Genomic DNA, 72,089 nt, shown 5'->3' with positions numbered 1-72,089 from the left:
TCGTACAACAGCGAAAATCCTGGGCTGACGGCACTCCCTATTCACCAGGACTGAGGGGCTCTAAGGAAGAAACACCTGCCTGAAGAAATCTCCTAGGTGCGTCCGGGAAATTTTTCAAAACACGGCAAAAGATCACGAGGCCGATTTCCGAAGCTCGTTTTACTCACACTGCTATTAAAAATATCTCATGCGAAGCTTTCAACTTTGTGAAATGTTATCGCAATGTAAATCAAAACTACAATGAGGTATGAGCTCATACTGGTCAGAATGGACTCTGTCAAAAACTCTTAGAAAAAATAAAGGCTGGAGAGGCTGTGGAGAAAAGGGAGCCCTCCTACGCTGATGCTGGGAATGTAAGTTGTTAACAGCCACGATAGAGGACAGGGTGGAGGTCCCTTAAACAAGGGGAAAGTTAAAGCATTTACATCTCTGGCTAACCAATTCCACACAAACTCCAAATCGAATAAAGAGTTACCTGGAGGGACAATTACTCTAAACCTCTAGAGGAAAATATAGGCAGCGCACACTTTACATAAACCACAGCAAGATTTTTTTTTGGGGGGGGGATCTACACTCAGAATATTTCAAAATAAAACTAAACTTTAAAAAGGCATCTCATTAACCTGAAAAGCTTTTGCAGAGTAAGGGCAACCCTGAAGGAAAGAAAAAGACAGCCCTCAGAATGGGAAAATAAACATTTGCAACTGAAGTTAGAAACAAGGAATTCATCTCCAAAGACACAGAGTGCTCACACAGTTAAAGTGAAAATCGGTCAGTTGTGTCCGACTCTCTGTACAGCCCATGGAATTCTCCAGGCCGGAATACTGAAGTGAGACGCCTTTCCCTTCTCCAGGGGATCTTCCCAACGCAGGGATGGAACCCAGGTCTCCTGCATTGCAGGTGGATTCTTTACCAGCTGAGCCACCAGGGAAGCCCCCACAGCTCATGATCAAAAAAGCAATCAGCCCAGGAGAAAGACTGGCAAAAATCTAAATGGACATTTCTTCAAAGAAGGCACCCAGATGTCCATAAAGCATATGAAAACATGCTCAGGACCACTCTTACAGAAATGCCAGTCAAACTGCAACCAGGTATCACTGATGCCCCTCAGAACAGCCATCCTCCAAAAGATCTCCAAGGATGAAATGCTGCAGAGGGCAAGGAAAACAGGGACTCCTCCTACCCTGTGGGCGGGGATGGAAACGGGGGTGGGGGGGGGGGAAGGGGAGGATGCAGCCACAAAAGAAAGCAGTATGGAGGTTCCTTAGAACACTAAACACAGACTTACTGCATGGTCTGGCAAGCCCACTACTGGTCTTAGATCAGTAGAAAATCAAAACTGAAAATGATAGTAGCACCTCTATTTTCAGGGCAGCACTACTGACAATATCCAAGACAGAGCATAAACCAAAGTGTCCCTCAACAGAGAAATAACGAGGAAATTGTCCATCAAAACGCTGCAGTCCACTCAGCCATCGAAACGAATGCAAGAAAAAGTCATTTTCAGAAGCATGGATGGACCGAGAGATTTATCACACTGAGTGAAGCCAGTCAGAGAGGGAACGCAAAGGATGACGTACAGGGAGAATCGACAGATTCCTCAAGTGAACCAATTCATAAACTGAGACAGACTCACAGACATAGAAACACGAGTTTACGATTTTTTTTTTTAAGGTTGGGGAAGGGGAACAATAAGAGATTGGGGCTTACAGAGACACAGTACTTATTGTCAGAGAAGCAACTGAAATGGACCTACTGGATAGCACAGGGAAGTCTACTGAACACACTCAAAGAACCTATTTGGGAAAAGACCCCGAAAAAGAGGAGAATAGATGTACCTCTATGTATAACTGAATCAAGTTCCTGTCAACCTAAAACAAACACAACGGAAATTAACTCCACTTCAATAGAAAATAAAAGTTAACCATAATAAATACATAATTGTGCAGCATAAGGAAATGCTGCCGCCTTGTGGCCACTTTTGGAACAGCAACGGAAAATCATGTGCGGATGGCAGTTCATATTCATCAGGACTGAGGGGCTCTAAGGAAGTAACACCTGCCTGAAGAAATGTCCTAGGTGCGTCGGGGGAAAAGAGTCAGTTCAGCTCAGTCTCTCAGTCGTGTCCGACTCTGCGACCTCATGAATCGCAACACCCCAGGCCTCCCTGTCCAACACCAATTCCCGGAGTTCACTCAGACTCACCCCCATCGAGTCAGTGATGCCATCAAGCCATCTCATCCTCTGTCGTCCCCTTCTCCTCCTGCCCCCAATCCCTCCCAGCATCAGAGTCTTTTCCAATGAGTCAACTCTTTGCATGAGGTGGCCAAAGGACTGGAGTTTCAGCTTTAGCATCATTCCTTCCAAGAAATCCCAGGGCTGATCTTCTTCAGAATGGACTGGTTGGATCTCCTTGCAGTCCAAGGGACTCTCAAGAGTCTTCTCCAACACCAGAGTTCAAAAGCATCAATTCTTTGGCACTCAGCCTTCTTCACAGTCCAACTCTTACATCCAAACCAGGGCAAAAGATCACGAGGCTGATCTCCAAAGCTCAGATTTACTCACAGTGTTCTTAAACATGTCACATGAAAAGCTTTCAACTTTGTGAAATGTTATAGAAATGTACACCAAAACTGAAAATCAAAAATGTAAAAGGAGAAAAGGAAAGATATACCTATTTGAATGCAGAGTTCCAAAGAATAGCAAGGAGAGATAAGAAAGCCTTCCTCAGTGATCAGTGCAAAGAAATAGAGGAAAACAATAGAATGGGAAAGACTAGAAATCGCTTCAGGAAAATTAGAGATACCAGGAGAATCTTTCATGCATAAATGGGCAAAATAAAAGACAGAACTGGTAAGGACCTAACAAAAGCAGAAGATATTAAGAAGAGGTGGCAAGAAAACACAGAACTATTAAAAAAAAAATCCTAATGACCAAGATAACCACGATGGTGTGATCACTCACCTAGAGCCAGACATCCTGGAATGCGAAGTCAAGTGGGCCTTAGGAATCATCTGTATGAACAAACTAGTAGAGGTGATGGAATTCCAGCTGAGCTATTTCAAATCCTAAAAGATAATGCTGTTAAAGTCCTGTACTCTATATGCAGGGAAATTTGGAAAACTCAGCAGTGGCCACAGGACTGGAAAAGGTCAGTTTTCATTCCAATCTGAAAGAAAGGCAATGCCAAAGGATGCTCAGCCTACTGCACAATTGCACTCATCTCACACATCAGTAAAGTAATGCTCAAAATTCTCCAAGTGAGGCTTTAACAGTATATGAACTGAGAACTTCCAGATGTTCAAGTTGGATTTAGAAAAGGCAGAGGAACCAGAGATCAAAAGGAGGGGAAACCTAAAGGAAAAACAAAATAACCCTCAGGATAAAAAAAAAAATGTTACAACCAAGGTGAAAATAAGGAATTCTTCCCCCAAACATGCAAACAACCCATGTTGTTCAGTTAAAAAAGTGGAGGAGGGTAATGATCTAAATGGATATTTCTCCCCAGAAGACATCCAGGTGGCTATAAAGCACATGAAAAGATGCTCACATTGCTAATTATTAAAAAAATTAAAAGCAAAACTACAAGAACATATCACTTCACCCAGGTCAGAGTGGCCTATGTCCTGAGGTTTACTAACAAAATGGCAGAGAGGACGTGGATACACAGGAAGTCTCCTACACTGATGTTGGCAATGAAAGCTGTTAACAGTCAGGATGGACAGGGAGGAGCTTCCTTAAACAAGGGGAAAGGGAAAGAATTTACATCTCTCGCTAACTGCTTACAGAAGAAAAAATCCAAATAGCTTGAAGAGTTAAATGGATGGAAGATTACTCTAATCCTCTTGAGGAAAATATAGGCAAACACACTTTGACATGAATCACAACATGTTCTTTTTGAATCTATGCTTAGAATAATTAAAACTAAAACTAAACTTTAAAAAGGCACCTCATCACCTAAAAAGCTTTTGCACTGCAAGGGCAACCTAAAGGAAAGAAAAGACAACCCTCAGAATGGGAAAATAAATGTTTGCAACAGATGTTTAAAACAATGAATTCATCTCCCAATATGCAAACTGCTCAGGCAGCTCATGATAAAGCTGCAAAAAACAAAAACAAAAACAAAAAACCCCTATCAATCCAATAGAGAAACCACAAAGATCTGAATGGATATGTCTCCAAGGAAGGCATCCAGATGGCCATAAAACACATGAAAAGATGTTCAGGATCACTTTTAGAGAAATCTAATCAAAACTGCAATGAGGTATCACCTCACACCTCGCAGAATATCCATCCTCCAAAAGGTCTACAAAGGAATCCTCTGCAACCTACAAAGGTTAATTGCTGCTGAGGGTGAGGGTCACAGATTATCCTCCTATACCTGGGCAGGGGTATAATTGAGTGGGTGCAGCCACAAGGGAAAGAGTATGGAAATCCCTTAAAACACTAAATATAGACATACCACATGATCTGGCCAGCCCACTCCTTGCCTTAGACCCAGAGAAAATCATGATTTAAAATGATAGTTGCACCTCAATTTTCAGGGCAGTGCTATTGACAATATCTAAGACAGAGCATCAACCAAAGTTCCATCTAAAGAGAAATGAAGAGTCACATGTCCATCTAAAAACTGGCATGCACTCAGCCATCCAAAAGAATGTATGAATGAATGAATGACATTTTCAGGAGCATGGGTGGACTGAGAATTTATCATACTCAGTGAAGTCAGAGATGAAAGAAGTATCACTTAGAGAGGGAATCTATAAATTTATACAGATTAACTAACTATAAACAGAAACAGACTCACAGACTTAGAAACCCTACTTATGACTTTTTTTTTTTTTAAAGTAGTGACAGGGAGACATTGAGAGGTTACAATTAACAAAAACACACTATTTATTACCATATAGATAATGCCAGTGGACATACCAAATAGCACAGGGAAATTGACTGGATACGCAGAATAGATATACATCTGTGTATAACTGAATCATGTTCTCGTAAACCTAAAACAAACACATCAGAAATCAACTCTACTCCGATAGAAATTAAAAATTAACCAAAACAGAAAAGAGAAAGAGCGATACCAAGGGAACATTTCATGCAAAGATGGGCACAATAAAGCACAGAAACAGTATGGACCTAACAAAAGCAGAAGATAATAAGGAGAGGTGGCAAAAAATACACAGACGAGCTATACTGAGTTTCCCCTGTGGCTCAGCTCGTAAAGAATCTGCCTGCAATGCAGGAGACCTAGGTTCAAACCCTGGGTTGGGAAGATCCCCTGGAGAAGGGAAAGGCTACCCACTCCAGTATTCTGGCCTCGAGAATTCAACAGACTGTATAGTCCATGGGGTCACAAAGAGATGGACACGACTATTAAGGAGAGGTGGTGAAAATACACAGATGAACTATACTAAAAAGACGTTATCACACCAGATAATCTGATGGTGTGACCACTCACCTAGAGCCAGAAATCCTGGTGTGAGAAGTCAAGTGGGTCTTAGGAAGTATCACTATAAACAGAGCTAGTAGAGAGTATGGAATTCCAGCTGAGCTATTTTAAATTACAAAGGATGATGCTGTTAAAGTGCTTCATTCAATATGCCAACAAATTTGGAAAACTCAGTAGTGGCTACAGGTTGGAAAAGGTCAGTTTTCATTCCAGTCCCAAAGATCAATGCCAAAGAATATTCAAACTTCTGCACAATTGCACTCATTTTACATGCCAGCAAAGTAATGCTCAATATCCTTCAAGCTAGGCTTCAACAGTATGTGAATTGAGAACATCCAGATGTACAAGCTGGATTTAGAAAAGGCAGATGAACGAGAGATCAAATTGCCAACATCCGCTGGATCACAGAAAAAGTAAGAGAATTCCAGAAAACATCTACTTCTGCTTCATTGACTATGTTAAACGCTTTGTGTGGATCACAAAAAACTGTGGGAAATTCTTCAAGAGATGGGAATACCAGACCATCTGACCTGCCTCCTGAAAAATCTGTATTCAGGTCAGGAGGCAACAGTTAGAACTGGACATGGAACAATGAACTGGTTCCAAAGTGGGAAAGGAGTACATCAAGGCTGTATACTGTCACCTGCTTATTTAACTTATATGCAAATAACATCATACAAAATGCCAGATTGGATGAAGCTCAACCTGGAATCAAGATTGCCAGGAGAAATATCAATAATCTCAGATATGCAGATGACACCACCCTTATGGCAGAAAGCAAAGAGGAACTGAACAGCTTCTTGATGAAAGTGAAAGAGGAGATTAAAAAAGCTGGCTTAATACTCAAAATTCAAAAAACTAAGATCATGGCATCCAGTCCTGCCGGGAACCAGTGTGAGGAATCCCACCCGTGACAAGGTCATGCAGCAGAGGCCTGAGTGGCAAGGCGAGTCAGGTCTCAGGTTTTCCCCCTGGTATTTCCTGAGCATGTGCCCCCCAAATAAGAATCTGCCTGCGTTATTGTATTGTGCTTTTCCACTCTTCTGACACAGTCTGGAAAAAGTTAACTCAGGGCTTTAGTCTTCTGCATTTGAAAGGGTGTTTCAATCCAAAACCCCTCTGCTGGCTTTCTAGCCTGCCTGCAGGACTCGTACAGCTGTGCATGTGATTGTTTGCGGCCTCCCAACCGCGGGAGGCACAGGAAGCTTAAAACATCCTAGGAATGTAGGGACTTCTGAGAAGTCAAAATCATTAGAATAGGACTGATTAAAGGTTTCGTTTGTTGAGCCAATACTTGCTGCCAAATTGTCATATCTTTTAATTGAGGATATAGTTGGTATACAGAAAAAACAGGTAGTAGACCTGGCATTAGCCACATTAGATCTTTGACTTAAGTACTTTCTTTGTTATAACCCACTGCACCTTTGTTCTACAGGAATGTAACTTTATTCAGTACTTTGAGGGTGATGCATTTATCCAGGAAGAGAGCCATGAAAATGTTTACAGGCCTCTTGGCCAGAAGATAATGTAACCACCTGAGACCTTTTGTATACAGGAAGGTATGCAAAAAGAAAGCCTGCGCTCAATGAGGGCCAGGACTGCTGCCCCTGCATAACTCTGCATATTCCATTATTTCTTTATGTACAACTTGGGGTATATAAGCTGATTTTGAAAATAAAGTCTTTGGAGTCTTGCACTGATGCTGGGCTCCCCCATGCGGTTTTCTCCCCCTTTTCGGCTGAATTCCCATCTGGAGTGGGGAGGCTCACCACGTCTACTTACTTGCCCTGGCTTCTAAGATCCACGCGAAAGAGAGCCTAAGGCGGGGCACCCTTCGATATTCAAGTGGGCGCCAGTGGCCTAATGTAGATGGTGCAAACCTCTTGTGTTGAGGTTTTATTGGTTTTCCCTGTAAACCAAGTTATTCAGCCTCTTTTTCTCCACCTAATTTTCCTACTATACTATTTCTTCCTAATCTAATCTTATATCTCTAAATAAATAAGTTTTTCCTCGCCAATGCCGTCCCTGCTTCGAATTCCCTGGATCCACCAGGGCTGGACCCCAGCACAGTCCCATCTCTTCATGGCAAATAAAAGGGGAAACAATGGTAACAGTGAGAAACTTTATTTCCTTGGACTCCAAAACCAATTCAGAGGGTGACTGCAGCCATGAAATTAAAAGATGCTTGCTCCTTGGAAGAAAAGCAATGACAAACCTAGACAGCATGTTAAAAAGCAGAGACATTACTTTGCAACAAAGGTCCATCTAGTCAAAGCTATGGTTGTTCCAGTAGTTATGTATGGATGTAAGAGTTGGACCATAAAGAAGGCTGAGTGCCAAAGAATTGATGCGTTTGAACTGTGGTGCTGGAGAAGACTCTTGAGAGTCCCTTGGACAGCAAGGAGATCAAACCAGTCCACCCTAAAGGAAATCAGTCCTGAATATTCCCTGGGAGGACTAATGCTGAAGCTGAAACTCCAATAATTTGGCCACTTGATGTGAAGAGCCGACTCACTGGAAAAGACCCTGATGCTGGGAAAGACTGAGGAAAGGAGGAAAAGGGGGCGACAGAGGATGACATGCTTTGTTGGCATCATCAACTCAATGGACACGAGTTTGAGCAAGCTCTGGGAGTTGGTGAGGGACAGGGAAGCCTGACATGCTGCAGTCCATGGGGTCACAAAGAGTCGGACATGACTGAGCGACTGAACAACATTGTGGTTTCATGAGAGAGGAAGGTATTGTGGAATGTGAAAAGAGTTCAGGACGTGACTTCCAAAAAACGTTATAGAAAGCACATTTACTGTAGTAGGCAACAGTTAAAACCCAGATCCTGAGATCTCCATCAGAATAACAGTCAAAAATAAGGGTGGACCTCTGTCTTTATGATGGAGAATTTCCCTGGTGGCTCAGAGGTTAAAGCGTCTGCCTCCAATGCGGGAGACCGGGGTTCGATCCCTGGGTCGGGAAGATCCCCTGGAGAAGGAAATGGCAATCCACTCCAGTATTCTTGCCTGGAGAATCCCATGGACGGAGAAGCCTAGTAGGTTACAGTCCATGGGGTCACAAAGAGTCGGACACGACTGAGCGACTTCACCTTCACCTCTGTCTTTATGAGGAAGGCGGAAGGATTTTATACCGGTAAACTTAAGAGAGTGACCTCTAGTCTAGAGCGAAGGAGGCAGAGAGCTCAAGAAAGAGGAAGGTTAGAATCATGTGAATCATCAGGAAGCTTTCTGTCTATTCTCACCAACTCCCATTTATTCCTCAAAAGCAGACATCAAAAACTCTATTGTAGGACAGAGAAGATTCCAGGAGACATTCTACAAGTGAAGGAACCAAAATCCCGAGGGTAGATAAGGGATTCTGGAAGGCAGCTGTTCTCACCCGAGAAGGCCAGGTTCCCATAGCTCTCTAACATCACTTCCCTGTACAATTTCCGCTGACCGAGGTCCAGGCACTCCTACTCCTCTTGAAAGGTTGTTACTGAACCATAGAAGATGCCGGGATTCTTGGCCTCTGAAGGAGAAGAATTCGATTTGTGGCCACAGACGAGGCTTCATCACTCAGAGCTTTTGTGTAATAGAGTTTTATTAAAGTATAAAAGAGATAGAGAAAGCTTCTGACATAGACATCAGAAGGGGGCAGAAAGAGTGCCCACTCACTAGTGTTAGCAAGGGAGTTATATACCTTTTAATTAGTTATCCCAATAAAACAAAAGAATGTCTGAAGATTGTAAAGATCTTACTAGACCCACTCCCATAATTTACATATTAAGATAACTGGATTAGCCAGATTTTCAGGAAGGACAAACTGTCCTCAAGCAGGATACATTGTTGTTGTATAATCCCTAGTACAGAGTTTAAACTGAGTTGTGTAATTGACTAAGACTAAGGAATGTAGACAAAAAGTTTGTCCTTTCCTACTCCTTGAGAATTCCAGACCCCTCTCTCCTTGGGGACCTCCAGACTTCTTATCAACCTGCCTAGGAGTTGACTCTCACTCTTGAGTGAAGTCTATGGCCACATCCCAGAATGTCAGCCATTCCTGAAATAGAAAGGACATATGCCACCTGACTGTGGGAAGACTTCCTAATGTGACCCAAGTTGAAAACAGCAAGTACAGAGAACTAGTTTTTCAATGAGAAGAGTGTCTGATGGTATACAATAATATACTTTTTTACATAGTAATATGCTCTAGCGCATTTCTAACCTGAAGAAAACAGGATGACATATGATCCACAAAGCCACTTGGGCTTCCCTGATGGCTCAGATGGTAAAGCATCTGTCTGTAATGTGGGTGACCTGGATTCAATCCCTAGGTTGGGAAGGTCCCCTGGAGAAGGGAATGGCAACCCACTCCAGTATTCTTGCCTGGGGAATCTTATGGAGAGAGGAACCTGGCAGGCTATAGTCCATGGGGTCACAAAGAGTGGGACGTGACTGAGTGACTAGGATTCATTCATTCATCTGGGAGAAAAATTATTAAATGTGATCAACAGAGGCATGTTTAGTTTTGAGGGCTTTCCTTGTGTTCCACAGGATAAATATCAGTCAAAGCAGGAATATGTTTAAAAAGCACATTGTGATTCAAGAGTTCTAGGGCGGGACCACAGTTTTTCATCTTGAACAAGCTTCAGTTCAGTTCAGTCGCTCAGTCGTGTCCGACTCTTCGGGACCCCATGAATCGCAGCACACCAGGCCTCCCTGTCCATCACCAACTCCCAGAGTTCACTCAGACTCACGTCCATCGAGTCCGTGATGCCATCCAGCCATCTCATCCTCTGTCGTCCCCTTCTCCCCCTGCCCCCAATCCCTCCCAGGATCAGTCTTTTCCAATGAGTCAGCTCTTCGCATGAGGTGGACGAAGTACTGGAGTTTCAGCTTTACCATCATTCCTTCCAGAGAAATCCCAGGGTTGATCTCCTTCAGAATGAACTGGTGGATCTCCTTGCAGTTCAAGGGACTCTCAAGAGTCTTCTCCAACACCACAGTTCAAAAGCATCAATCCTTTGGCACTCAGACTTCTTCAAGTCCAACTCTCACATTCCATACATGACTATTGGAAAAACCATAGACTTGACTAGACGGACCTTCGTTGCCAAAGTAATGTCTCTGCTTTTGAATATGCTATCTAGATTGGTCTTAACTTTTCTTCCAAGGAGTAGGCGTCTTTTAATTTCATGACGGCAATCACCATCTGCAGTGATTTTGGAGCCCCCAAAAGTAAAGTCTGACACTGCTTCCACTGTTTCCCCATCTATTTCCCATGGAATGATGAGACCAGATGCCATGATCTTCGTTTTCTGAATGTTGAGCTTTAAGCCGACTTTTTCACTCTCCTCTTTTACTTTCATCAAGAGGCTTTTTAGTTCCTATTCACTTTCTTCCATAGGGGTGGTGTCATCTGAATATCTGAGGTGATTGATATTTCTCCCGGCAATCTTGATTCCAGCTTGTGATTCTTCCAGTCCAGCATTTCTCATGATGGTGACAATATACAGCCTTGACATACTCCTTTTACTATTTGGAACCAGTCTGTTGCTCCATGTCCAGTTCTAACTGTTGCTTCCTGGTCTGCATACAGACTTCTCAAGAGGCAGGTTAGGTGGTCTGGTATTCCCATCCCTTTCAGAATTTTCCACAGTTGATTGTGATCCACACAGTCAAAGGCTTTGGCATAGTCAATCAAGCAGAAATAGATGTTTTTCTGGAACTCTCTTGCTTTTTCTATGATCCAGCGGATGTTGGCAATTTGATCTCTGGTTCGTCTTTTCTAAAACCAGCTTGAACGTCAGGAAGTTCACATTTCACGTATTTCTGAAGCCTGGCTTGGAGAATTTTGAGCATTACTTTACTAGCATGTGAGATGAGTGCAATTGTGCGGTAGTTTGAGCATTCTTTGGCATTGGAATGAAAACTGACCTTTTCCAGTCCTGTGGCCACTGCTGAGTTTTCCAAATTTGCTGGCATATTGAGTGCAGCACTTTCACAGCATCATCTTTCAGGATTTGAAATAGCTCCACTGGAATTCCATCACCTCCACTATCTTTGTTCGTAGTGATGCTTTCTAAGGCTCACTTGACTTCACATACCAAGATGTCTGGCTCTAGATGAGTGGTCACACCATCGTGATTATCCGGGTTGTGAAGATCTTTTTTTTACAGTTCTTCTGTGAATTCTTGCCACTTCTTCTTAATATCTTCTGCTTCTGTTAGGTCCAGACCATTTCTGTCCTTTATCAAGCCCATCTTTGCATGAAATGTTCCCTTGGTATCTCTCATTTTCCTGAAGAGATCTCTAGTCTTTCCCATTCTGTTGTTTTCCTCTATTTCTTTGCCTTGATCCCTGAGGAAGGGTTTCTAACTCTTGTTGCTATTCTTTGGAATTCTGCATTCAGATGCTTATATCTTTCGTTTTCTCCTTTGCTTTTTGCTGCTCTTCTTTTCACAACTATTTGTAAGGCTTCCCCAGACAACGATTTTGTTTTTTTTTTTGCGTTTCTTTTCCATGGGGATGGTCTCGATCCCTGTCTCCTGTACAATGTCACGAACCTCATTCCAGCAGAGAATGAAAGGTTTGCAGGTTCCCTCGATTCAAGCATTTTAGGCGAAAAGCAGACACAGCCACAGACCCAGGACAGAACTGTCATTTGCTCCTCTTCTTCCTCCTGCTCTGTCTTCTCTGAGGATGTTATACAGCAAACACATCTCTGTATATTGAAAAACTACCTTCAAAGGCATCTGCACAGCTCTTTAACCTGCAACTACTTCACCTACAGACAGAAGTACCTTGAAAAGCTGAAAAAACCCACCTCTCCTGTCAGGTCTCAGGAGTGATTCAGGAACAATTACTTCCTACCTGGTGATCAGCCTTTGAACTTATTTCTTGATTGTTCTCTCCTCAGAGAGAGCTCCTAACCCTCTGCCCACATAGATGTGAGCTGACTGATTTCCCCAGTCCAAGTCCAGCTAGACCAACCCTGCTGCCTCTCCTCAGACTGAAGCCAGGCCTCAGCTCTCACAGATGGGCCAGGTGTCACCTCCTTAACCCACGCCTCCCATTAGAATCCCCTGGAGCACTTCCTACACACCACACTGATGCTCCCACAGGACCAAGAGAGAACTCTGTGGGGAGGTTATCGCTTAACACTGGTCAGGTTATCTTGATAGGAAACCAGGTTGAAACCACTTACAAGGTTCTTTCTGAACCATTTCAGTGAATATGAACCCCTCGAGGTCAGGTCCCCACTCTAAAGTTATAAATCTGCAGGTCTGAAGAAGGGCCATGAAATGAGTCTTCAGCAAGTTCCCTGTTTATTTTGATGCTTCTCCTCCAAGACCCACACTCAGGAGCCCTGAGCTTCAGCCCTCACACTCAGCACACCTGAGACCTCTCAGGAGAGGAGGTTCTAGGGCAGGAATTTCTTAGGTCAAGGTTAGGACCAAGCAGAGAAAGCTCCAGTATTTGGGGTTCAGGCCTTTATAAGAGACCTTGGGTGAAGTGCTGTGGGCTCCCCAAGCTGAGTGTGGATTGGCCCATTCAAAGCAAGAGGAACAGGAATCTGGTGAGCTCTGAGGGTGTCACTGAAGGGGGGCCTGTGCAGTAGACCCCGGGGTTCAGCAAGACTGCTGGTCTCAAGCTGGGTGGTCATCTAGTGCAGGTGTTCCCAAGACTGGCTGGTGTGAGTTCAAGGACCTGCAGGCTGCCTGCTCCCCAGACAGACGCTGAGGCAGCAACAGCATGGAGCAGTTCAGGTAAACTTTCAACAATATTCTGTATGATCCTTCTTAGAACCATCACAATGTCCCAGCAGTTCCAGAGAGGGGGAAATAGTACAATGGAGAAATGATGGGAAATATCCAATTAGTTGAGGCTTAAAGGCAGTATGGAAACTAATTGTTACAGATATCATCCCTCTGTGCTAACAAAGAGTTTATTGTTAGGTATTTTCCCTTCAACCATAAATCGGTAGGTTGACAATTCATTACACACCAACTTCATCACAAGAAACCACCCAGTTTTATTAACATGTCATATCACACAGTCAGAATAAAACCTTTTCCAACCCACTGTGTACCTGAGTAAAATACAGATTACAAGCATAAACAATGATATTCATTTCTCTGATACAATGATCTGAGAACTGTGATTCCTATGGTTACAAAATGGAGGTTGTTTATGAAACAAGACATACACTAATTACATGACTTTTCTGTGACCGATTTCCATACATTTCTAGGGGATCAGAGATGTCTTTATTTGAAACATGTTAAGTAATATTCATGACTTCTGTTGATATTATAAAGATACATCCAGATTTCAGTGAAATGTCACTGTATTTTACTTAAAAAGCAAGTGACAGAACTATTGAAAATGTACATCTTACTTTTATATGTGGAATTACTCCCTGAACACTTACCTCATGGTGACCTATAGGGATGTTGGACATGAATGACTAACACCTCCATTTAGATGTACATGCTACATTACCGAGTCCTTAATCTTCTAATGGAGAATAAATAAAAATGACTTCTCCCTAGGATTGAAGGCCTTGTCTCATCTTTGAGATGGCAAACATCAAAAACATAACCTTGCATACACACCAGAAATGAAGCATAGCAGCATGCAGTAATGTGAAAGTTGAATCACATTTATTTTACTTTTCAAATAATCACAAATCATGTCAATATAAACAAAGATATATTGCTAATAATTGTACATTTCTAAATACCAACCTTCATTTTGTGATCCATACTAACATATCAACTTTCTATCTGTTTTAACTATGGATTACTATCTACAATACTTCTCCTGAAGAGGAACTTCAAAAAAGCAGGATTGATGAAATGCTTTCTATTGTCCGGGCTTCCCTGATAGCTCAATTGGTAAAGAATCTGCCTCCCACTCCAGTATTCCAGCCTGGAGAACTCCATGCACACAGTCCATGGGGTTGCAAAGAGTTGGATACGACTGAGTGACTTTCAGTTTTTCTAGTGTGCAATTTCTGGTATTTATTTAATTTTTATTAAATACTTTTCTACATTTTCTTTATGTCATTCCTTATCTTTCTAAAATAAATGGTTTTGTATTTTCTGAAGTGTACGTTTAGGACAAACCTCTTCCATCACTTATTAGTAGGGTTTCTCTCCAGTACGTGCTCTCGTATAATAAGGTGAGAGCTCTATTAAAGCCTTTGCCACATTCCTTACATTTGTAAGGTTTTTCCTCCAGTATGAATTCTCTGATGTTGAGTAAGATGTGAGTGCTTGATGAAGGCTTTTCCGCATTCTTTACATTTGTAAGGTTTCTCTCCAGTAGGAATTCGCTGGTGTTGAAGAAGACTTGAGTGGTGACTGAAGGCTTTTCTGCATTCTTTAGATTTATAAGGCTTCTCTCCCGTACGGATTACTTGATGTTTAAAAAGACATAAGTGCTGTCTAAATGCCTTGCCACAATCCTTACATTTATAAGGCTTCTCTCCAGTATGAATTTGCTGGTGTTGAGCAAGATGTGAGTTCTGACTAAAGGATTTCCCACATTCTGTACATTCATAAGGTTTCTCTCAAGTATGAATTCTCTGATGGTAAGACAGACCTGACCACTGGTTAAATTCTTTGCCACAATCCTTACATTTATAAGGCTTCTCTCGAGTATGAGTTCGCTGGTGTCGAATAAGACTTGAGGGGTGACTGAAGGCTTTTCCGCATTCTTTACATTTATAAGGCTTCTCTCCAGTATGAACTGTCTGATGGTAAGTAAGACCTGAGCACAGGTTAAATTCTTTGCCACAATCCTTACATTTATAAGGCTTCTCTCCAGTATGAATTCTCTGATGGTAAGTAAGACCTGACCACTGGTTAAATTCTTTGCCACAATCCTTACATTTATAAGGCTTCTCTCCAGTATGAATTCGCTGGTGTCGAACAAGACTTGAGGGGTGACTGAAAGCTTTTCCGCATTCTTTACATTCATAAGGCTTCTCTCCAGTATGAATTCTCTGATGGTAAATAAGACCTGAGTGCTTGCAGAAGTCTTTGCCACAATCCTTACATTTATAAGGCCTCTCCCCAGTATGAATTCGCTGGTGTTCGGTAAGAGCTGAGTTGAGACTAAAGGATTTCCCACATTCTGTACATTTATAAGGTTTCTCTCCAGTATGAATTCTCTGATGGTAAGTAAGACGTGAGCTGTGGTTAAATTCTTTGCCACAATACTTACATTTATAAGACCTCTCTCCAGTATGAATTCTCTGGTGGCGAGTAAGACGTGAGTGCTTGCTAAAGTCTTTGCCACAATCCTTACATTTATAAGGCTTCTCTCCAGTATGAATTCTCTGATGGCGAGTAAGACCTGAACACAGGTGAAATTCTTTGCCACAATCCTTACATTTACAAGGCTTCTCTCCAGTATGAATTCGCTGGTGTTGAATAAGACTTGAGGGGTGACTGAAGGCTTTTCCACAATCTTTACATTTACAAGGCTTCTCTCCAGTATGAATCCTCTGATGGTAAGAAAGACCTGAGTGATTGCAAAAGTCTTTGCCACAATCCTTACATTTATAAGGCCTCTCCCCAGTATGAATTCGCTGGTGTTGAGTAACAGCTGAGTTGTGACTAAAGGATTTCCCACATTCTGTACATTTATAAGGCTTCTCTCCAGTATGAATTCGCTGGTGGATAGTAACAGCTGAGTTGCGACTGAAGGCTTTTCCGCATTCTTCACATTTATAAGGCTTTTCTGCAGTATGAATCCTCTGGTGTTCAGTAAGACGTGGCTTCTGATTAAAGGTTTTGCCACACTTTGTACATTTATAATGCTTCTCCCCAGTGTGAATTCGCTGATATCGACTAAGGTTTGAGTAAGACATAAATGCTTTTTCACATTCTTTACATTCATAAGGTTTCTTGCCAGTGTGGATTTGCTGATCTTGACTAAGCTCTGAATTCTGATTAGAGGTGTTGCCACAGTCTGTACATTTGAAAGGTTTCCATTCTGAATGAATTTTTCTGTGTCTACTTAGACTGGATGAGTTAGTAAAGGCTTTCTCACATTTCTTACACTTGTAACTTTTCTGCGGATTCTGAATACTCTGCTGTTGAGTGAGATTTGAAGACTGATTAGAAACATCTCCATATTCACAACTGTAAGTCTTCTCTCCAGTATGTGTACTCTCATTTAGTGGAAGACCTGATGTTTGATAAAAGATATTCCTCCATGTGCTATTTTTAGAATCTTTGTCTGAAGATTGAGGTCCCTGATGTTTCATAGGGTTAGAGTCTTGTTCAGTTTTACACCCATTTTCATTGCATGAATGGCTTCTCACTCCATCGTAAATATTCTTGTAATTATTGGGGATAGAGCTCTTACTTAAGGCCTGACTCGTGTTATTACACGTGAGAAGTTGTTCCATATTAGTCGTATCATGATGTGTATTGAACAATGATGGTGGGATTAACTCTCTTCCATTATCAACATTACACATTTTGGAACAGAGAGAAACTGTCTGTTGGTCGAAGAATAATGACCCCTTGCTTACAGATCCCTCAAACTGATTATATTGTGAGTTTTCCTCATCATTTTTAAATTTCTGGTTTTCAGATGTGCTTAAATGTATGTGTAATCGAAGCCTGTGTTCAGAGTGGTTTGCATGAGTATTTGCAGTAGAGACTGGATGACTTTCCAGATTTTCAACATTTCCCTTCAAAGAACGTGTATGTTTCAAAAAATGATTTAAGCCTTTGCTTGAAGAGATATGCTGCTCTGCAGATGTTGATAACTGAAATGGGTGTTTTCTGCAGTTTGACTCACATTGCTCATTTCTTTGGGCAGTAGTGTCCGCATTGTGTGAAACTGTCTCGGTTTCTTTCTGTTCATATAAACATCTTCTGGGTCTTTCACATACCCCCGTATATTCCTGGTCTTTCATTAAATGTTCGTTTCCAAGGTGAGCTCTTTCATGTATTCCTAGGTTTGCTTTTTGGATTAAATTTTCTAATCTTGGATTCTTTGACATCAAACCATGGGTGTTGTGAGAAGACACAGCTGAAAGATATCAAATGAAAGTTTTATTATCTACTATTCTTATCTCCTGGGGCTGGTGTGAGCTCAGCTGGGACAGAAGGGAAAACTCATTCTCTGTGGGAAGAGAACATGGCAACAGTCTGTGGCAGCAGGACAGAGTGAGACCTGAACACCGGGTGCTGGTCCCAGCCCTGCCCACCCAGCCTGAAAGAGTATCCACTGTTGCAGACAAAGGCTGGGTGCTGAAATGTGGGGTCTGGAGAGCAGACCCAGGCAGAGGACTGCTGTGTGCTGTGAGGAGACATCCTGAGGGGACGGGGGTGAGGGAAGAGCTCTATAAGCTAGAATGCTTGTGGAGGAAGCCTGAACCACCAGAGAGCAGAGCGCCACTGTTGAGTGATGCCCAAAGGGAAGACCCACCATTGCAGCCCCTCCTCCCCCAGCACTAGGAAGGGCCACTAACTCGGTGGGCTCTATTGAGCTCCAGCCACAGCCTCCCCCCATGCACCTCCTCCACAATCAGCAGACTCCTGTGCTGTGAGGCAGCCACTGGAGCAGACACCTGTGGGTGGCCCACACACATAGAAGAAGCTGAAAACTCACCTAAGCCCCTTGGTTAAGGAAGAAAAACTAAAGTTTCTCCTCATGGTTGCACAAATCATGCTTTTATACCTGCAACTGGCTTTGTAAACTCAGCCCCTACAGAGCATCTGAATGGACATCCAGGGCTCCCCCAGTCATGGGAGGTATAGCTTTAGCAGCTGTGGACTTTATGGGGATGTATACTAAGGGGTGGGCCAGGCCAGAGTCCAAGCTGCCCACATAGCACCACAGCAGGTCCAGCTCCATGAATGCAATTCTGGGACCTGAGTTCACTGGATCTCTGCTGGTGTTCCAGTGAAACAACATCTGAGAGACACCAGAGCAATGTGGCAGCATGCCCATGATTGAAGGGGGCCATGAGCAGTGCCAACATGGGATCACATGAGATTCACACAGCACATGAGCACACCCAAGGTGAACATCTCCAGAGGAGCCATAGAGCCAAGGGGAAGCTCCCCTCAATATCCAGGGGAGGCTCGGGTCACAATAACAGCAATCAAAGCCCAGATCAAGGGGATAAGGGTAAAAGCCTGTGGAGCAACCTCACACCCTGGGGGGAGACAACAGACCAAGAGGAGCTAGGATCCTGCAGCCTGCAGAATAGACCACAAACCCAGAAAATGTGACAAAATGAGAGGACAAAGAAGTATGATGTAGAGGAAGGAGCAAGACAAAAAGCTAAAAGAACCACTAAATGAAGAAGAGACAGGCAGTCTAATGATTACTCTGTGACTTGAATGTGAACGTGAAGTTGCTCAGTCATGTCCGACTCTTCGTGACCCCATGGACTGTAGCCTACCAGACTCCTCAGTCCATGGGATTTTCCAGGCAAGAGTACTGGAGTGGATTGCCATTTCCTTCTCCAAGGGATCTTTCCCAACCCAGGGATCGAACCTGGGTCTCCCACATCATAGACAGACGCTTTACCGTCCGAGCCACCAGGGAAGACATATCAGATATTAAACTGATAAGAACAGATACTACACTTGATCTTAGCCAAAAGGCCGAGAAGCGGCCGCTGTGACTTAAGTCATCTTAAATGCAGATGCCACTAGGTGCCCTCTAATTCTTAAACCCACTTGTTATTTTAGCATGTTCTATATGAGGTTTCAATATAACAATCATAAATGATACTGACATAGGTCTAATCAGAAAGCGAGGACATGAAGGACAAAGTCTGGGGAAGCGATAACAAGATTAATTAAATAAAGAAGCAGTTCTTGAGAAATTAAGAAATCAGACTTTAAAAATATGGTGGGAACACTATCAATGCTCTGTGGGGATCTAATTGGGAAGGAAATGTTAAAAAGAGTAGATAGCTACACGTAAAATGGATTCTCTTTGCTGTACAACATTGTAAACCAGTTATACTCCAATAAGAATGTTTTAAAAAGATTCTATTATCTAAACATTGTAATAGTTTGAAACTATTAAAAATATGGTGGGAAATATTTTAAGCTCATGCAAATTTATGTGAAAATTCTTTGAGTTAATTTAATATATTTAAGTCTTTTAGCATTGAGGCATCGGAGGAAACACACTTAACATTTCATGAGTTCGTATGAAGAAAATAAAAACTTTGAAGTAACCCTGAGATTGGCATTCTTTCTCTTTAGGGAGGTCTTGGTTTATGCAGTGAAGAAATTACTTGAATTTAAAATTGACCAGATCATATTTGAAGTTTCCAGTGTTTTAGAAATCATGTCAGAAAAAAACAGAACAAAACAAAAAAAAACACCCCTGTCCCCAATATTCCTAGAACTTTGGCAGTATGTCTACAATTCCACTCACACACTGCCATCTAGAGGTAGAAACTTTAATAGGAGCATCTTAGAGTTTTTCAGAAATGTGCAGTTTTCCTACGCTCCCCACCCAAGAAATGGAATAGCAATCCATTCATACAGGTTGTCACAGGCCAAGATAAGGATTTCAGTTCTCACTGTGATTGAGAAAAGTAATCACTGGAGCTGAATTCAGGAATGTTTTAAAAGGACAGAAGGGGGCAGGTGATATCCGCCTATGATAGCAACGGAAAGAAACCCAGACTTCTCTAAAATAATTTCCACTGAAGCAGATCTTCCTAAACCACATGACAAAGGATGAATTCCTCACTAATCCTTGGATGTGCTGTTGACTCATCGGCTCCATCCATTCACACCTACCTGTGTATATGGCTGGCATCGCCAGTCTCCTTACATCCCAGGGAGTCTTCATTTGCTCCAGAAAGGTGACCAGGTCTGGCTTAGAGACCACAAGACCTGCTATCAGGAAAAGGAATATTTGTTTTGCTAGAGAATCATCAGTTTCCAACCTAATATATATTCAAGCGAGAAGAGAAGGCACATGTGCTAAGTCGCTCCAGTTATGTCTGACTCTTTGCCACCCTACGGACTGTAGCCCGCCAGGCTCTTCTGTCCATGGGAGTCTCCAGGCAAAAATACTGAGTGGGTTGCCATGACCTCCTCCAGGAGTTCTTCCCAACCCAGGGATCGAACCCACTTCTTTTACGTCTCCTGCATTAGCAGGCAGGTTCTTTACAACTAGTGCCACCTGGGAAGCCCAGAGAAGGCATGGTAGAATGTTAATACAGCCTAGAAAAAAAGTATTGGGGGACATAATTTCCTACGCTGTATGAACATTCCCTAGTGGATCAGCTGGTAAAGAAGCCACCTGCACTGTGGGAGACCTGTGTTTCATGCCTGGGTTGGGAAGATCCTCTGGAGAAGGGAACAGCTACCCACTCCAGTATTCTGCCCTGGAGAATTCCATGGACTATTCCATAGGGTCACAAAGAGTTAGACATGACTGTAATCTTGCTCATTACATTATTAACATTCTAGAGAAGGCATGGTTGAATGTTAATATAGCCTAGAAAATTATATCCCCAAATACTTTATTGAAGCACTTTTATAACTAACAAATACATAAAGAAAAGATCTTGAGATTCTAGTCAAGTACTACTAAGGCCAAAGTAAGTAAGTAGGAGAAATCTGATTTATAAAGGAGAGTGGCACCATTTTATACCACAGAACCTACAGAATTACCATTCAGCTAGAAGAAGGAGGCAGATTCCATCAAGGAAAAGTCAGAATCATAATGAATCATCATGAAGTCTTCTTTCTCAACTCATAAATATCCATTTTCCCATAGAAAGCAGGGATCTGAAACTATTATAAGGAGCAGAAGATTCTAGGAGACATTCTAGAAATACAGGAACCAAAACCCAGTGGGTAGAGAAGGGATTCTGGAAGGCAGTTATCCTCACCCAAGGAGGCCAGGTTCCTGTAGTTCTCTAACATCACGTCCCTGTACAATTCTCGCTGACTGAGGTCCAGGCATTCCCACTCTTCTTGAGTGAAGTCTAGGGCCACATCCTGAAATGTCAGCCGTCCCTGAAATACAAAGTACAGTTTCCATGTGGCCATGGGAAGACTTCCTAATGTGACCCAAGAGGAAACCAGCAAAAGAAATGGTTTTTATTTCGGAGAATGTCTGGTGTTACACAAGAATATTATTTTTACACAGTAATATTTTCTACCACATTTTTAACCCCAAGAAAAGAGGATGAGATATGATCCATCAACCACTACAGCAATTATTCTGATTTGGAAGATAAATTATATAATCAGATCAACATTGACATATATATTTTTGAGTGTTGTACTCAGGTGACAGAGGATGAACTATCTATCAAAAGAAACAGGAAATATTTTTTCAAAGCACTTCCTGATCCAAATGTTCTGTAGTGGGCTCAATGTGCCACATTTTTCAAGGCTTCTTTGAACTAGTAATGTTGAAAATTCTGCTCCATGAGTGACAATGTGTGAACAGCAATGAAGTAGAATAGTAAAGAAAGAATTCACATTTAACTTTGAACTTTAAGTGCTCTACAGATTTTACAGGTCTGATAGCATAGTAACCTCGGCAACAAGATTCATTTTAACGATCTGGTATATACTACTTTTTGACAGTTTTCAGAGACTTGAATGTATAACAGAAATAATTTAAAATCAATAATGTTGTTGTAGCATCTTTTGGCAAATATTTTAACAAACATTCTTTAAATGACAGCTTAAGGGACGGGGGAGCCTCTTGGGTTGCCATCTATGGGGTTGCACAGAGTCGGACACGACTGGAGCAACTTAGCAGCAGCAACTTTTACTTTAGTTTGTGACTCTAGACTTTAATAAAACACAGACAAATGCACAGAGCTAACGCTAATGAAAGTTTATAGAAATTTCTCTATTTGTAATAATACTAAAAACAAGAAAAGTGTTAGTCACTCAGTTGCGTCCTACTCTTTGCAACCCCAGGGACTGTAGCCTGCCAGGCTCCTTTGTCCATGGGATTCTCAAGGCACGAATACTGGAGTGGCTAGCTATTCCATGCTTCAGGGAATCTTCAAAAAAGAAAAAAAAAATCAATCGAATGGTGTTAACATGTTCATGCATACTGACATACACTAAAATGGGACTGTATACTTACTAAGAGAGAAATTGCCATGTCAATAAAATCAGGAAAATTTTTAACTGATTGAAAATGTACATAAATATTTGAGGATGATATTGTTAGGTAGGTAGAATAGGGAAAAGGAGTCCAAAATGGCGGTGTCTAAGAGACAAGGAAGGTCCGAAGACCAGAGTGAAGACTTCAGGTAGAACAAACAGCACTCCTAGCTAAACCCAATTTGCATAGGGCAGGCCCAGGCCGAGGAAAAAACATAAAAGGAGGAGCCAAAGCGCTTTCTCTCTCTCTCCCACTTGCCTGCCCTCTTTCTCTCTTTCTCCCTCCCCCACACGCTTTTCCAGTCTCTTCTCTTTCGGTTGGCATGCCAACACGCTTCGAGGATGGATTCTCCTGGTATCTTCTAAATAAAATACAGCTGTAACACTGATTTGCCTAAGGGCTATAACACGGTTTGTCCAAGACCCGAGAGCTGTGATGTGCCGAGGGCTTTAATGTCCCTCGCTACAAATTCTTGTTGCGACGAGACAAAGAACCAAGAAACATACACTCAGTGACAATATTATTTTAATTTTTTAAAATAGACGAGGGTGCAGACATACACAATGATTAAAAAATAGACAGCTCTGGTTCTGAATTTTTTAATTTTTTTTTTTTCATATCTGCCTGACCCTGTGCCTTTATTTTTTATTTTTTTAAATTTTAAAATCTTTAATTCTTACATGCGTTCCCAAACATGAACCCCCCTCCCACCTCCCTCCCCATAACATCTCTCTGGGTCATCCCCGTGCACCAACCCCAAGCATGCTGTATCCTGCGTCAGACATAGACTGGCGATTCAATTCTTACATGATAGTATACATGTTAGAATGCCATTCTCCCAAATCATCCCACCCTCTCCCTCTCCCTCTGAGTCCAAAAGTCCGTTATACACATCTGTGTCTTTTTTCCTGTCTTGCATACAGGGTCGTCATTGCCATCTTTCTAAATTCCATATATATGTGTTAGTACACTGTATTGGTGTTTTTCTTTCTGGCTTACTTCACTCTGTATAATCGGCTCCAGGTTCATCCACCTCATCAGAACTGATTCAAATGAATTCTTTTTTAACGGCTGAGTAATACTCCATTGTGTATATGTACCACAGCTTTCTTATCCATTCATCTGCTGATGGACATCTAGGTTGTTTCCATGTCCTGGCTATTATAAACAGTGCTGCGATGAACATTGGGGTACATGCGTCTCTTTCAATTCTGGTTTCCTCGGTGTGTATGCCCAGCAGTGGGATTGCTGGGTAATAAGGTAGTTCTATTTGCAATTTTTTAAGGAATCTCCACACTGTTCTCATAGTGGCTGTATTAGTTTGCATTCCCACCAACAGTGTAGGAGGGTTCCCTTTTCTCCACACCCTCTCCAGCATTTATTGCTTGCAGATTTTTGGATCGCAGCCATTCTGACTGGTGTAAAGTGATACCTCATTGTGGTTTTGATTTGCATTTCTCTAATAATGACTGATGTTGAGCATCTTTTCATGTGTTTGTTGGCCATCCGTATGTCTTCTTTGGAGAAATGTCTATTTAGTTCTTTGGCCCATTTTTTGATTCGGTCGTTTATTTTTCTGGAATTGAGCTGCAGAAGTTGCTTGTATATTTTTGAGATTAGTTGTTTGTCAGTTGCTTCATTGGCTATTATTTTCTCCCATTCAGAAGGCTGTCTTTTCACCTTGCTTATATTTTCCTTTGTTGTGCAGAAGCTTTTTATTTTAATTAGATCCAATTTGTTTATTTTTGCTTTTATTTCCAGAATTCTGGGAGGTGGATCATAGAGGATCCTGCTGTGATTTATGTCAGAGAGTGTTTTGCCTATGTTCTCCTCTAGGAATTTTTTAATTTCTTGAAAAATCTACCACTTGCATGGAAATATATTTTAAAATTTAACACAGTTGAACACAGATTAGCAGTAATATGATTCTTGTAAACATTTTGGAAAATACAGAAATGTGATGAGACTCTATCTGTGATGTGGCATGGAGTGTACCGGAAATGATCAGACTTGGGCTTGAGTGATGAAAATCCCCACTCCCAAATCCCAGCATCTCTACTAAACACACAGAAGTGTTGTCAACTACAAATCGGCACTTGCCAAGAGCATCGCCAATGACTGAACAAGACCTTTTATAACTAACACCCAAAAGGGATGTCCTCTTAATTATAGGGGACTGGAATGCAAAAGTAGGAAGTCAAGAAACACCTGGAGTAACAGGCAATTTGGCCTTGGAAAGCAGAATGAAGCAGGGCACACTAATAGAGTTTTGCCAAGAAAATGCACAGGTCATAGCAAACATCCTCTTCCAACAACACAAGAGAAGACTCTACACATGGACATCACCAGATGGTCAACACCGAAATCAGATTGATTATATTCTTTGCAGCCAAAAATGGAGAAGCTCTATACAGTCAACAAAAACAAGACCAGGAGCTGACTGTGGCTCAGATCATGAACTCCTTATTAACAAAATTAGATTTAAATTGAAGAAAAGTAGGGAAAATGACTAGACCATTCAGGTGTGACCTAAATCAAATCCCTTATGATTTTACAGTGGAAGTGAAAAATACATTTAAGGGCCTAGATCTGATAGACAGAGTGCCTGATGAACTATGGAATGAGGTTCGTGACACTGTACAGGAGACAGGGATCAAGACCATCCCCATGGAAAAGAAATGCAAAAAAGCAAAATGGCTGTCTGGGGAGGCCTTACAAATAGCTGTGAAAAGAAGAGAAGCAAAAAAGCAAAGGAGAAAAGGAAAGATATAAGCATCTGAATGCAGAGTTCCAAAGAATAGCAACAAGAGTTAGAAACCCTTCCTCAGGGATCAAGGCAAAGAAATAGAGGAAAACAACAGAATGGGAAAGACTAGAGATCTCTTCAAGAAAATGAGAGATACCAAGGGAACATTTAATGCAAAGATGGGCTCGATAAAGGACAGAAATGGTATGGACATAACAGAAGCAGAAGATCTTAAGAAGACGTGGCAAGAATACACGGAAGAACTGTACAAAAAAGATCTTCACGACCCAGATAATCATGATGGTGTGATCACGCATCTAGAGCCAGACATCCTGGAATGTGAAGTCAAGTGGGCCTTAGAAAGCATCACTACGAACAAAGCTAGTGGATTTGATGGAATTCCCGTTGAGCTGTTTCAAATCCTGAAAGATGATGCTGTGAAAGCGCTGCATTCAATATGCCAGCAAATTTGGAAAACTCAGCAGTGGCCACAGGACTGGAAAAGGTCAGTTTTCATTCCAATCCCAAAGAAAGTCAATGCCAAAGAATGTTCAAACTATCAGCAATACATGAACCGTGAAATTCCTGATATTCAAGCTGATTTTGGAAAAAGCAGAGGAACCAGAGATCAAATTGCCAACATCCACTGGATCATGGAAAAAGCAACTGAGTTCCAAAAAGACATCTATTTCTGCTTTATTGACTATGCCAAAGCCTTTGACTGTGTGGATCACAAGAAACTGTGGAAAATTCTGAAAGAGGTGGGAATACCAGACCACCTGACCTGCCTCTTGAGAAATCTGTATGCAGGTCAGGAAGCAACAGTGAGAACTGGACATGGAACAACAGACTGGTTCTGAATAGGAAAAGGAGTATGTCAAGGCTGCATATTGTCACGCTGCTTATTTAACTTCTATGCAGAGTACCTCATGTGAAACGGTGGACTGGAAGAAACACAAGCTGGAATCCAGATTGCCAGGAGAAATATCAATAACCTCAAATATGCAGATGACACCACCCTTATGGCAGAAAGTGAAGAGGAACTAAAAAGCCTCTTGATGAAAGTGAAAGAAGAGAGTGAAAATGTTGGCTTAAAGCTCAACATTCAGAAAACGAAGATCATGGCATCCAGTCCCATCACTTCATTGGAAATAGATGGGGAAACAGTGGAAACAGTGTCAGGTTTTATTTTTGGAGGCTCCAAAATCACTGCAGATGGTGACTGCAGCCATGAAATTAAAAGATGCTTACTCCTTGGAAGAAAAGTTATGACCAACCTAGAGAGCATATTGAAAAGCAGAGACATTACTTTGCCGACTAAATCCGTCTAGTCAAGGCTATGCTTTTTCCAGCAGTAATGTTTGGATGTGAGAGTTGGACTGTGATGAAGGCTGAGCGCCAAAGAATTGATGCGTTTGAACTGTGGTGTTGGTGAAAACTCTTGAGAGTCCCTTGGACTGCAAGGAGATCCAACCAGTCCATTCTGAAGGAGATCAGCCCTGGGATTTCTTTGGAAGGAATGATGCTAAAGCTGAAACTCCAGTACTTTGGCCACCTCATGAGAAGAGTTAACTCATTGGAAAAGACTCTGATGCTGGGAGTCTGGAGGCAGAAGGAGAAGGGGACGACCGAGGATGAGATGGCTGGATGGCATCACTGAGAAGATGCACGTGAGTCTAAGTGAACACCCAGAGTGGTGATGGACAGGGAGGCCTGGCATGCTGCGATTCATGGGGTCGCAAAGACTCAGACACGACTGAGCGACTGAACTGAATTTAACAACAAGGGTGTTTGCCATCTGCCTCTGGGAAGAATGAACCTTATGGTGCTGCAACTGACTTCAGTCCCCTCGATGGAGTTCACGGTGGATTGAGGCACTCTGCTCCAGGGAATCTGGTGGAACAGGTCTTTAGAGAGTCAAGTATTTTCAGGAACTGCTTTCATGATCCCAATCCTAGCATCTCTTCATATCTAGAAAAGCACTAAACCACTAAATGACGACTTCAGGTCCTCAGGACTGGCAGAAAACCTTCTGTAAAGTAAGTGCTTGATTGCACTGAACTCCCCCTTCACCAAAGTCTCATACTGACCTTCCCTCACTGTCTCTTTGGATCAGTTTCTCAGAGTTCCCTGAGATGCTGTCTCCTGGGCTGCTGTCCTCATTTTGCCCAAAATAAAAATTAATTCACATCTCTCAAATTGTGCATCTGTTTTAGCTGACAGTGTTCATTTTTCAAAGCAAATAACTAAGAAAATATGGCATCTCCTCGTTACCTGTGATAGGGATATCCATTACTTTTTCTGTCCAAGATTCTTGTTGCAGACCAAAAAAAAAAAAAAGAATTTCATAGCGTGAAAATCTCACAGAAGCACCTGAACCACAGAGGTCACCGGGTAAAAGTATATGAAAAAATGCATTATCATTGCCAGGCATTTCGGCAATATTAAGAAAATCATGATCTCAATCTATCATGAAAAATGTCAGTTTTCTGCAAATTCCATCTCCTATATACCTCCCATGATCTGTAGCTTATAGTCCATGCAATTAGTATATTTTTCTTATCGGTATAGAGGATTGTCTCTGCTACTTTAACTTCTGAAAAATTCTGGAATGCTAAGTTCATACTATTAACAAGGGCATTTTCTTACTCCTGTTCTAGAGAGCTGAATTGCATCCACATGTAAATTCATCACGGCATTTCCCCGACTTTCCTAAGATCCTAACACTGAACCACATCCCAAAGGGAATCTCAGATACCAGTGCCTCCCCATATTGATCTCTCACAAAGGGAATGTATTCAACATTGAAAGTCACTATTTCATATTGAGAATTCATCATGCTCTATACAAAGCCAGGATACACACAATGGAGAAAAGGCTCTGGAATATGAGGGAGACAAAACCTGAAGAGCTGGTTTTCACTATTTTAAAAAAAAAAAAAAAAGGAAAAAATAAGAAGGTGATAACAAGCACTCCAGGCAGAAAACTTAGAAGCAGAGAACTAAAGGTTTGCAGATTCTCCATACAGGCATTTCAGGAGAAGTAGACACAGCCCCAGACCCGTGAGAGGACAATTACCTGAGAAGCTGCCATTTCCTCCTCGTCTTCCTCCTGCTCTGCGTCTTCTGTGGGGATATGACGTCTCAAACTCACATCTGCATGTTGAGAAAATACCTTCAAAGGCATCCATACAGCCGTTTAACCTGCAACTGCTGCAGTAAAAAAGAAGAAAACGTTTTCTTGTTTCTCTCACCCTTTTCTGAGCTCTTTGTTGACTTTCTGTGTTCCTGATCTGTAGTGGGTAGTCAAGACAAACCTGATATGCTAATCACATCCTGGTGCTCCACTCTATTTGCGGATGTTCCTTTTTGCATTAGAGAGCAGGCTGCAGAACAATTCACCAGAGACAATGGGCCCTACTTCTGGGCTACCTGACGCAGCCTATGAGGGTTTTGAAAAAATGCAAGAGGAAACCTCACATTTGGCACATCTGAGACCTCAGGAAGGAAGGATTTAGGGCGGGAACGTCTAGAAGCAAAGGTCAACCTGATTGCCTGGGGAGGGGCTCTTTCTAGGATGGGTGTGGTGGTCCTTGGCCTGTGCCTGTGAGGGGAGTGTTTGGTGGGAATCAGCTGGGGGTCTTGGGTTCCTACCAGGCTTTACTTGCAGAATTCTTCCCAAAGATCTCCTTAGTTTTTTCACCCCCCTCTGCAGCCTGGGAATGCAGGTTTTCACAAAATGATTTGCATTGTGACCACCTCTCTGCAGGTGTGGCACCTCCAACTTCAGAGACCAGGAGCCTGGAGGTGTTTCCATCACAGCTTTCTTTGAAAATAAACCAGAGGCAGCAGGAGGCCTGGCGAGCTGCAGTCCATGGGGTCACAAAGAGTAGGACAGGACTGAGCAGCTGAACTGAACTGAACTGAGCAGGACACGCTAGATTAACAAGTGTGTGTGGGCAGAGTCAAATGCCTTTGAAAATGATGTCCTAAATGCTATCGGATGACCAACCAAGGAAATAATGATCGGTGTTGTCGTAAGTTACATTACACACAAATTAACACGTGAGAACGTTGTTCTACTTCCTGTGTGTGTTTTTCTAGGTTTTATGAATCAACTGCTACAGTTTGTTGTCTGCGCCATTTAGAGAGCTCTATTTTCTCACATCTTTATAGTATAATGACTAAGGAAAAATTAAAGATAGAAGCATGTCCAACTTTCTAATATTATATATTCTAAAAAATATTCAGTATGCATGCACCACTACCAACTTTGTAGAAGATTTAGTTTCACAGCAGAATTGAGAATAAAGTATCGACGTTTCCCATATACCTCTTGTTCCCACACGTGGACAATCTCCCTCCTTACCTTTCCCCCCTAGAGTGAGCATTTGTTACCACTGTTGAATCTACAAGGACAGTAAATAGACAAACTCTTTAGTTTACCCTTAAGTTTTTCTTTTAGGGATGTGCACTCCATACCTCTCGATAAATGTATAATAACATGTGTCCATCAAAACAGTTTAACACAAATTATTTCACGGTCTTGACAGTCCTCTAGATTTAGGATATTTATAGTCCCTCCTTTGAAACCCACGGCAACCACAGACTGTTTTAATCATGTCTATATTTCCTATCAGATTCCCAGGTGACTGAGTGGGAAGAAATCTACCTGCCGATGCAGGAGATCCAGGTGATGCAGGTTCGATCCTTGGGTCAGGAAGATCCCCTGGAGGAAGAAATGGAAACCCACACCAGTATCCTCTCCTGGGAAATCTATGGACAGAGGAGCCTGGCGGGCTATAGCCCCTGGGCTCACAAAGACTCAGACACAACTGAGCACATATGAACATTTACCTACACAAAAGTGTCATATTGTGAAATTCCTGCTTTCTGTAGCATTTTTGAATGGGCTTCTTTCACTCCATAAAATGCATGGAATGGCTGTCCACGTATTTTATGCCTTGAAAGCTTAATATCCAAAAGCATAAGAACCACCTCTGCGCCTGTATTCCTGCTCAGTAAATAAGTTCATCAACACCATTTTTTTAGATTCACATATATCTGTTAAGACAATATTCCTGGAGAAGGAATTGGCAATCCAAAGACAATATTTGCACACATATATAAAACAGATGTGTGGCCATGGCAGGAGAAGAAGAGGGGGACAAACTGAAGTCTCACTGACACACATACACCACCATGGCTGAAATGCTGGGGAAGACTCTTGCGAGGCCCTTGGACTGCGCGGAGATCCAGCCAGCCCATCCTAAGGGAGATCAGTCCTGGGTGTTCATTGGAAGGACTGATGCTCAAGCTGAAACTCCAGTACTTTGGCCACCTCATGCAAAAAGCTGACTCACTTGAAAAGCCCCTGATGCTGGGAATGACTGAAGTGGGGAGAAGGGGACAACAGAGGATGAGATCGTTGGATGGCATCACCGACTCAATGGACATGAGTTTGAGTAAACTCTGCGAGTTGGTGATGGACAGGAGGCCTGGCTTGCACAGGGAGGCCTGGGGTGCTGCAGTCCATGGGGTTGCAAAGACTTGGACATGACTGAGCAAGTGAACTGAACTGATAGTTAAAACAGATAGCTAGTGGGAAGCTGCTGGATAGCACAGGGAACTCAGCTTGGTGCTCTGTGCTGACCAGAGGGGTGAAATGGAGATCACGGGAGGGAGGTTCAAGAGGGAGCAGATTCATGTATACTTATGGCTGATTGATGATGTCGTACAGCAGAAACTAACACAACATTTGAAAGCAATTATATTCCAATAAAAAATATCTATGCATCTCAAAGACAGGTCACCCAGTGGTGGAGAATCCATCTGACAGTGCAGGGGACATGGGCTTGATCCCTGGTCCAGGAATACTCCACATGCTTTGGGGCAACTAACCTGTGCGCCACAACTGCTGAGGCTGGATGGGGCAACTTGCTCTTTTAGATGAGCAAGAGGCAAATGAAAGATGCTCACCAGCGCTAAATAATAAGAAATGCAAAACAAACTACAATGATGCATCACCTCATGCCAGTCAGAATAACAATTAGCAAAGAGCCCACTAATGATATCATAAACGCTGAAGAGGCTTGGAGATCAGGGAACCTCCTATAGGGCTGGAGGGAATGTAAACTGGGGCAGTCACGGTGGGGTGGACAGTGTGGAAGTTCCTTAAAAAATGTAACCTCCTGACATTTAAGGAAATGAATACCAGGAAAAATAGACAAAACAGATTAATTGACAAATTGACAAGTTTTGCAGTTTTTAGTCAATCATCTGCAATTCCAAAATGACCAGTTTTGATCTAGCATTTCTAAATTATCTAAGTTAAAAGTGTACGAATACACATACACTCAAATATTCCTTCTTGGTTTTCTTACCGCTAACGTATATACCATCAGATATTTATATATTGTATTCAATGTGTGTTATAGAAATTATATGATGTATGTATCTTCAGATATTTATATATTGAATTCAAAGTATGCCAAGGCCATGAGAAAAGAGTTCCTTTAAGCCTAGACAAGAAACTTGTGCTAAGAATTATACAGGGTAAGATTTTATAAATCTTAGTTCAGAACTTTGCCATCATGGCTTTTAATTACGCTTTTTGTGACTTTGTTAAATTGACATTTGCTTAAATAAGCCCCTGAAAAGTTTTAGCTAACAGAAGAACAAAGGACAATTGAAGCAGGTGAGTTTATGACTCTAGGTCCTGAGAGAATTCACAGGAAGCCTTGAGGGCCCCTGAGGAAGGTCAAGGCTAGAACCAGGCAGAGGAGGCTCCAGTACTTGGGGTTCAGGCCTTTCTAAGGGGCCCTGGGTGAAGTGCTGGATGGACATTAATTATATTAATATGACTCTTCCAGATAGAGTTTTCTATACTTACATCAGGTAGAAGAGAAGATGTCCTTATTTCAAGCCTGCCAGGTAATATGCATGATTTCTCAATGTTGATGTTATAAAAAGACCTTCTATTTTCATGAATAATCCTTGTTTTATGCTTAAAAAGCAATGGACATAATTATTGAAAACTTAGAGCAAACTTCCATCTTACTTTGAATTATTCCCTGAACACTTACATCATGGTGACAACACAGATGTGTGACTTCAGTGACAAATACCTCCAGTTAGAAGTTTAGTGTGCATATAATATTACTGTGTTCTTAATCTTATAAATTGCAGAATAAATATAAATGATTCCCACCTAATATAGAAGGGCTTCTCTTACAACTGAGGTAACCACCATCAAAAACAGACATTCATATATATAGTAGAAACAAATCACAGCATAATAACTTGAGAGTTGAATGACATTCATTTGGGTTCCTTGATGATCTCAAATAACGTTAATATAAACAAGGATACATGACTAATAATTATACCTCTGCAAATATCCATCCATTCATCTTGTGATCCATATGAACATATCAATTTAGTACATGTTTTAGATATGGAATACTTGCTACAGTGTTTCTGTTTAGAGTAATTCAACAAAAGTGGTACGAATGAAATGCTTTCTAGTATGAATTCTCTGGCATTGATTTACTTTTGATGTTTGATTAAACACTTGTCTACATTTTTGTATTTCATTCATGCATCTTTCCAAAGTAAACACTCATTTTTTCAAAATTATATATTTAGGATCTATCTTTTTTTATCACTGATTCATTTCTAGGGTTTCTCTGCAGTATGTATTCTCTGATGGGGAGTGAGGTGATAGCTGTGATGAAATCCTTTGCCACATTCCTTACACGTCTAACATTTCTCTGCAGTATGAATTCTCTGATGTCGAGAAAGACCTGAACTCTGGGGAAAGGCTTTGCCAAAGTCTGTACATTTATCAAGTCTCTCCCCAGTATGGATTCGTTGATGCTGAGTAAGATGTGAACAATGGATAAAGGCTTTGCCACATTTTTTACATTTGTATGGTTTCTCCCCAGTATGAGTTCGCTGATGTACAGTAAGACTCAGGTGCCAGTTAAAGGCTTTGCCACATTCTGTACATTTACAAGGTCTCTCCCCAGTGTGGATTCACTGATGTTCAGTTAAAGCTGAACTCTGCTAAAAAGCCTTGCCACATGCTGTACATTTATATTTTGGCCATCTGATGTGAAAAGCTGACTCATTTGAAAAGACTCTGATGTTGGGAAAGACTGAAGGCAGGAGAAGGGGATGTCAGAGGATGAGAATGGTTGGATGGCATGACCGACTCAAAGGACATGAGTTTGGATAAACTGTAGGAGTTGGTGATGGACAGGAAGACCTGGCATGCTGTGGTTCATGGGGTCGCAAAGAGTTGGACACGACTGAGTGACTGAACTGAACTGATTCATGTCAATAAAATCAAGATCATTTTTAATGAGTTAAAATATATACATCTACTTGTGAATGATATTCTTGGTATATTTTAAATACACTAGGGTGTAAACATATACAACAGTATAAGATAAATTAGATCTCTTGGTCCTGAAACTTTAATTTCTTGACAAACTGTATCATTTTGTTGAGCTGTATCTTAGAAATTCAACACAGGTGAAAACAGATTAGCACCAATATGATTATTGCAAATATTTTGGGGAAAAAAAAAGTGAATAAGAAGACTATGTGTGATATGAGCGTGGAGTGTACTGGAAACATCAGACCTGGGCTTCAGTGATGAAAATGCCCACTCCCAAAACCCAGTGTCTATCATCAACACAGTGAGCGTTCATTTTCCAAGAGAAACCAAAAAGACGCAAAATTTCTCCATTAACTGTGAGGGTTTTCACACGTTCCCCTCTCCATTTTTCCACAGTCTTGTTTAAAGACAGAGGGAAAAAATGAACTTCATAGCCTGATAATCTCAGAGAAATCACCAGAGCCAGTGGACAGCATCTGTCATGGTGTAAATGAATCACACGGAAGACGCACTATCAGAGCCTGGGCATTTAGGAAAAAATAAGGAAATTATAACTCGAACCTAACAAAAAGATATCAGTTTTATGCAAAATTCATTTTATATATACTTCCTCTGTTTTGTATCCTAACAGTGTGTTTAACTAGTAAGCCTTAGCATCACAGAGGACAGTGTCTCCTAGTTTTCTTTTTATTTCTGTGCATTTTTTGAAAAATTCTGGATCACTGACTTGATTCAATATACAAGGGCATTTTCCCTACTTCCCGAAGATCCCAACACTGAACCACATCCCAGTGGGAATCTCGGATACCAGTACCTCTCCGTGTTGATCTCTCACAAAGGGAATATGTTCACCAGCTGAAAGTCACTCATTCAGGTTGGGAATTCGTCATGTTCTATAGAAAGCCAGGATACAGACAATGGAGAACAGGATCTGGGACACAAGGGAGAGGTGGTCTAAAGAGCCAGTCTTCACTATGATAAGAAGAAAAGGGAAAAATAAGAAGTGGATAACAAACACCCCAGGCAGAAACATTAGAAGCAGAGAACTAAAGGTTTGCGGATTCTCAGTCTAGGCATTTCAGGAGGAAAACCAGACACAGCCCCAGGCCTGGAACAGAACATGGACCTGAGAAGCTGCCATTTCCTCCCCTTCTTCCTCCTGCTTTGTCTTCTCTGGGGATGTCATGTAGCAAACACACCTCTGCATCTTGAGAAAATACCTTCAAAGGCATCCACAGAGCTCTTTAACCTGCAACTACTTCACCTACAGAAGGACTTGAAAATCTGAAAAGACCCACTTCTCCTGTCCTGTCTCAGGAGAGATTCAGGAACAATCACCTCCTACCTGGAGACCAGCCTGTGAACTTATTTCTTGATTGTTCTCTCACCATAGAGAGCTCCTAACCCTCTGCTCACACAGATGAGGTGAGCTGACTGACTTCCCTGGTCCAAATCCAGCTAGACCAACCCTGCAGCCTCTCCTCAGACTGAAGCTGGTCCTCAGCTCTCACAGATGGACCAGGAGCCACGTCCTTAACCCAGGCCTCCCCTTAGAGTCCCCTGGAGCACTTCCTACACACCACACTGATGCTCCCAGAGGACCAAGAGAGAACTCTGTGGGGAAGGCACCAGGGAGGTCCTTTCCTAACACTGGTCACGTGACCCTGATGGGAAACAGATGGAAATCACTTGGCCAATCGTTCAGATTCTTTCTGAAACATTTCAGTGAATATGAACCCCTTGAGGTCAGGTCACCACTCTAAGAAGTTATGAATCTGCAGGTCTGAGGTGGGGCCATTAAATAACGTCTTTAGCAAGTTCTCTGTTCTGATGCTTCTTCCCCAAGACCCACACTCAGGAGCCCTGAGCTTGAGCCTTCTCACTCAGCACAGCTGAGACATTTCAGGAGGGGAGGGTTTAGGGTGGTAATTTCTGAGGGAGGTCAGGCTAGAACCAGGCAGAAAAAGCTCCAGTTCTTGGGGTTCAGGCCTTTCTAAGGGACCCTGGGTGAAGTGCTGTGAGCTCCGCAGGCTGAGCATGGATGGGTCCATTCAAACCAGAGGAGGAGGAATCTGGTGAGCTCTGAGGGTGTCACTGAAGGGGGGCCTGTGCAGTAGACCCTGGGGTTCAGGAAGACTGCTGATCTCAAGGAAGAGGGTCATCTAGTGGAGGTGCTCACAGGACTGGCTGGTGTGAGTTCAAGGACCTGCAGGCTGCCTGCTCCCCAGACAGACGCTGAGGCAGCAACAGCACGGAGCAGTCAGGGAAGCTCTCAACAGTACTCTGTATGATCCTTCTTATTAGAACCATCACAATGTCCCTGCAGTTACGAGAGGGTAACAGGCAGGAAGGCCAGGGGTCTCCAAATAGAGGAAATAGCCTGCAAGTGTCAGACATTTTTATCTCTCTTAAGTGTCAGGAGAAAACAAAGTAGCGATATTTTTTCCTTCCCTATACAGATTTAAAAGGTTTCTCTTAAAATTCTGTGTAGCCATGACACCTGGTTTCACCTGAAGTTAAGCAATGCCTTTTTCTTATGGAAATGTTTATCTTTGGCTATGCTAATGTACTATGCATTTACCCCAAACTCTGTCTTCAAGTAGGTTCCGCCTTTTGCTCAGAACCTACTTGATAAACCAGTATGTTATACTCTGATACTGTTCCTCTAATCTATGTAAATAACACTATTTGTATGGTGCTCTGCCCTTCTTCAGGATTCAAGTTAATCCTTTTATGGCCCAAGATGAACCATTTGGAGCCAAGATTATCCCAAAATACATCCTATGGGTGAGGGGCCTGGTGCCATTCTAAGTTTTGAGACATTCCTTTCTTTCATTAGCAGACTGCTGGTGACTATATAACATCCAGCTGAAGACTAGCAGGGGGGTACTATTTCTGCCCCCTTTTGATGCCTATGTCAGAAGCTTTCTCTATCTCCTTTATACTTTAATAAAACTTTATTACACAAAAGCTCTGAGCAATCAAGCCTCGTCTTTGGCCCTGGATTGAATTCTTCTCCTCCGGGGGCCAAGAATCCCGGCGTCCTAATTCAACAACAACTTTTCATCTTGGGGGCTCATCCCCGATCCTTCAGGACAAGGTAAGGATGCTTGGAGCTCTAGTTCTTTGTTCTCTTAGCGAATACGTTTTCTGCTGTGCTTTACTAACTCTACGGTGTGCTTGTGTGAATGAATGACATGCCCTGCGTGAAGCAAGTGAGGAGCCCTGCTTTGCGGTTCCACAGTGATCTATGGCTGATGGCAGAAACCTGTCGGGGGTTTCTACCGACCTGCCAAGGCCAAGAGGCACCCAATATCTCCTTTGGGAACCGACCAGAAATGGGCAAACTGTGTGGACCAAACTCTCCTTTCTCGGTCAAACCTTTCGGTCTCTTTGACCATTTCATAACTCCTTGGGAATTAGAAGTACTAACCTAATCTATTGGATCATACACTTTCAAGGGACTTGTGATCTATACTGTTACTGTGTACTGTGGCAAAGTTGGATTGGTAGTCAAGAAAGCGCCTAGCCTTGCTAGGAATCCAGAAGTTCAGAAACTAGATGGGGCTTTAGCCCCAGAAACATCTCGGAGGTTAAAGGTTACTCAGATTGGGACTGAGTGGGTTTTTTTCCTTTGGTAACACTGGCTCTTAGTGGACTAGAGGAGGCTCTTATACTGGTGTGGTGATGCTTGAAAAGAACATCCCAGCTTTATGTTCGTATCGGTCTTATTGTGGTCAGGAATATACTCAGGGTCGTGCACAGGCACTCAGGTGACGAATGTTTCCCCCAGCAGTCTTAGCTTGGGAGGCATTCCAGAAGGTTACTCTGATTGTACCCCAGGTGGCATCAGAGGCAAGCAAGGTTAAAGGTGAAGAGCTGGACGTCAGGTAGAGATGCTATCAGGTCTAACCCTGGTACATCCCCACTCCATCTTGGTGGTAGAACCAAGAGGGTCGAGGACAGTGCCTGCGTCGGTAAGGGATAGACTAAGTCCGACCAGGAAGGAAAAGCTTTTGGTGTAAAGTCTGTCTACACCCCCATCTAGAGCAGGGAGGGATGCATCCGGTAGAAAAATGGCGCTGTTCCCTTTTTTTCTCTCTTACAGATGGGAGCTAACAATTCCAGCCTCGCTCCTTTGAACTGTATCCTGGAAAACTGGAATAGATTCAATACCCAGGGCTTAAAGAAGACACACCTGGTCTTCCTATGCAATACTGCATGGCCACGGTATCCATCGGAGGATGGCAATCGGTGGCCAGTTGGAGGGTCTCTTAAGTATAATACTGTTTTACAATTAGACCGGTTCTATAAGGAACAAGGGAAGTGGGTAGAAGTAGCATATGTGTTGCCCTTTTTCTCTCTGCGAAATATGCCAGACTTATGTCCTAAAGATATAGATTTGGGAGTGAAACCTTCAGCTCCCTCCTGTCCTCCTACTTTGCAGAACAGCCAGAGAGACTGAGGAACAGCCACACAAGCTGTTGCCTCTTCATGAAACACCCACCAGGAGAAATAATCAATCTCTGAGAGTTAATAAGCCTTTTTCTTATCAAGAGATACAAAGAATCAAGGAGGACCCAGAAAAAATATATTAGAGCTTTTAAAGGTGTTACTCTGCTTTATGACCTTACTTGGAAGGATGTGATGTGTATCTTGGGACAAACGCTGACTCCCGACTCAAAGACTAGAGTTTTGGGAAAAGCGGTTGCTTATGGAGTTGAATGGCTTGGTAATGAATCAGTAGGTAAGAGAGAGGACAAGATAGAGGCCCTCCCTACTGGGAATCAGGCGGTCCCAACTATAGAACCAGACTGGGACTACAACTCAGCTAAAGGTGAAGGACCTAAGCTACTCCATTTTGTTAACAGAAAAACTCCATTTTGTAAGGATCCAGGAAAAGAGCCTTTGAAAATCCAAGAGCCTTTGGAAATCCCCTGACCTGACCTCACCCCACCACCCTCGAGCCAATCAGACCCCAGACCAAAATCTCCTGACTTAGTAGTCTACCTAGGTAATGGGAACCAATCAGAACCCGTGGCCAGCCCGGGAATGGGAACCAATCAGAACCCGGGGCCAGCCCAGGAAAATAAGAACCAATCAGAAACCAACACCTAACCCTTCCACAGAAGGTAACCAATTAGATGTCTCCCAACCCAGAAACTCCTGTTCTTCAAATTTCTCGCGCAAGAATACCCTATATAAGCAATGTAACCCAGAACTCGGGGCTCCTCCCTATAGTCGCTACATCGGTATCAGGTGGGAGCCCCAGCTCGAGCTTGGTAATAAAAACTCTCTTGCTTTTGCATCGGATATTGGCTCCCTGGTAGTCATTGGGAGATTTCGTGACTTGAGCATAACAAAGGAAGATGGGATGAGTCATTTTGTCAGATGTATTCTTGAAGGACTCAAGCAGGCGCATTCTAAGCCTTTAAACTATAGCAAATTGGCAGACATAGAACAGGAGGAGAAGGAAGCTCCTAGACAGACTAAGAGAAGCTCTTCGCAGATTCACTGAGATTGATCCCGAAAGTGAAGGAAAAGTGATCTTAAAAGATAGATTTATCACTCAGTCAGCTCCAGATATCCGCCATAAGCTACAAAAACGGGCATATGGACCAAATCAGTCTTTAGATACTCTGTTACAACTGGCTCAGATGGTCTATTACGGTAGGGAATATGAGGAAAAGAAAGAAAGGCAAAGACAGACAAAGGAAAAGGCGGAAGCCTTCGCAATGGCTATGAAAAACACTCTTAAGCAGCCAGAGAAAAATGCCCAGAGGGACCCCAGTGAAAAGGGATGGGCTTGCTATTACTGTGGAAAGGAGGGGCACCTCAAGTGGGATTGCCCTCAGGCATCTAACCGTCCCCAGCTCCATGTCCGGTCTGCAAAGGACCACACTGGAAGAGAGACTGCCCTCAGAGGCGTAGGTCTCCGGGGTCGGACTCTCAAGACAATCAGGACTGAAGGTGCCCGGGGGTCCCTACACAAGCTCCCGTCCTAATTACACCTGAGGAACCCTGGGTATTAATAATTGTGGGGGGCCAACCCGTCGATTTCCTTTTAGATACTGGGCAACTTACTCTGTGCTTACTGAAGCCCCTGGCCCACTTTCTTCCTGATCTGCTTCCGTAATGGTACTGTCTGGACGAGCCAAAAGGTATTATTTCAGTTATTCTTTATCTTACAACTGAGATTCTGTGCTATTTTCACACGAGTTTCTGATCGTGCCAGAATCTCCCTCAATCCTTTTGGGGAGGGATATACTGAACAAGGTCCATGCCTCTGTTTTCATAAATATGGAGCCCTCCCTTTCTCTTCCTCTAGTTGAACAAAATGTAAATCCTAGAGTATGGGCTGATGGAAAATCTGTGGGTTGAGCACAAAATGCTATTCCTGCAGTTGTCAAGCTCAAAGAGCGACACTTATTTCCACATAAGAGGCAGTATCCACTGAAACCTGAGGTTAAGGAAGGGTTAAAACCCATCATTGAAAATTTAAAGGAACAGGGACTATTAATTCCCTGTAACAGTCCTTGCAACACTCCTATTTTGTGTATAAAGAAATCAAATGGTAAATGGAGACTAGTTCAACATTTACCTATAATAAATGAGGCTGTAGTTCCTTTACACCTCATGGTGCCTAATCCTTATACTCTATTGTCTGAAATTCCTGAACGAGCCAAATATTTCTCAGTAATTGATTTAAAAGATGCCTTCTATTCAATGCCTTTGGTAGAGGAAAGTCAATTTTTATTTGCCTTTGAAGACCCTACATAGCCAGCTTCTCAGTTAACCTGGACAGTTTTGCCCCTGGGATTTCGTGACAGTCCTCACTTATTTGGACAAAGTTTGTCACAGGATCTACTTAATAGCTCTGAAGCAGTGGTGTTACAATATGTAGATGATATTTTGCTCTGTGCTGAGACAGAGAAAGCTTGTTTGGGAGCCTCAGAAGATTTCTTAAACTTTCTGGCAGGCTGTGGTTACAAGGCATCAAGAGAAAAGGCTCAGCTTTGTCAACAATCTGTTAGATATCTCGGCCTAATCATATCAGAAGGGACTAGGGCCATAGGCCTTGAGAGAATTAAGCCTATACTAAATCATTCCCTACCTATGACTTTAAGACAACTGAGAGGATTTTTCGGAATCACAGGTTATTGTCGAATTTGGATTCTGGGTTATGGGGAACTTGCCCGGCCTTTATATAAACTTATAGCTGAAACTCAACAGGTCCAAACTGACAAACTGGTTTGGTCACCAGAAACTCAAAAGGCTTTTAAGGTTCTTCAAACTGCTCTCCTGCAAGCTCCAGCTCTGAGCTTGCCCACAGGGTCAGAATTTAATTTCTTTATCACCGAAAGGAAAGGTATAGCCTTAGGAGTTTTGACACAACCCCGAGGGCCTTACCAGCAACCTATTGCTTTTCTAAGCAGAGAATTAGATGTAATTTCATGTGGGTGGCCCCACTGCCTAAGAGTGATTGGGGCAACGGCTTTATTAGCATCTGAAGCTTTAAAAATAATTAATGGACGAAACCTTGCTATACGGACTTCTCATGATGTGAGTGGAATCTTAAATTCTAAGGTTAATATTTGGATGACAGACAGCAGGCTTCTTAAATATCAGTCATTGTTAGAAGAACCAGTAACTAAGCTTAAAGTTTGTGGAAATTTAAATCCTCCCACTTTCCTTCCTGAGAAGGAAAATGAAACACCTGATCATGATTGTTCTCAATTCCTAACTTTAAACTATGCAGCTCGGGAAGATCTAATGGATACCCCATGAGACAATCCTGACATGGAAATATTTACAGATGGCAGTTCTTTTGTCCGGGATGGAAAGCGTAAAGCAGGTAATGCTCTGGTGACTGCTTAACAGGTTTTGGAAGCAAAATATCTCCCCCAGGGAACCAGTGCTCAGTTAGCGGAGCTTGTGGCTCTGACCCAAGCTCTAGAGTTAAGCAAAGGGCAGCGGGTAAATATCTACACGGATTCTAAATATGCTTATTTGACTTTACATGCTCATGCTGCAATATGGAAAGAAAGACAGTTTAAAACAGCAACAGGAGAACCTATTAAGCATTTCAGAGGGATCGAGAGACCTTTATATGGTATATATTGTCCTAAAGAAGTAGCTGTTATGCATTGCAAAGGGCACACAGCAGGGATGGGAGTAAAGTAGCCGAAGGTAATCAGCTGGCTGACTGTCAAGCCAGAAAAGCGGCACTTTAGGAAACTCCTTCACTGCAGATGCCTTTGATCTGGACAGGTCCTGTCGAACAGGAAAAACCACAATATACGAGGAAGAATTAGAAAGATATGAAAAAAGAGGAGCACAGATTACTGATAAAGGATGGTTACAGTCTGAGGATGGATGATTAATAATTCCTGAAAATGCTCAATGGAAAATTCTTAAGGGTTTACACCAGAGTTTTCATTTGGGTGCAGAGAGTACTTACCAAATGGCTTCTCATTTGTTTGAAGGTAAAAATGTAATGAAAACTTTAAAGAACATTATCAAAAGGTGTGAGGTTTGTCAGAAAAATAACCCAAAGACTGAAAAGCTAGCAAAATCTGGATTACAAAGAAGTGGAAAGTATCCTGGAGAGGACTGGGAAATTGATTTTACTCATATGCCAAAAGCTAATGGATATTCTTGCTTACAAGTTTGGGTAGATACTTTTACTGGATGGATTGAGGCTTTTCCCTGTCGTAGTGAACAGGCTAAGGAGGTTATAAAGATTTTAATCCATGAAATTATCCCCCGGTTTGGGTTGCCAGGAAGCCTTCAGAGTGACAATGGCTCCACCTTTAAAGCTGCTGTACCTCAGGGGGTATCTAAAGCTCTAGGAATAGAACATCACTTACACTATTCCTGGAGACCCCAATCCTCAGGAAAGGTTGAAAAAGCTAATGATATTATCAAAAGACATCTGTGCAAATTAAGGCAAGAGACGCAGGACAATGGATTAAAGTCCTACCCATAGCTTTAATGAGCACTCGAACTGTCCCCAGAAAGGAGGGACTGTCCCCCTTTGAATGTATTTATGGAAGCCTTTCTTACGCACAGACATTGTTATAGACCCTGAAGCCTTGGAATTAACTAGTTATGTAACTCAGCTCTCAGCTTTTCAACAGGCATTAACAGATGTCCGGGAGACAACTCCTGACCCCGCCTCTGAGTCAAGCAAGCCTCTATTTGAGCCAGGAACTGAGGTCCTCATAAAAACTTTGGCATCTGGGGGCCCATCCCTCGAGCCCCTTTGGGAAGGCCCTTACCAGATTATTCTTTCTTCTCCCACAGCTGTCAAAGTACCAGGGATTGATTCGTAGGTACATCACACTCGAGTTAAGAGGTGGCACCCTGACCAAAACTAAGTGACATCTTTTTATGTCTTTACTTTCTATTCTCTGACTTTGTACTTTTTAGATGGGCCTAATAACCTATGCGAGCTTACTTCTGCTCACTCCAAATATCCTGAGTCTGCCGCTTGATCCTCAAGACAATGCCTTCCTGTCCTGGGCTCACTCCTACGCTGCATTCCACAACTGGTCTAACTGCTGGGTCTGCAGAGTGCTCCCCTCTTCATCATGAAAGGTTTTGTGGTGGACATCTCCACTTCAGGAAAAAGACTTTCTCCAAACCTCCGAATACCTTCGACAACAATCATATGTGATGCCTCTTCTTCATCTGATGACATCTACAACCCTAAAATGGACTGGTGCAACACTTTGTACTTTAACTATGGACATAACATGACTTTTAATTTTGATTATACATTGCCTCGGTTTAATGTCTACTTTGCTACACATAAGGCAAATAGGTCTGGATCTAATGGTTTTTTACCTGACGTTTATCAAATATGGGATGAGGTTATATGGCTAACTCCTGAAAAAGGACGTCTAGTATCTACTGCCCCTATATGCTGGGAACAAACAGAGCCATCCCCAAAAGTCAGCCAACAACTTAATTACAATGATTGGAAACAATTGGGATTTTTTGCTCAGCATGTATGCAATGTAATCATTTCCGTGTTTTCCAACCCCAATTCAAGTCCTCCCTTTGTCTGGCCAGGCACTAATTGGTGCCGGGAGCCAGTGTGAGGAATTCCACCCGTGACAAGGCCATGCGGCAGAGCTCTGATGGCAAGGCTAATCAGACCTCAGGTTTTCCCCCTGGAATTTCCTGAGCATCCACCCCCCCAAAAAATAAGAATCTGCCTGCTTTGCCACTCTTCTGACATTCTCTGGAAAAAAGTCAATTCAGGGCTTTAGTCTTCTGCATTTGAAAGAGTGTTTCAATCCAAAAACCCCTCTAATGGCTTTTTAGCCTGCCTGCAGACTCCTACAGCTGTGCATGCGATGGTTTGAGGCCTCCTGACCACAGGAGGCACAGGAAGCTTAAAACATCCTAGGAATGTAGGGGCTTCGAAGAGTCAAAATCATTAGAATAGGACCGATTAAAGGTTTCATTTGTTGAACCAATATTTGCTGCCAAATTTTCCTATCCATTATTTTTAGATATAGTTGGTATATAGAAAAACAAGTAGTAACCTGGTATTAGCAACATTAGATCTTTGAGTTAAGTACCTTCTTTGTTATAACCCCATTGCACCTTTGTTCTACAGAGATGTAACTTTAACGCTTTAAGGAGATGCAGATTAAAGAAAAACACTTCAGAGGTAACGAAATTAACATTCATTAAGGAAGAGAGCCAAAAAGTGTTAACAAGCCTCTTGGCCAGAAGATAATGTAAATCACCTGAGACCTTTTGTATACAAAAAGATATACAGAAAGAGTCTGGGCTGCTAACGCTACATAATTTTGTATTACCCATTGATCTTTATGTATAATCAAAAGTATAAAAGGCCTTGAAGGACAATAGAAGGAGAGCAAGTCGCTGGACTGGTTTCCCCCGTGTCTCCTCTTTAATTTCAGGCTGAATTCCCATCTGGGACGTGGAGGCTCACTATGTCTACTTACTTGTCCCAGCTTTTAAGATCCATAAGAGAAAGATCCCAAGGCGGGGCACTCTCCAATATTCATACGGGTGCCGGCGGCCTAATGTAGATGGTGCAAGCTCCTTGTCTGGAACTTTATTGGTTTTCCACGTAACCCAAGTTAATCAGCCTCTTCTCTCCACTTAATCTTCCTACTACACTATTTCTTCCTCATCTAATCTTATATTAACAAATAAATAAGTTTTCCTCGCTGACTCCGTCCACCCTTCGAATTCCCTGGATATACCGGGGCTGGACCCCAGCAAATTCGGACTGGATATCTCAGTCAGCTGGCTTGCTACAAACAGGACCTATTGGATATGTGGCTCTTACCTATGGGCATGGCTTCCCCTTGGTTGGATAGAGAGATGCACCCTGGGTCTAGCCTTTACTCATGGCTTTGTATTTTCAGAGCTTCCAGAAAAGTTTGCTAATTTACCCCACCTGAAAACTCAGTGGGCAAGGTCTGTACTTCACTGGTATGATTATTTGGCTGCAGTCTTTGTTCCCTCTTTGGGGACTACAGATGTTATGCTACGAGTGGATCTTAGACTAATTTTACTCAACAGCCATTACAAGATTCTCAAAAAGCTATTTCAGCTCTTAATGCGGAACAAGCAAAAATTAGGTGGTTTTACAAAACAGATTAGGTTTAGATATTCTGACAGCTGCGCAAGGAGGCACTTGTGCCATTATTCATACCCAATGCTGTACATATAAACCTGATATGAGCACTAATGTTATTCATTTTATTAAACACATGAACAAGATGATTGAGGCTATGGATATTCCTGAAGCCTCAACTGCCTCATTTTGGGAGATGTTAACTAATGCCCCATGGTGGAAAACTATCTTTCTTACAATAATTGTGATTGCTTTGTTTTTGCTGTTTGCTCCCTGCATCTGTAACTGTGTAACTGGATTTGTTTCTAGTTGCATGAAAGCTTTTAAGTTACAAACAGCTGTGTTAGGGGAAGCACACTGATTGAAACCACCCATCCTGGCCAGGCACCATAGTAACTATCTGCATGAGCTGTTTTATGACAGGAGATCCTGATAAGGAATAAGGAACTAATGAACCACCACCAGCCTGAAGAGTTCGGGAAAGGTCCAAAGGAGACACGGAGCGTCTGTCCACTTCCCAGAATCTCTCTGGCTAGCATCCATCTTGGCTGAGCAATGCGTGCGCCACCAGGAAAGACTCCGAATTAGAATGACTGGCCAAAGACCACCCGGAAAGTAATCTCATCACAATAAAACCTGAGACTGTGACCCACGCGGCAGAGCGGTTCTCCTGGGTTCCCTTACCCTACTGCTCTCCACCCGGGTGCCCTTTCCCAATAAAATCTTTTGCTTTATCAGCACGTGTCTCCTCAGACAATTCATTTTCGAGTGATAGACAAGAGCTCGGTTTCGGACCCTAGAAGGGGTACCCCTTCCTGCAATAGTTGCTCAAACTCCTGCTACTGCTGCAGCTTCTTCCAACTACTATTTGGGGGCCCTGGATCAGACATCTTCAGTTTGAGGGTTAGGAAAATATGCTGCCTCACCAATTTAAGGACAATGTCCCTTGTCAGCTCAGAAGCAGTTATGGAATGAGCACGATGCCCCTTTTCCCTAGGCAACATAATTCTTCTAAAAGAAAAGGGGGGACGGAGAGGGTAACAGGCAGGAAGGCCAGGGGTCTCCAAATGGAGGAAATAGGCTGCAAGTGTCAGACATTTTTATCTCTCTTAAGGGGCAGGAGGAAACAAACTAGTGATATTTTTTTCCTTCTCTATACAAATTTAAAAGGAGGTTTCTCTTAACATACTTGTTGCCATAATGATACCCGGTTTCACCTGAAGTTAACTATTCTCAAACCTTGAGTTAACCAATGCATTTTTCTTATGGAAATGTTTGTCTTAAGCTACGTGAATGGACTATATGCACTTACCCCAGACTCCGTCCTCAGGTGGGTTCCACCTAATGGCTCAGAACCTACTTCACAAACCAGTATGTTATACTTAGATATTGTTTCCCCTAATCTATGTAAACAAAACTATTTGTATGGTAATCTGCCCTTCTACAAGATTCAGGTTAATCATTTTATGGCCTGGGACGAATCATCTGGTGCCAAGACATCCCGAAATGCATTCTATGGATGAGGGCCCTGGTGCCATTCTGAGTTTTAAAACCTTCCTTTTCTTCATTAACAGACTGCTAGTGACTATAATGGCACCCCGCTCCAGTACTCTTGCCTGGAAAATCCCATGGATGGCGGAGCCTTGTAGGCTGCAATCCATGGGGTCGCTAAGAGTCTAAGAGTCAGACAAGACTGAGCAACTTCACTTTCACTTTTCACTTTCATGCACTGGAGAAGGAAATGGCAACCCACGCCAGTATTCTTGCCTGGAGAATCCCAGGGACAGAGGAGTCTGTTGGGCTGCCATCTACGGGGTCGCACAGAGTCAGACACGACTTAGCAGCAGAAGCAGCGCCGCCCCGCCCCGCCCCGACACATTCTGAACCCTCTTCCACCTCCCTCCTCACCAGATCTCTCTGGGTTGTTCCAGAGCACTGGCTTTGGGTGCCCTGCTTCCTGCATTGAACTTGCACTGATCATTCTGTTTTACATATGGTAATTTACATGTTTCAGTGCTATTCTCTCAAATCATCCCACCCTCACCTTCTCCCACTGAGTCCAAAAGTCTGTTCTTTACATCTGTGTCTCCCTTTGTTGCCCTGCATGTAGGATCACTGGTACCATCTTTCTACATTCCATTTACATGCATTGATATGCAGTATTTGTCTTTCTCTTTCTGACTTATTTCACTCTGTATGATAGGCTCTAGATTCATTGACCTCATTAGAACTGATAAACGAGGTGACACTTTTGCTAAGTATGGCACAAAATAGTCTAAGATGATTTACTACTTACCAAGGAAAATTTCAAATGTATGAGATGAAGGGAGAAAGCACTCAGGCAAGGAATGAATCTGAAAAAAATTTTGAAAAAAAAAAAACCTGAGAATTATTTTTAATCTAAAAATCTGGTGTCAAAGTTTAAAAAAATGATAAGACTAGAATACTGGAAACAAAAAAAGCTTATTTCTGAAGTTGAAAATGAGTACAGAAACTGAATGAATTAAGACCTATTCCAAGCTACAAAAAGCACCATACATAAAGAAAGGAGAAAATGTGAATCCGTTTTTTTAAAAAAATTGTTCCTTTAAAAATGCTACCCAATAATGATACAGTGGATAAGAATCTGCCTGACAATGCAGGGGACATGGATTCTATCCTTGGTTCATGAAGATCCCACAAATACAAGCAACTAAGCCTGTACACAACTACTGAGCCTGTGCTTTAGAACCTGGGAGCCACAACTCCTGAGCCAAAATTTTTGGCACAGCACAGCCAAAAAATTCATCCAAAAAAAATAAAAGCTACCACAGAGTGACACTCTAGAGTCAGTCATTTCTTGCCCCAGGTCTCTTCTTCCCTGACCTCTATCTTATGATAGGACAAGGGAAGGGGGTCACTCACAACTCAGTTTATCAAGCCACTGCCTGAGGCTCAACAGGGTTTGTAAATGAAAGTCATCTTCTGCCACAAGTAATAAAAAAAGACACAAGCCTGATAGACAGGAATTTTGAAATTCTCATCCTCCTCTGTACAACCAAAAAAATCATCTGTATCCAAACAACTGGCCACACCTGCATCGAGCTTACCCCTCTGTTCACCTATCTCCCTATTTCATCTGGGTCTTGGTGTCTCTTTTTCTCCCTCTCTGCTCTCCTGCTGTTCGTGTCCTATTTCCTCCCTCACACGTGTCCTGTCCCAGGCTGCTGCAATTCGTTCCCCCTTGAAATGCTCTCTCTCTCCAACCTTCCTGAGTCTTTCAAAAATCCATACCTACGTCTGCCTCTTTCTTCCCCCATTTCGGCTCCCTCTCTGCGCTCCAGATTATTCCCCTTCTCTCGCTGTGACTCTCCTTTCCTCCCCACTCTCTGGCAGGCCATGTGGCTATGCTTCCTTCCAGCCCTTTCTTCCTCTGCTCCTTACCTTTCTCTGCCAGCACCAGAAAACCGGCCACCTCAGATTTAGACTTGAACCCTTGTGGTGGGACTCAAACCAGGTGAAAACACAGCTGGGGACTCAAACCCGGCTGAAACCCAGTTAGGGACTCTCCACCTCTGACGTCCCTCATTGCCCTTCGCCTCCCCGCTCCCATCACTAAGACAGGGCAGTTCTCCCTATGCTGTTTCCCAGTCCCTGGAGATCAGGCTTTCTAATTATTAATACTTCTCTATTTTACTCACTTGGCTATTTTCAAGGGTTAACCTCTTTGACTTGACTATCCCTTTGCAAATCCCTCAGCCATTCTCAGTTTTCCCATTGGTTCTCCCTGATGCTTTTCTCCTCAGTTTCAGTTATTTCTCTCAGTCCTTCTGACTCTGCTTCTCCTGATCCTCCAGCCTCCTGAATTTCGGAAGAGCACCTTTTCCGACTGAGCTGAACTGGGCATGCAACAGCACTGACTGTCACGTGCCTGGCCCAGGTCACCTACCCTATCCGGGGTGAGGGGACGGGCTGACAGGAAAGGCGGCTGCTGCGGGGCAGAAGGACCGGCCTCAGGAGACGCGAGGACAGAGGACCTGGGAGGGAAGGGGCTCAGGAGCGGGGCGGCCTCTCCGGAATCCCAGGACGGGGGAGAGGGCGCGCGGCCTATCAGGGCTCTGCCTCCAGCGATCGAGAAGGCGACGCGGCAGGCGCGACTGCAACTCGCGAAAGAGGGCTTTACTTGGAGAGGCAGAGGTAAACAAGGGTTTTAAGCAGGAAAATGTCGCCAGAGGCGGTGTCTACGCAAACCGAGGGCCGAAACCACCTCAGCAACACTTAAAACCCAAACGAAAAGATAACTGTGCCGTAACGGCAGCAGCAGCGTTTCTTCGGGGCCGAGCACCTGGTGCCAGGGTTTTCAGGTCGCTGGCAATTCCCACACCATGAGGACGAGTGAGCGGGGGCGGAGGTGGGGATTGGAGGGGTGGCGAGCTCTGCAAACTTACTCTTGAAGGAAGCTTAGGCGCCGCTCTGGGACCTCGGCTCCGCGCTCTCCAACTTCCGGCTCCGTGTAAAAGGGCTGTTGGTATTAGAGCCGGGGATTCCGATCAGGGGCGGGGCGAGCGCACGCTGTGCCCAGAGTTCGTGGGAGGGGCGGGGCGCGGAGGGGGGCGGGGCCTGTTACCTTGACAGCATTAAGTTAATGTCTGTAACACTGCTCAGGTAAAAGCTTCAAGTTATGTCGGAAGCCAAGATACTTCCTCTTAAGACTAAAAGGGCTTATTCTCAATAAAAAGCTGTTTTTCACAGCATGTTGTGCTCAGATCCTGATAGTGAGGCTGAAGCAATTCAGGGATCTGGGAACTTGGGCAGTTTTAGGAAACAAGAATGGGACTAGTCTCTATATTATAAATACAAAACTCTGCCTGGGTAGAAATCAGCTATTCCCTACTCACACCCTACAAAACAGCAAACTTAGCATAGTGCTGAGTTCAACAAACTCAGGGTCAGTACGTGGGTGTCTGAGATGGAGGACTTAAGGGATGTGATCATTTGGGTCACTAACCACAGACTTTTAAGAGCAAGACACTTTAAATGATTATAAACTGCGTTATTATTTCTTTTATCCAACGTGTTTTAATTATTTCCCCTTTCTAAACCCAACTCTTTAAACAGTGACATAAAGGGGGTTGTATAAGCAACTCTTACAATGACAAATATCATTGTGTAAGTTTAAGCTACAGAGAAAAAATTAACTGATATGTATACTGTGAAACGATTATCACAATAAGTTTGCCTACCATTCACAATTTCGTATAGATAACCTAAAAGTGATTCTTGACAGTAGATTCACCAATGATTTATCAGATAGACACCAAAAGCTCACGCCAACAAAATAAAAAGAGTTAAATTGCACACATCCTAATTACCAAATACTGTGCAGTAATCCATCCTCAGCAGTGAAAAAACAATGTACACTATAATACCAAAAAGTTGCCAAGCATATATTCAATAATAGTTTAAATCATCAAGAATACATAAAATAGTTTAAATCATCAAGAAGACATAAAGAAAACAGTTTAAATAGTTTAAATCATCAAGAATACATAAAGAACTCTAAAAAGTACTGATCATCAATTCCACCACAGGGGTGGGGGAGCTTTCTTAACCAACCATCCCACATACAGCAAACAAAATACAAACAGTAACATAAAATAGAAACTTAAAGACAAATATAAAAGACAATCATTTATAATGCATACAAATATTAATAAAAGGAAAGTAGCTATGCCTTGGAAAAAAACAAATGATGGTTTATCACTGAAGTTATCACGCCACTACATAAGCTCTGTCATTAAGTTGCTACAAAATTAAGTGTGGAGGCAGAATGATCAATAGCACCCAGGTGACAAGCATGCAGCATCAGCAAACTTTACTCAACAGCCTCACAAATATAAGGGTGTGAACCTGGACAGTACCATTGTCAGGAGAATTTCCTGAGGCTCAAAGGGAATGGTGATAGTACATGTGAACAACTCTATCACAGTGCCCTTCACGCAGGCTTCTCTGACATCACTCAAAGCCAGAAAAACATGTACAGGTCAAGGTCTCAGATACTTTCTCATATCACAGAACACACTGACTACTGTACTAAGTAGCTTCAAGTGGTAATTCTGTATGCAGCAGGAAAATATTACAACCAATAGGGGAAAGTATTCTCCTTTAAAAATTTTCTCTTATCCAGTAAACCCACACCACAGAGAGTCCATGAGGAGCTGCCGCGTAAACACAGGCGGATTACCACAGCAGAGAAACTGGACGACTTCAGACCCTAGAGCCACATACTTCAAAATCAAATTTAAAAGCAAAAATATAAAATCTAAGGAGAAGGCGGCACTAAGCCGATGTTGTAAAGAGCAATATTCCATAGGAACTTGGAATGTCGGTTCCATGAATCAAGGCAAATTGGAAGTGGCCAAACAAGAGATGGCAAGCGTGAACGTTGACATTCTAGGAATCAGTGAACTACAATGAACTGGAATGGGTGAATTTAATTCAGATGACCATTGTATCTACTACTGAGGGCAGGAATACCTCAGAAGAAATGGAGTAGCCATCATGGTCAACAAAAGAGTCCGAAATGCAGTACCTGGATGCAATCTCAAAAATGACAGAATGATCTCTGTTCGTCTCCAAGGCAAACCATTCAATATCACAGTGATCCAAGTTGATGCCCCAACCAGTAATGCTGAAGAAGCTGAAGTTGAACGGTTTTATGAACACTTACAAGACCTTTTAGAACTAACACCCAAAAAAGATGTCCTTTTCATTACAGGGGACTGGAATGTAAAAGTAGGAAGTTAAGAAACACCTGGAGTAACAGGCAAATTTGGCCGTGGAATGCGGAATGAAGCAGGGCAAAGACTAATAGAGTTTTTCCAAGAAAATGCACTGGTCATAGCAAACACCCTCTTCCAACAACACAAGAGAAGACTCTCTGCACATGGACATCACCAGATGGTCAACACTGAAATCAGATTGATTATATTCCATGCAGACAAAGATAGACAAGCTTATACAGTCAACAAAAACAAGACCAGGAGCTGACTGTGGCTCAGATCATGAACTCCTTATTGCCAAATTCACACTGAAATTGAAGAAAGTAGGGAAAGCCGCGAGACTATTCAGGTATGACCTAAATCAAATCCCTTATGGTTATACAGTGGAAGTGAGAAATAGATTTAAGGGCCTAGATCTGATAGAGAGAGTGCCTGATGAACTATGGAATGAGGTTCATGACACTGTACAGGAGACAGGGATCAAGACCATCCCCACGGAAAAGAAATGCAAAAAAGCAAAATGGCTGTCTGAGGAGGCCTTACAAATAGCTGTGAAAAGAAGAGAGGCGAAAAGCAAAGGAGAAAACGAAAGATATAAGCATCTGAATGCAGAGTTTCAAAGAATAGCAAGAAGAGATAAGAAAGCTTTCTCCAGCAATCAATGCAAAGAAATAGAGGAAAAAAATAGATTGGGAAAGAGTAGAGATTTCTTCAAGAACATACAGATACAAGGGAACATTTCATGCAAAGATGGGTTCAATAAAGGACAGAAATGGTATGGACATAACAGAAGCAGAAGATATTAAGAAGAGGTGGCAAGAATACACGGAAGAAGTGTACAAAAAAGATCTTCATGACCCAGATAATCATGATGATGTGATCACTAATCTAGAGCCAGACATCTTGGAATGTGAAGTCAAGTGGGCCTTGGAAAGCATCACTACGAACAAAGCTAGTGAAGGTGATGGAATTCCAATTGAGCTGTTTCAAATCCTGAAAGATGATGCTGTGAAAGTGCTGCAGTCCATGTGCAGCAAATTCTGGAAAACTCAGCAGTGGCCACAGGACTGAAAAAGGTCAGTTTTCATTCCAATTCCAAAGAAAGGCAATGCCAAAGAATGCTCAAACTACCGCACAATTGCACGCATATCACATGCTAGCAAAGTAATGCTGAAAATTTTCCAAGCCAGGCCTCAGGAATATGTGAACTGGGAACTCCCTGATGTTCAAGCCGGTTTTAGAAAAGGGAGAGGAACCAGAGATCAAATTGCCAACATCCACTGGTTCAGGGAAAAAGGAAGAGACTTCCAGAAAAACATCTATTTCTGCTTTATTGACTATGCCAAAGCCTTTGACTGTGTGAATCACAATAAGCTGTGGAAAATTCTGAAAGAGATGGGAATACCAGACCACCTGACCTGCCTCTTGAGAAATCTGTATGCAGGTCAGGAAGCAACAGTTAGAACTAGACATGGAAAAACAGACTGGTTCCAAATATGAAAAAGGAGTACATCAAGGCTGTATATTGTCACCCTGTTCATTCAACTTAAATGCTAGTACATCATAAGAAATGCTGGACTGGAAGAAACACAAGCTGGAATCAAGATTGCCGGGAGAAATATCAATAACCTCAGATATGCAGAGGACACCAACCTTATGGCAGAAAGTGAAGAGGAGCTAAAAAGCCTCTTGATGAAAATAAAAGAGTAGAGCGAAAAATTGGCCTAAAGCTCAACATTCAGAAAACGAAGACCATGGCTTCCAGTCCCATCACTTCATGGGAAATAGATGGGGAAACAGTGTCACACTTTATTTTTGGGGGCTCCAAACACTGCTGATGGTGACTGCAGCCATGCAATTAAAAGACACTTACTCCTTGGAAGAAAAGTTATGACCAACCTAGATAGTATATTCAAAAGCAGAGGAATTACTTTGCCAACTAAGGTCCGTCTAGTCAAGGCTGTGGTTTTTCCTGTGGTCACATATGGATGTGAGAGTTGGACTGTGAAGAAGGCTGAGCACCGAAGAATTGATGCTTTTGAACCGTGGTGTTGGAGAAGACTCTTGAGAGTCCCTTGGACTGCAAGGAGCTCCAACCAGTCCATTCTGAAGGAGGTCAACTCTGGAATTTCTTTGGAAGGAATGATGCTAAAGCTGAAACTTTGTCCACCTCATGCGAAGAGCTGACTCATTGGAAAAGACTTTGATGCTGGGAGGGAATGGGGGCAGGAGAAGGGGATGATCGAGGATGAGATGGCTGGATGGCATCACGGACTCAATGGACGTGAGTCTGAGTGAGCTCCAGGAGATGGTGATGAACAGGGAGGCCTGGCGTGCTGCAATTCCTGGGGTCGCAAAGAGTCAGACACCACTTAGCCATTGAACTGAACTGAACTGAAGGAGAAGGAAAGTCAGGAAGAGTCTACACTCCCAGACTAGATAGACCAGTACAAGAGTGGAAAACTATGAGATGTGGGGGTCTCATATTCTAAGACCTTGAGATGGGACTATTTGGTCCACCCAGAGATGCCAAGCTAAGAGCCTGAAATATTCCCTTTGTTGGACTGCTGTCCTTACAGTTTTCCTAAGTAACAGGCACAGAAGATCCAATCCACCAGCTTGTTCCACACATCGTGACATCTATGTCAGCAAAAGGAGAACAGCAGAAATGGATGAGTGATCTCAAGAGGCAGACAGGGTACTTTCTCATTTTCAGATTCTATCTTCCAAATATGACAACTGCGATGAAAGCAGCACCGGATCAGGCGTTAGACGCTTGGGGCATCAACTCTGATCTATATGGACTAAGAATTGAATAGCCAATACATCCAAGCCCACAAAGAGAGAAGGGGGGCAAGGTAGCCCACCTCATGCTCCTCACACTCAAGAAGAATCAGCTCACAGCAGGGAGATGGCGAGTGTTGTGGATACAAACCGTGCCTTTGTGTCTGATGGAGCTGCAGCACCACTGGCGGGTGAAAGAACACATGATACATGTTGAAGGACAGGCTGAGGACTCGGGGAAAGGTTAAGCTTCCTCTGGGACTTTAATAAACAAATTTCTCTTTGGCCAAAGAACGGAGAGAGTCAATTCCTAGGTAGGCTGAGAAGTCCGGGGTACCCGAGGAGAAAGGGGTCTGGGGCTCTGGAGGAGGAGAAAGGGGTCTGGGGCTCTGGAGGAGGATAGAAAGCGGTCTGGAATTATCAAGGAGGAGAAAAGGACAAACTTTTTTTCTTTAAGCCCAGAGCTGATGATTACACAACAAAACAACTCCACTTAAACTCTGTACTAAGCAGAGACATTACTTTGCCAACAAGGTCCGTCTAGTCAAGGCTATGGTTTTTCCAGTGATCATGTATGTGAAGAAGGCTAGGCACTGAAGAATTGATGCTTTTGAACTGTGGTGTTGGAGAAGACTCTTGAGAGTCCCTTGGACTGCAAGGAGATCCAACCAGTCCATTCTAAAGGAGATCAGTCCTGGGTGTTCGTTGAAAGGAACGATGCTAAAGCTGAAACTCCAATACTTTGGCCACCTCATGTGAAGAGCTGTCTCATTGGAAAAGACTCTGATGCTGGGAGGGATTGGGGGCAGGAGGAGAAGGGGACAACAGAGGATGAGATGGCTGGATGGTATCACCAATTCGATGGACATGAATTTGAGTGTTGAGTGAAGTCCGGGAGTTGGTGATGGACAGGGAAGCCTCTTGTCTGCAATTCATGGCGTTGCAAAGAGTTGGACACGACTGAGCGACTGCACTGAACTGAAGATAATATAACAACAATGTTTTCTGCTTGAAGACAGGTTTCTCCTTCTTGAGAACCTTCTGGTTAATCCTGTCATCTTAAAATGTAAATTCTGGGCATGGGTCTGGTAAGACCTTTACGACCTTGAGACATTCTTTTGACTTACTGAAACAACTAACTGAGAAAGTATACAGTACCTTGCTAAGACTAGCGAGGGGGGGCATTCTCCATCCCCCTTCTGATGTCTATGTCAGAAGCTTCCTCTGTCCCATTTCATACTTTAATAAAACTCTGCTACACAAAAGCTCTTGAGTGATCAAGCCTGGTCCCTGGTCCCAAAACTATATCTTCTTTTTCAGAAATCATGACTCGGACATTGTTCACCATAAGCTCTCATCTCTATGTACCATTACAAGAGGTTTCCAATCACTATTAATGTTGTGCTTTCCTCTCTGCCCTGAGATCTCATCTCTGTTCACACTTTTGATACATTCCCGTCCATTTTGGGGTTTTGTTTTGTTTTCAAAACAAGTATCTCAAACTAAAATATATGCTGTATGGAAAGAGCACACCTAACATTGTTCTCAGTGGTGAAAGACTGAAAACTTTTCTTCTGAGATCGAGAAGAAGGAAAGGATGTGCACTCTGCATCACTGTTCAACAAAGGACTGAAACCCCTAACCAGAGCAATTAGACAAGAAAAAGAAATCACAGCTTCCCAAAGTGAAAAATTAGAAAGCTACCTTCTTCCCTATAGGACAAGGTCTTTTGTGTATAAACTGTACATTCCACACAGACACAAAAAACCTCCTGCCACATCAAATAGCAATTTTAGCAAACTTGCAAGATACAAAAGTCAATGTGCAAATCAGCTGCATTTCTATACACAGTGAACAATGTTAAAAGAAAATCACATAACAATTTTATTTACTATTATATTAAAAATGGATGAAATATTTAGGAATAATTCACCAAGGAGGTGAAACATATACACTGAAAACTACTTAACCATTTCTAAAAGAAATCCAAAATAAACAAATAAATCTAGTAGTCATGGACTGGAAATCTCAGTACTCTGTATTTCCAAGTTACTCAAAGTGTTCCACAGATTTAATGAATTCATTATGACACGTACAATAGAAATGTTTGCAGAAATAGAAAAAACTTGCCAGAAGTCATAAAGAATCTCAAGGGGACCACAAACTGCAAAAATACTCTTCAATAAGTAAAAAGATGAAAGATGAAGGCGACCCTTTCTAAAATTTCAAGCCATATCACAATATAATCCGGCTGGTGTAGTACTGGCATAAAGATGGATTTATACACCAAGGGAACAGAAGAGAATGTTCAGAAATAACTATTTGCATATTTTTAAAATCTAATGACAAGGATGCTAAGAAAACCCAGTGGAAAAAAGACAGCTGCCATAACAAATAGTGAATCTATGGGTTAAACAATGAAGAGGAAACCTCACCTGCATCAAAAGTAAAAACATCTCTGTGCCAAACCACAAAATGAACACAGTGAAAAGACAAAATCTGAACAATGAAGGCAATGACAGTGAATTTCCAGCTCTCAGAGATTTAGATTCTTGTCACAGTTTCAAACAGATGATGGAATAGCACACTGTCACTGATACCTGACTCAGAATTTTCCATTCCATTTCCAATCAAGATTTTTAAGTCAGTGACTCACTCACTCAGCTTCAATTACCTTAGAACAAATTTCCCTTTTTAGGTCTACTTCCAGATTTTACCAGGTACTGTGCATGTTAATACCTGACTTCCACCCACAGCTTCTTAATCCTGATTGACAGCAGACTGCACAGCCAGAAGGACCCGAGGCAATCCCTGCTGCCCAACAGCACTGAGACCCCTTCTCAAACCTGTGGGTGTGAAGCCCTGCCCCGGATGCTGCCCCCAACACAAGGTCTAGGCCACTGGGTCATGGGGAGATGGGATCTAAGTGGAGATGACAGGCCCTGAGGGAAGTTCCCTGGTGAGTGTGCAAGTACCAGGGTCAGGAAGGATACTTCAGAGTCAGAGATGATCAGTCAGTCCAAAGAAGGGATTTCAGGAAGGACTGACTGAGAATCAACTGACAATATGATTTTACCTGAGAAAGAGCCATTCCTCTTTTCTTGCCTTTTTCCTCCTCTTCCCAGCTTCTTCCTCAGACAATGTAAGTTTTTAGAAGTTGATCTGGCAAGTGGAAAACAGGCTGCTTCAGGCTTAGAATCAACGTCCCACCTTCGTTTGCCACAACCACAAAAACAGGAAGATCTCACTATGTGGAACAGTCCTTTGGTGTCCACTGCCTCAGGTGGGATGCTGTTTCTGCCCTCCTATTTCTTCCCTCACACCTGTCCTGCCCTCCTCGGCAACTTGTTTCTCCTCTTGCTCCTCTTCTCCCCACCCCCACCCTTCTAATTGTCCTAAACATCTATACATCTGTCTCTTTCTTTCTCCAACTCTGCACCCTCTCTGCCTTCGAGTCACACCCCTTCTCTCCCTGTTACACGCCCACTCTGGGGCACTGCAGGTGTCTATGCTTACTTCCTTCTCTTCTCTTCCAGTCAACACCTATCTCTGTTTCTCGCCTAGGATCACCCCTGTCAGCCCTCCTACCGCAGACGCGGGGCCCCTGTCTCTTTGTCTCCAACTCCTGGAGATCCCAGGCCTTTGTCCATTATTCTTTCACCCACCCGCTGCTTTAAGGGCTAACTCTATTTCATTTTACCATCCCTTTGCAACTGCCTCAGCCATCCTGGGCGACCCCATCCGTTCTCTCATTGTTTTCCACTTCTGAGTTCGCCTTTCACTCTCAGTCACTGTTTCTTCTGATTCCACTCGCCCACGTATCTACAGAAATGATGAGTAAATGAAACGCCCGCCTATCAAAAGAGCACCTTTTCCAACTGGACGGGCTCGTGACGGAAAAACACTGGGTGTCACACGTCCAGCCCAGGGGTGAGGAAAAGGGACTGACCAGGAAGGGAGGCCTGCGGGGCAGAATGATCGGCCTGAGGAGACGCAAGGGCAGAGAGGCTGGGAGCCAGGGGCGTCTCGGGCCGGGCGGGCTCTCCAGAATCCCAGGACCGGGGAGAGGACGCCGCGGCTTCTTCCGGAGCGGGGCTGTCGACGCGACCTCCAGGGGCCGACAGGGTGAGGCGATGGAGATGGGCGTGCCAGAATCCCCCTCGCGCCAGGGAACTTTACAAGGCACAGGCGTAGGTACTAACGGTTAAGTTTTAAGCAGGAAAATATCCCGAAAGGCGGTGTCTCTGGGGCCGAAGGCCGAAAAGCAAACGGCAAGGACAAGACTCAGAGCGATTTCGAACACTCGACCTGCAACAGCGGATTCTGGGTTTATTTGGGGCGGACGGCGGGTTATCGGGATATTACTGCCTCAGAACCAACAGGACCCTGAAGATAGGAGTGGCGAGGGGGAGTTGGACGGCTAAGCGCGCAGCATACCTTTACACTAGGAGAAAAAAACCTCAAGGACCGCCCAGCGACCTTCTCTCGCGGCCTTCCGCTTCCGCAGGAAACTGCGCACGCGCGGATTCCGAAGCGGAGCTTCCGGGTCGGGGGCGGGGCGGATCGCTGCAGGCGAGGGGCGGGGCGAGGAGCGTGTATGTCTGCAGCGCGAGAGCTAGGCGGGACAAGGGGCCCGGGAGGTGTTTAACAGTCCTGTGATGCCCCATAAATTACAACCTGGTTTTTTTTTTTTAATTTGTTGCCTTTAACATCTAAATAGATAGCACATTCTTCTATAATTACAATATGGAAATGTCGATGAACAAAATAAACTTTTTGTCATGTGTTGAGTAAAGAACGGTGGTAGTAGTGAAAGTCGCTCAGTCGTGTCCGACTCTGCGACCCCATGGTCTATACAGTCCATGGAATTCTCCAGGCCAGAATACTGGAGTGGGTAGTCTTTCCCTTCTGGGTGGGATCTTCCCAAGCCAGGGATCTAACCCAGGTCTCCCGCATTGCAGGCAGATTCTTTACCAGCTAAGCCACAAGGGAAGCCCCTGTTAATAAGATTTATCCAGTGTTTTAGCAACGACATCTAAGCAGCCAGGGTATGGTCAGTGTTTGCGGACAGACTTAAAAATCTGCAATCCGTGCCTACCTTTGATTTCTTCTTTCAGTGCCTGTTGGCTGCTAGACAGTTCTCTTCTCCTTAAATTCTTCAGATTTAATTTGAATTTTATATATTCCCCCACAGCCTCCTGGAAATTTTGAGGATTTGGGTCACTTTGCGCTCCCTGCTTGGTATGCCAGAAAAACATGCACTGGGCACAGTGGAGAGGAGGAAGCTGGTGGGTTCCGCGGACCGCAGGGAGTGCTGCGGCAGGGCTCCACACCGCCATGCAGGCAGAGGCAGCGGGCCTTCCCAGGTCGCTGTGTCACCCCGTTATACTTTTAAGGCAAAAGCTTATAACTTTGGAGACCAGTATGTTAGAAACTAGGATATGTCCTCCTAACAATTAGAAAAGTTTCAATAAATATTTTATTTTCCTTTTTAAAAATTTTTGAAATTACGAAAGTATGACAACACGTTTACATGATGCTTTGAAAGTAGTTACAGACAGTTCCACTATATATTACAATTTTTTCAGTGGACAAATTAAGATTTTTTAGTTGGAATTTCTATATTAAACTCTCAAAAATTAATAAAATGGACAGGAAAGTAGGATATACTAGACCTGAAAAGAATTGTGAACCAATTCAACATAATTAAGACTTACACAATTTTCACAGAAGAGCAGGCTACAAATTTTACTCAAGTTCCCATAGACTATTAACCAGGAGGCACTGGAACATGACATAAAACAAGGTGCAAAAGTATCACGGCCTAAATAACGAGTATTGAAATCATACAGGGCCTGCTCTCTTATTATTGTGAAACTATGTGAGAATCAATACCAAAAGGTATTTGAAAATAACCCACATATTTTCAAGTGCAATAAATAAATAAATGGTTTTATCAGCAGGTTCTTGCCTGTCCTGCTCCTGGCAATTCAGGGGTTGGGAACCTGGGTCTCCAAAGAGTTCCTATAGGGTGGTAATTAGATTCAGAACATTTCCTGCCATTAGAATAATCTCACCGTCTTAAGAAAACAAGAAATTTTTCTGGATTTCTCTCTGTACTGCAAACTAAAATAAGAAATACAAAACTATCCCTGGGGAAAATGTACCATTTTACAGTGACATCCTGTATCACAACTTTTCCTCTTTCCACATGGCTCAGTTCCAGAGACACAAGGTCAAAACCTACAGTCTGAGAGTGGAGGACTAAGTATGTGATGGGAACTTCCGTCAGTACCTTTTTTTTTATTTTGAAATTGGCAGAGTTTACTAACCATTGCTTTAATAAGAGCAATTTTCGTTGATCAGTTGCTAAGTCGAATCTGACTCTTTGCAACTCCATGAAATGCAGCACACCAGGCTTCCCTGTCCTTCACTATCTCCCAGGGTTTTCTCAAACTTGTGTTCATTGAGTGGGTAATGCCATCCAGCCATCTCATCCTCTGTCGCCCTCTTCTCCTGCCCACAATCTTTCCCAGCACCAGGGTCTTTTCCATTGAGTCCGCTCTTTGCATCATGTTGCCAAAAAGAGCAATACATCTTTAAAAATTGATGAAAACTGCCTTGTTCCTTTAGTACACATTCTAAACTTCTACTGCTCTCCACACAACAGGCCAATAATTGAGAGACAAGTTGCTGGGGCAGGAATAATGACTTTATTCAGAAAATCAGCAAACTGAAAATATGGTGGACTGTACCTACAAAACCATCTTATCCAAGTTAAAACTCAGTCCCGTTTTTTACTAAAAGAGGAGGGAGTCAAGTCAAGTCAAGTCAAATTCCTTTGAACCTAAGGAATCAAACAGTTAAGTAACAGAGTATAAAAGTCCATCAATAAGAGTTCCCTGAGAAACCTCAAATAACAAGGAACTTGAAGAGCAATGGAAGGCCATAAAAGGTCATTGTATAGGGTCACTCCTCAACCCCTCCCCCCCACACAATATCAGTAATCTCATTACTATTTAAATCATTCCTGTGCTGGGGTAGAAAAAATTTACGGGTACATAATATATTTAAGAGATAATTTCAACTGTTGAAAAGTACAAAGCTTATTTACGAGATGGTGTTTTGTAATAAAACCATGGAGTTGCATATCCATGCACACATGCATGCACATGCAAATACACAATTGACTGAAATGAAGAGTTGCCTCTTGACACATTTTTAAATCATTTTCCCATTATCATTTTTAGTCATATGTATTTCAGCATCTCTGGGGCCATGAAAATGAATCAACTGTACTTATGTGTGTCAATATTACCTTTTTTTAAAAGCTTGTTTATTTATTTAGGTTGTGCTGGTCTTTGTTACTTTGTGTGGCTTTTTCTAGTTGCACTGAGCGGGAGATACTCTGTAGTTGTGGTGAGTGGGCTTCTCACCACAATGGCATCTTTTGTTACAGAGAACAGGTTGTAGGTGAACTGCAGGCACAAGGCTTCTGTAGTTGCAGCACATGGGGTCTGTAGTTTTAGCTCACAGGCTCTCGAGCATGGGCTCAGTAGTTGTGGTGGATGGGCTTAGTTACTCCCAGGCATGCAGAATCTTCTCGGACCAGGGAGATCAAACCCATATCCCCTGCACTGGCAGACACATTCTTATCCACTGTACCAACAGGGACATCTCAACTCTAATACTATATTAGTTTTAAAAAAAGAAAAAGTAGTAGACGTATAAAAAACATATATAGAATACTTTGAGTCCAATCTCCATAAAATACCTGTCTTCACAAATAATATGAGGGCATCTCTCCTGGCGCAATGGTAAAGAATCCACCCGCAAATGCAGAAGACATGGGTTCTGCTCCAGGATAATGCCACATGCCTCGGGGCAACTAAGATCAAGTGACACAACTACTGAGCCTGTGCTGTAATGCCTAAGTGCCCAAACTACTAGGCCCACGTTCTGAAACTACTGAAGCCCAAGCATCATATAGCCCATGCTCTGCAACAAGACACAACAAGAATCCCATGCACCACGACTAGAGAACAGCCCCCACTGCTGGCAACTAGAGAAAAGACCAAGCAGCAACAAAGACCCAGAACACCTAAATAATTAGTTTTTATAAAAAAATTTTCTCTGCAGTTAATTTTAGGTATGTAGTTATTAATAAAAACCAAATTTTATTTGTTAATTCCACAATAAAACAATGAACCAGGGTTAGTAAAGTTGGGGACTTCCCTGGCAGTCCCGTGGTTAAAACCTCACACTTCCATTTCCGGAGTTTCAGGTTCAATCCATATTGAGGGAACTAAGATTCTGTAAACTGCACCATGTGACAAAGAAGACAAAAAAATATCAGTAAACTTGGACTTCATAGTGAAAAATAGATGATGGAATGAAAATCCCCCTAGCCCTGTTAAACATGGTGTTTAATACCTACAATCAACATCCCCAGTTCCTGAGCCCCAACTACACATGCAGGGACACCCTCCATGGGGAACAGACAGTCCTCTGTGCCCACTGTCTCAGGAGGGACTCAGGACAGTCAATTCCGGCACAGAGACTGACACAGGAGCTTTCCCACACTTTCTCTTGGATCACACTCCCCTCCTGGTGAGGCCTCATGTACCCAGGAGCAGGGGGCACCTCCGCTGACCCCATGATCCCCTTCAGGTCACACAGCAGGCCCTGGTCCATCCCCACTCAGAGCAGAGTGTCCTCCTCATCCCTGGGGCCGTTCTCAGTCTCAGAAGCGGAGCCTAAGAGCCTTGGTTCTCAATGTAGGATCCAGATCAGATTTGCTGCACTGTGAACATATCTGGGACTAGGACCCACACAAGTATCTGAGGACGTCTGATAGGGCAGGGGGTACCATACATAGTTTTGCAAAATGCTTCATGGATCTCATGGGGAAACATGGGTTGAACACCATTAAAGGTGGCAAACCCAGCCCACCTCCTACTTTCTTCTTTTCCAGCCTTACTGAGATAGAACTAATCAAATGGATATGTGTATACTTATCATGCATGATGTGATCATCTGACAGATATATACACTGTGAAATATTTATCACAATCCAGTCATTAACACATCCATCAACTCCCATTTCCCATGTTTTGTATGGTGAGAACACTTAAGATTTACTCTGCTGGCAAGTTTAAAGTATGTAGTAACACAGAAGAATTTACTGCAGTTAGAATGCTACACATAGCTCCCCAGAACTTATTCATTTTACAGCTCAAACTTCATACATTAACATCTTCCCATCTATAGATTCCTTTGGGTAGAATACTCATTTTCACTATATTGATTCTTCCAATTCGCGAACATGGTATATTGCTCCATCTATTTGTGTCATCTTTCTTTCACTAGTCTTTTATAGTTTTGTACACGTAAGTCTTTTTGTTTCTTTAGGTGAATTTATTCATAAGTACTTTATTCTTTTCATTGCAATGGTGAATGGGATTGTTTCCTTAGTTTCTCTTTTTTCATTCTTAGTATATAGGAATGCAAGAGATTTCTGAGTATTAATTTTATACCCTGAAACTTTACTATACTCATTAATTAGCTCTAGTAATATTCTGGTGCTATCTTTAGGGTTCTCTATGTAGAGGATCCTGTCATCTGCAAACAATAAGAATTTTACTTCTTTTCCAATCTGGATTCCTTTTATTTCTTTCTCTTCTCTCACTGCTAGGACTTCCAAAACTATGTTGAATAGTTGTGGTGAGAGTGGGCACCCTTGTATTCTTCCTGATTTCAGAGAAAATAGCATACACAACTTTTGTGTGGTTTCTTTGGAAGACATATATTTTTAAGTCTACTACACTCTGATGTCTTGAGAAAGCCCTTGCCTACACAGTTCATGCCTTCTCTTCAATATGGACTCTTATTGCATAATACTTCAACTCAAGGTGAAACTTTTTCCACTCTGATTGCATCTGTAAGGCGTTGCTCTAGTATCGTCCCCAAACTTTGCTGTTTCAGAAAACTCCTTCCTACAAACACATTTGTGTGGCTTATCTCCAGGATATATATTCCTACATACCTAGGGAGTGAGTAGTAACTGTGAAAACTGCAATAGTCATTGCATCTCTAAGTATATTTGATAAATCCTGAGTTTAAGGCAGCACCTAAAAGCCTTGCCACATTACATACACTTGTAAGGATCTCCCTAGTATGGATTATCTGATGATTGGTGAGATATGAGCCCTGAGTGAAGGTTTTACACATTCATTATCACTTGTAAGCTTTTCCTTCAGAATGACTTCTTTATGGAATCTTAAATTGAGACTGTTGTCTATAGGCTCTCTATAAGACTGTTGTCAAGACACACTCATTACATCAACATACCTTCTGTGTATTAGAGTATGAATTTTCTCATGAAGCCTAAATGGAAACACCTGACAAAGCCTCACCACAGTGAATACATTTGTAAGGTCTCTTGCGTATGGATCACCTGATGTGTTTTTAGGCCTGAATGCTACCTGGTGCATTGCCCAACTTATTATATTTCCTTTCTCTGGATTATGAATTCCCTGATGATGTGACTGAGACTTGTATTGAAGCAGTGGTCACATATATTACACTTACATTCTTTCTCTCATGTACAGGTAACCTTATGGTCCCCTTAAGATTTATTGCACTCTAAATGTATGGCTTCTTTCCAGTATGATTTTTTTTTTTTTCACGATTTGCAAGGTTTGAATGCCTTCTAAAACACTTGTGACAATCCCTACATGGGTAAGATCTCAGAATTCATTACATGATGGTTAGTTAGTTCTGAACTCAGAATCCAAAGCTCTGCCACACCCACTGTATTTGTGCAGTTTTCCTACAGTTTGACTTTTCTGAAGGTCAAAAGAATGATATACTTTACTGCATTTATTACATCTGTAAGGTTTCACTCCATATGGATTCACTGATTATCTGCAAATCGATTCCTGTGACTGAAGGGTTTGACATACAAATTACATTTATATCGTTTTCCTTAATGGTCAGTTGCAGATGAATGTGCAATGAAAGCTCTCTCACACTAATTATATTTGTATGATTTCTTTCTAGTATGTGTTCTCTGATGAATTATAAGACCAGAAATCTGACTAAAGGCTTTGTCACACACGTTACATTTGTAAGGTTTCTCTCCAGTATGAATTCTCTGATGACTTCCAAGGTTGGCATTTTGAGTAAAGGACTGACCACAAATTTCACATTCATATGGTTTCTCTCCAGTATTAATTCTCCGATGAAATACAACTTTGCACTTTGACTAAAGGTTTGCCACATATATCACATTTATATGGTTTCTCTCCAGTAGATATAGAGTGCCTGATGAATTATGGATGGAGGTTCATGACACTGTACAGGAGACAGGAATCAAGACTATCCCCAGGAAAAAGAAATGCAAAAAAGCAAAATGGCTGTCTGAGGAGGCCTTACAAATAGCTGTGAAAAGAAGAGACGCAGGGGAAAGATATACTGATTTGAATGCAGAGTTTCAAAGAATAGCAAGGAGAGATAAAAAAGCCTTCCTCAGTGATCAATGCAAAGAAATAGAGGAAAAGAATAGAATGGGAAGGACTAGAGATCTCTTCAAGAAAATTAGAGATATCAAGGGAAGATTTCATGCAAAGATGGGCTCAATAAAAGACAGATATGGTAGGGACATAACAGAAGCAGAAGATATTAAGAAGAGGTGACAAGAATACACAGAAGAACTATACAAAAAAGATGTTCACGACCCAGATAATCATGATGGTGTGATCACTCACCTAGAGCCAGACATCCTGGAATGTGAAGTCAGGTGGGTCTTAGGAAGCATCACTGTGAACAAAGCTAGTGGAGGTGATGGAATTCCAGTTGAGCTATTTTAAATCCTGAAAGATGATGCTGTGAAAGTGTTGCACGCAATATGCCAGCAAATTTGGAAAACTCAGCAGTGGCCACAGGACTGGAAAAGGTCACTTTTCATTCCAATTCCAAAGAATGCTCAAACTACCACACAATTGCACTCATCTCACACACTAGTAAGGTCATGCTTAAAATTCTCCAAGCCAGGCTTCAGAAATACATGAACTGTGAACTTCCAGACGTTCAAGCTGGATTTAAAAAAGGCAGAGGAAGGAGAGATCAAATTGCCAACATCTGCTGGACCATAGAAAAAGCAAGAGAGTTCCAGAAAAACATCTATTTCTGCTTTATTGACTCTGCCAAAGCCTTTGACTGTGTGGATCACAAGAAACTGTGGAAAATTCTGAAACAGATAGGAATAACAGACCACCTAACCTGCCTCTTGAGAAACCTGTATGCAGGTCAGGAAGCAACAGTTAGAACTGGACATGGAACAACAGACTGGTTCCAAAGAGGAAAAGGAGGACGTCAAGGCTGTATATTGTCACCCTGCTTATTTAACTTCTATGCAGAGTACATCATGAGAAATGCTGGACTGGAAGAAGCACAAGCTGGAGTCAAGATTCCTAGGAGAAATATCAATAACCTCAGATATGCAGATGAGACCATCTTTATTGCAGAAAGTGAAGAAGAAGAGCCTCTTGATGAAACTGAAAGCGGAGAGTGAAAAAGTTGGCTTAAAGCTCAACATTCAGAAAACTAAGATCATGGCATCCAGTTCCATCAGTTCATGGCAAATAGATGGGGAACCAGTGGAAACAGTGGCTGACTTTACTTTTCTGGGCTCCAAATCACTGCAGATGGTGATTGTAGCCATGAAATTAAAAGACGCTTACTCCTTGGAAGAAAAGTTATGACCAACCTAGACAGCATATTCAAAAGCAGAGGCATTACTTTGCCAACAAAGGTTTGTCTAGTCAACGCTATGGTTTTTCCAGTAGTCATGTATGGATGTGAGAGTTGACTATAAAGAAAGCTGAGCGCTGAAGAATTGATGCTTTTGAACTGTGGTGTTAGAGAAAACTCTTGAGAGTCCCTTGGACTGCAAGGAGATCCAACCCGTCCATCCTATAGAGATCAGTCCTGGGTGTTCATTGGAGGACTTATGTTGAAGCTGAAACTCCAATACTTTGGCCACCTCATGTGAAGAGCTGACTCATTTGAAAAGACCCTGATGCTGGGAGGGATTGAGGGCAGGAGGAGAAGGGGATGACCGAGGATGAGATGGCTGGATGGCATCACTGACTCAATGGACCTGAGTCAGAGTGAACTCCAGGAGTTGGCGATGAACAGGGAGGCCTGGCATACTGCGGTTCACAGGGTCGCAAAGAGTGGGACACGACTGAGCAACTGAACTGAACTGAACTGAACTCCAGTATGAATTCTCTGATGAACTGTAAGGTGTGCATTTTGACTAAAGTCTTTGCCACATACATCACATTTATATGGTTTCTCTCCAGCATGAACTCCCAGATGAATTCCAAGTTGTGTATTTTGAGTAAAGCACCGGCCACACACACCATATTTATATGGTTTCTCTCCAGTATGAATTCTCCAATGACCCGTAATATAAAACCTGTGACAGAAGGCTTTGCCACGTAAATTACATTTATATGATTTCTTTCCTGTATGAACTGCTTGATGGTTGGTTAGAGCTCAATGTGCATTTAAATCTTGGTCACACTCATTACATTTGTAAGTTTTCTCTCTGGTATGAATTCTCTGAAGAATTCCAAGGCTCGCCTTTTCAGTAAAGCACTGGCCACAAACATCACATATATATGGTTTTTCTCCAGTATGAATTCTCCGATGAACTATAAAATAAGATCTGTAACTAAAGATCTTTGCCACATACATTTAAAGAGCTTCTCTCCTATATGTCTTAACTGCTTGATGGTCAGTTAAGACTAAACGTGCACTAAAGGTTTCCCACCCTCATTACATTTCTATGGTTTCTGTCCATTATGTATTGATGAATTATAAGGCCCCAACTCCAACTAAAGACTTTGCCACACTTCTTACATCTGTAACGTTTCTTTCCAGTATGAATTCTCTGATGAATTCCAAGGTGTGAATATTGATTAAAGCATTAAAGACGGAAAGAACAGTACTTCACATATTCATTCCCTCTCTACCTCCTTCTGAATGCATAAGGAATAGTACAATATGCAAATATCGATTACTTTTAAAGAACTACTAAACCAAGACCATAGGGGTACAAAATAGGAAATTGGATATTTCAAAAGGTTGAAATCAACTTTAGAAATACTTAAGCTCTGGAAAAACTCCTTGTGTACCATGTAGTGGGCAGATCACCTGAAGAAAGGACAAGTTTAAATTCCCAATGCCAATCATGAGGCTTTTCATGTCTGAGTCAACAGGGCTTTGAGCTCAGTCACTAAAAATGGGCTACCAAGAGGCATACAGAGAAAATGCAGAGACACACCCCCAGGGCAGATCCCAAACTTCAGAGGCAAGTTATCCTTACCCACAGAGAGCACAATACCTGAGGGTTTCTATCATCACATCCCTGTACAAGGCCCTCTGAACAGGGTTCAGGCATTCTCATGCCTCAGGAGTGAATTTGATGGCCACAACCTTGAAGGTCAACTGCCCCTGATATGAAAATACATTTCACCAATAGGCCCTGAGCAGAGTTTTTATTTTCACACAAAAGGAGAAGAAAAATATCATTTCAGTAGAAATAATATTCTGATAAATCAATGGAAAGCTATTTGGAGCCAATTCTTGGTCTTTAATTGCCTACATTAAATATTGTTTCCAAAATAAATAATGAATCAAAATTAGTAAAGTTGGGACTTTCCTGGTGGTCCAGTGCTTAAGACCATGCATTTCTACTGCAGGGGTTTTACGTTCAATTGATCCTCAGGAACTAAGATCCTGCAAGACGCAACTTGCAACCAAGGAGGAAAGACAAAAAATATTAGTAACCTTGATTTCATGGCTTAAATAGATAACGGAAAGACTAGAAACAATGAAAAGAATTAAAAAAGAAAAAGAAACTGAAAAAGAAGAAAAAAGATAAAACAGACAATGATATGAAACACCATCTAGTCCTAAGATCTCTTTCTGAACTTTCTATTCCATTCCCAAACACTTAAGTTTTCAAGGAGGTGCTCATTTAGTTTTAAATGTACTATAAAAAGTAAGAACTGATTTCCACTCATTGGCCTCTTTCGCAGATTTTACCATGTACTGTACATGTTAATACCTGAGGTCCACATACAGCTTCTTTACCCTGGTTGACTGAGAGCAGACAGCGCATCCAGATTGGCCCTAAACAGTCCCTGCTGCCCAACAGCACCAAGACCCTGTCTCCAACCCGTGGGTGAGAAGCCCTGCCCAGGATGGTGCCCGGGGAGCCTCCTCACAAGGGCCAGGTCACCAGGTCATGAGGAGACAGGATCTAAGTGGAGACGACAGGCCCTGAGGGAAGGCCCTAGGTGAGTGTGCATGTACAGTAGTCAGACAGGACACTCGAAGTCAGACATGATTAGTGAGTCCTGAGAAGGGCACTTCAGGAAGGCAGTGTGAGAATCCACTGAGAATATGACCCTACCTGCAAAAGAACCATCCCTGACTCCTGCTTTTTCCTCTTCTGGGCTTCTTCGTCCATGAGTCTTCACAGTTCTATCATGAAAGTTAAAAACATGCTGTTTAATGCTTAGAGTCAACACATCCCTTTCCTGAGCCCCAACCACACACACACACAGGGAAGCCCTCACTGTGTGGAACAGATAGTCCTCTGTGGCCACTGTCTCAGGAGGGACTCAGGACAGTCAATTCCTGCATAGAGTCCAACACGGGACTTTCCCACAATTTCCTTGGATCACACTCCTCTCCTGGTGAGGCCTCATGTACACAGCAGCAAGGGGCACCTCCACTGACCCCAAGATGACCTTCAGGTCACACAGCAGGCCCTGGTCCAGCTCCACTCAGAGCAGAATGCCCTCCCCTCCCCCAGAGCCTGATCTCAGTCTCAGAAGTGGAGGCTAAGAGCCCTGGTGCTCAATGCAAGATCCAGATCTGAATCATCTGCAGCTCTTTGCACATTCCTGGGGCAAAGCCCTACACAAGATCCTGAGAAACATGTCTGATGGAGGAGAACTGACTAACCAAAGGAGTATGTGTATACATACCCATATACCCTGTGACCATGTGACACATGTACACTGTAAAATATTTATCACAAACCACTAATGAACACATCCATCACCTCCAAATTCCCATGTTCTGTGTGTGGAGAAAACACTGAAGACATACTCTCCTGACAAATTCCCAGCATGCAGTAACAGAACAGGATTAACTACAGTCAGCATGCTGCGCATGCCTCCCCAGGACGCATTCATTTTACAACTCAAAATCTGTACCATTTGACCAACATCTCCCCATCTTCCCCACCTTCCAGCCCCAGATGACCACCATCCTACCCTCTGGTACTAGTGAGTTTCATTTTTTTTTACATTCCATATAATGGAAGGACATACCAGTCTTTCCCTGTCTGTCTTAATTCACTTACCATGATATTCTCTACATTCATCCAAGTTGTCCCAAGTGAGGCAAAGCTCCATAATTGTTTATAAGAAAGTCGCTATTGAACGAACAAATCTTAATCCCAAACTACAAAAATAATTAAATGTAAAGAAAGCAGAAAGCCAAAAGTAAAACCATCACAAAGAACATCTTTAAAGTTCCTTGAAAAGGCATCATGTAGTAACAGTCAGTTCTTGCCCCATTTCTTCTCTCGCATAACCTCTACTCTCACCAGAAATAGGGAAGGGGGTGACCCACAGCTGAGAGAATCAAGTCACTGCCACAGCCCCCACCTCAACAGGCTCTACACATGGATGATCTTTGAATACAAATTATTACAAAATACACATGCCTCACAGACAGAAGTTTTGCAATTCTCATTCTTATCTGTATAAAGAAGCAAGATTTGCATTAGGTTTTAAAGCCAAAAATCAATGTATTACAACTTAATAATTCATACCCAACTGATTCAGCACTCTTCTGGATCTAGTCCTCACCATTACCTGCACACTAGCTGTTTCCACTCCATTTGGTTGAACTGTTTCCCTACTTCTTTCTCTGTCTCTTTTTCTCTGCTCTCCTGCTGTGCCTGTCCTCCTCTCTACTTCTTCCCTGCCTCCCATCCCGCCTCTCTCTGCCATCTGTTCGCCTTCAAGTTGCTCTCAACCTCCCTGGTGATCCTCAATCTCCCTGTATTTCTGCCTTTCTTCTTCCACCTCTG

The 72,089-nt window shown here is 42.6% G+C and overlaps 1 protein-coding gene across 1 annotated transcript; it reads right to left on the bottom strand.

The window, feature by feature from the left end:
- Nucleotides 14,897-59,437, bottom strand: LOC102191034 (zinc finger protein 420). The gene is made up of 9 exons (XM_018062905.1): nt 59,345-59,437; nt 59,110-59,215; nt 58,608-58,729; nt 57,984-58,069; nt 47,659-47,716; nt 28,412-28,545; nt 21,347-21,473; nt 20,244-20,342; nt 14,897-17,499 (listed from the first exon to the last, which is right to left on the bottom strand). Exons 6-9 carry the CDS (start codon nt 28,517-28,519, stop codon nt 15,020-15,022), a joined length of 2,814 nt encoding a protein of 937 aa, XP_017918394.1. The 5' UTR covers nt 28,520-28,545; nt 47,659-47,716; nt 57,984-58,069; nt 58,608-58,729; nt 59,110-59,215; nt 59,345-59,437; the 3' UTR covers nt 14,897-15,019.

The sequence above is a fragment of the Capra hircus genome, chromosome 18, assembly GCF_001704415.2.
Source record: "Capra hircus breed San Clemente chromosome 18, ASM170441v1, whole genome shotgun sequence".
Lineage (NCBI taxonomy): Eukaryota > Metazoa > Chordata > Mammalia > Artiodactyla > Bovidae > Capra > Capra hircus.
Note: the sequence above shows the minus strand (reverse complement) of the source record. Positions and strands in the feature narration are given on the sequence as shown.

Coding starts and splice junctions, on each gene's coding strand:
- LOC102191034 (XM_018062905.1), bottom strand. CDS start 28,519: ATGCCTTTGAAGGTATTTTCTCAACATGCAGATGTGAGTTTGAGACGT. Junction 21,474..28,411: donor AGGAAATGGCAGCTTCTCAG/GTAATTGTCCTC, acceptor TTTGTATTTCAG/GGACGGCTGACATTTCAGGA. Junction 17,500..20,243: donor GATGCCAGCCATATACACAG/GTAGGTGTGAAT, acceptor GATATCTTTCAG/CTGTGTCTTCTCACAACACC.